Source organism: Zootoca vivipara, chromosome 4 (genome assembly GCF_965207765.1).
Source record: "Zootoca vivipara chromosome 4, rZooViv2.hap1.1, whole genome shotgun sequence".
In the NCBI taxonomy this organism is placed as follows: Eukaryota; Metazoa; Chordata; class Lepidosauria; order Squamata; family Lacertidae; genus Zootoca; species Zootoca vivipara.
In genome coordinates this window covers 81,930,624-82,001,982 of record NC_142587.1, presented here as the reverse complement: position 1 = coordinate 82,001,982, position 71,359 = coordinate 81,930,624, and the positions used below count along the sequence as shown (strand labels likewise).

The 71,359-nt window shown below is 40.9% G+C and overlaps 2 protein-coding genes across 10 annotated transcripts; one reads left to right on the top strand and one right to left on the bottom strand.

The window, feature by feature from the left end:
* Positions 1-12,373: 12,373 nt before the first annotated feature.
* RNF17 (ring finger protein 17) lies at positions 12,374-53,167 on the top strand. 7 transcript variants are annotated; one of them, XM_060273834.2, is made up of 36 exons: positions 12,379-12,603; positions 13,592-13,647; positions 14,291-14,346; positions 15,606-15,705; positions 16,983-17,063; positions 18,468-18,568; positions 19,420-19,591; positions 20,791-20,867; positions 21,862-21,936; positions 23,198-23,472; positions 23,919-24,074; positions 24,354-24,543; positions 26,480-26,651; positions 28,364-28,554; positions 30,057-30,195; positions 31,045-31,204; positions 31,993-32,108; positions 32,604-32,724; positions 33,552-33,672; positions 34,160-34,384; positions 36,205-36,355; positions 36,698-36,816; positions 37,224-37,314; positions 38,870-38,979; positions 39,678-39,982; positions 41,586-41,749; positions 42,934-43,053; positions 43,962-44,042; positions 45,449-45,577; positions 46,121-46,180; positions 47,827-47,943; positions 48,289-48,442; positions 50,341-50,476; positions 50,665-50,851; positions 52,098-52,196; positions 53,002-53,167. In XM_060273834.2, exons 1-35 carry the CDS (start codon positions 12,477-12,479, stop codon positions 52,188-52,190), a joined length of 4,728 nt encoding a protein of 1,575 aa, XP_060129817.1. In that variant the 5' UTR covers positions 12,379-12,476; the 3' UTR covers positions 52,191-52,196; positions 53,002-53,167. The 7 variants fall into 7 exon arrangements, with proteins under 7 accessions (XP_088524435.1, XP_088524433.1, XP_060129817.1 ...); XM_088668308.1 differs by lacking the exon at positions 12,379-12,603 and adding an exon at positions 13,279-13,376; XM_088668307.1 differs by lacking the exon at positions 45,449-45,577 and having other exon boundaries at positions 12,377-12,603.
* A 164-nt stretch (positions 53,168-53,331) lies between these two features.
* CPAP (centrosome assembly and centriole elongation protein) lies at positions 53,332-70,903 on the bottom strand. Of its 3 annotated transcripts, none has more exons than XM_035115470.3 (17): positions 70,718-70,903; positions 68,780-69,279; positions 68,168-68,291; positions 66,769-67,044; positions 64,955-65,093; positions 64,406-64,511; positions 62,618-64,193; positions 62,128-62,260; positions 58,799-58,964; positions 58,364-58,594; positions 57,280-57,379; positions 56,875-56,975; positions 56,117-56,218; positions 54,610-54,750; positions 54,441-54,525; positions 54,173-54,293; positions 53,332-53,631 (listed from the first exon to the last, which is right to left on the bottom strand). In XM_035115470.3, exons 2-17 carry the CDS (start codon positions 69,200-69,202, stop codon positions 53,439-53,441), a joined length of 4,017 nt encoding a protein of 1,338 aa, XP_034971361.1. In that variant the 5' UTR covers positions 69,203-69,279; positions 70,718-70,903; the 3' UTR covers positions 53,332-53,438. The 3 variants fall into 3 exon arrangements, with proteins under 3 accessions (XP_034971361.1, XP_034971360.1, XP_088524438.1); XM_035115469.3 differs by having other exon boundaries at positions 70,608-70,883; XM_088668312.1 differs by having other exon boundaries at positions 70,707-70,862.
* Positions 70,904-71,359: the final 456 nt, after the last annotated feature.

Here is a 71,359-nt window from a genome sequence, read left to right as displayed (position 1 = left end):
GACTCCTGCCTGATGCCCTGGAGAGACGCTGCCAGTCAGTGCAGACAGTACTGAGCTCAGTGGATGAATGGCCTGACTCAATTTAGCACATCTTCCTATGTTCCTGGCTGCTGCTTTAAAGTAAAAACAAAAGCATCATGAAACCCAGTCATAGATCTCAAGGACAATTTGTTCTTTGACCCTAAGGCATCGTATGTCCTACTATGAATCTCTACAGCTGCTCCACACACATCAATAAAGTAATCTGAAGCAAGTCAGGATATTTCCAAAGTCTGCCTGAGAACCTGAGAACGATCACCTTTAAAATCAGGTGCGTCTCAAAAATTGTTGTTGTTGTTTTTAAAAAAACTGGCTTTATTTTGAAAAGGTGTGCAAACAACCTAGTACAATTCCACATACGTCTTTAAAAGATCCTGCCTCTCAACTAATATTCATAGAAAGCCTATGTCTGCAATATTAATCACTTATTTTATCCCTATGACTTTACATAGAAAGAACACATAGGTGGAATTTTTCATGCACATTAGGAAAAGGGGGGAAGTGTTGCTAAGTGATGAATGAAGGGTAGGAATTGGACAGGTGTTTTTTGTTTTGTTTTATAGTTCCTGATCTTTACAGATCTTTGCAGTCAAGGATGCTGACATTTAGATCTTGATAATAAGCATGACATTTTCAGAGTTACGTTAACATCATGAAAGGTCAGGACAGAGTACCGCAGTCACAACAATCACAACAAAACAGCCAGTGGACCAGGTTGTGGGGGGCTGATATGTTGCTGCCCTATACATCAGTCTTTTGCCTGTGTGACCTTGTTGCACTTCACGGAAATAAAGTGATACTGAACTAGTAGAACCAAAGATTGGTGAAATGATGATGAAAATGCATTATTCTTGCTACAGGCGTGAAAATCTTCCTGGTGATTATTACTATTGTCAGAAAATCACCCCCACCCTGCTGTGACGTTTTTAAACAGCAGTGTGTGTTTCTGAAGCACGTTTCAAAATTTAAGAAAGCACAGCTATTTTCTCTTATTGTATTGTACCTTATTGTATTGATGACCCTAAACAAAATCTCAAATGGGCTTCTGAACAGATCATTCCAAACTGCTGCAATAATGTCATGCAAAAGAGATTGAAGTTTACAGCATGCTATTCCTTGATGGAGAACTACTTGAAAATGATTTACAGATGGTACCTAACTCTGAGTAGGCTTGCTAAGATGTATAAGACTGAATCAGATAAGTGCTGGAGATGCAATGAGGTCGAGGGTACATTCTTTCATATGTGGTGGACCTGTAAAATGGTAAAAGGGAAATAGTTTATAATGAATTGGAAAAAAAATGTTTCACATTTTTTTTAAAAAAACAACAGAGTCCATTCTGTTGGGAATAATTCAGACGGAATTTCCCAGGTGTCAAAAAATGTCATTTATGTATGCCACTACTGTGGTCAGTGTTTCGTTAGCCCAAAAATTGAAAACAAGCGAGGTCCCAACCGAAGAATGGCAGCTTAAACTGAGGGAATATTTGCAGCTTGCGGAGCTAACTTATAGAATAAGAAAATAAAAAAATTCCTTCAGTAGCACCTTAAAGACCAACTAAGTTTATATTTTGGTATGAGCTTTCGTGTGCATGCACACTTCTTCAGATCATATAGAATAAGAGAACAAGAAGAACATACGTTTAAAGAAGATTGGAAAACGTTTATTGAATATATGGGGGGAAATTGGGTACATTTGAAAACGTTGGCAGCAACAGTGTAAATAAGTTTTGATGGAAGTGATAATGGAATACTGAATGGTTTAGTTTATATAAAATATGTGCGGATTTATGTTATGCAAAATGAACCATGGAAAGAGAAGAAGGGAAGTCATTGACATTTTAAGGTTGTTTAAATAAATATGAGATGAGATGAGATGAGATGAGATGAGATGAGAGAGAGAGAGAGAGGGAGGATAAATACCAGTAATAGTTTTCTCTCCGACTCTCCTCTCTCACAACACTATTAACTAAGGAACCCGCTTCCATGGGAAGCAGTGGTGGTCCCCAGTTTGGCTGGCTTTAAAGATTAGACAAATTCATGTGTGTGTGTGTGCAACAAATGTACTCAAATTAAGTACTTTTCACATTATTAACCCTGAAAGAATCCCAGACCCTGAAAGAATCCTGGACTCGGCCCATTGTTGAGATCTTAAAATAATGGAAATCTGAAATGATGCTCCTGAATCCAATAGTTATCCTTCTGGTACTGTTCAGTGAGCCACTGAGGATCCAAGCTACCAACATTTTTCTCCAGCCTTTTGTATCTAACACATTTATACAAGTGGTACAGCCAGGACTCTGTGTTTCGGATTAGGGAAAGGCACATTTCCAGCGTGTGCAAGAATGGATAGCTCCTATGAGCAGCAGAAGTACTGACCTCCCAAAGCCCTAGTTGTTTAGCAAACTTTTCACCTTCCCCTGCAAAATGTAAGATGCTCCATTTGGAATTAATTTATTTCTGCTGATTCTATTAGTTAATGTTTTGTGTGTACCATTAACAAGGTTTTCAACTGACTATCCATTTATTATTCTTTCTTTGGCTCAGTGCAGTGTTGATTTTTTTCAGACCGCAAATTAAATAGTTACATATGAATTGTGTAAGATAACATAAAGACGATAATACAGGGGGTGTTTTGATACAACAGACAAATTTGATCTTGCGTGTTTCATTTTTAAAAAGTGTTGTCCCTCCCCCCCCCACCAAAAAATCTGGACACCTTAAAAATAATACATTAGTTGTTTATTTTTCCACTATGTTTTCCTAGGATAAAATTAAACCTTCAGAGTGTATCCTTTTCATTTAAACACTGAGGTTATGGGCCTCACAGGCTAAATCAGGTGTAGATGGACATAAATTGCATTCTCCTGGGTTCCATGAACTCTTTTTCCATTGGAGGGGTTGGAGATGCCTGGGGAGAAGCCTTAATCATTCCCATCATTATCAACTTTTGACCACATAAGCAGCTGTCCGCATTAAGCACAGACGTACTAACTGGATTATACTGCATTCATGCACATTGCTAAGAAGAAGAAAAACCGACTATGATAGTACAGCATTTAGCTCTTTGCTAAAATGTTTGCCTGTGTACTCGGTATACCAAACAGAAGATAAATAGCTCGTTTGAGCAAAACAACGCTTCCTCTACAACCAGCACAGGAATGTAGACTGCAGAAGGGTACAGTATCACACCTTCCTTCCTTCTACCTGCCAACTTGATAGTCCTTTCTTGAGAGAGGAACAGGAGGAACGAGACCCTGGACAGCATTCAACTACCGGTAACTGATCCCAATGGGGCTTTCCCCCTAATCTCTATTGAGTTTATTAATTTAACGCATGTGGAAGCCGCTAGATGAGCAAAACTGGCTCTTGTATTGGGGAAAAAATTATCCAGTTGAAAAATGTGGTTCCAAAGCTTTATTCACAGATTTTAACTTCAAACAACTTAAAAACAAATAAAGTTACATTCACTTAGTTGCATGGCACCCAGCATAAGGCATAATAACTTAGTTTATGTGTAGCTGGAGACAGAGAAAAAACACATCCATTCTCTTCAGTAGCTTAGAACAAAGAGACACTGTACCCAACATGGATGCTTGCAAATTAACATATGCATAGGCTAAACTGCATGGAACTGCTTTCGTGGGACTGCTGGAATTGATGATCTTGTAACTAAGCCACATAGATACAAGCCCATGATACAGCTGTATTAATGATTCACCAGGTAGGCTTTTCTCTAACATCATGGAAATTTCCAAACAGGCTTCACAGTATACAATATGAACACAATATGTATCTCCCATTTCAATGTACATTAAACAATTATTCCATACCCTCAACATTTTGGGAGGGCAATTCGGGGCACTCCCCCACCATTCCACCGACTCCATCACTAGCCCCCTCCCTGCCGCCACTTGCCCCCCTACTTTTGTCCATTGTTTTTGGCCCTCCTGAGGGAGCACAGCCCTGGAAGACAGGTGTCCCGGTTTTCCACTGTAACATGTTGGAGGGTATGCCTTTGTGAAGCACTCATACTCTCCTTTATTATCTGTTCAGACAAGAGTGAGGCATTATCAGTGTTCAGGGACGCATTCTAGCTAGGCAAAAAAACTGACGAGAAAACAGTGCTGCAGACCAGAGGACGCCCCCCCCCCCCGGTCTCATTTGATCAGCAGAGTAGTAGAAATTTAGCAGACACATGGATTCCAAAAACACACAGACAGCAGAAGTTGTCTTTGGTAAAATATTCACTAAGGTATACAGCGTACAGTTTGTTGCTAGCTCCCAAGCAAGGCAAAATTTAGCTCATGTAGAGCAAATCCAGTTTCCAGCAGTAAAAAAATCACACCATGCAATATAAATATAAATACAAAAGCAAAACTAAGAACAGTCCAATAGGAAAGAAGAGAAGGAGAATAACGGAGGTCCTCTGTAGACAGTAAATATAGGCTTTATCTGGAGGACATAACCTCAAAGTATAGTTTTGGGACTACAACTCCCATCATCCCTGACCACTGGTCCTGTTAGCTAGGGATGATAGGACTTGTAGTCCCAAAACATATGCCTGCAGTAAAACAGCAAACATTAAAATCTTCCCTAAACAGGGCTGCCTTCAGATGTCTTCTAAAAGTCAGATAGTTGTTTATTTCCTTGACATCTGATGGAAGGGTGTTCCAAAGAACGGGCGCCACTACCGAGAAGGCCCTCTGCCTGGTTCCCTGTAACCTCACTTCTCGCAGGGAGGGAACCGCCAGGAGGCCCTCGGAGCTGGACATCAGTGTCTGGGCAGAATGATGGGGGTGGAGACGCTCCTTCAGGTATACTGGGCAGAGGCCGTTTAGGGCTTTAAAGGTCAGCACCAACACTGAATTGTGCTCGGAAAGATACTGACTGGGAGCCCATGTAATTCATTCAGGACTGGTGTTATGTAGTCTCAACTTTTAAAACCTCAGAATGCACCAGAACGTTCTGGTGCCTTCTGTACTTCATAAAACGTATTCCTTGGCTCGAGGAAGATGCAAAACAAGTTAAGGATGTAGCCTGAGAAGCATTTTAAGGGCCAGTTAGAGAAGTCTGGAGGGTTGCTTTTGGCCCTTGGGTATGAGGTTCCCCATCCCTGGCTAACCTAGGCCTTGAGGAGGAAAAGAGAAACCAACTCCTTCAGTCCTTCAGGCTATATACATGTATATGTCACTTTCACAGAGTTACGTTGTGGTGCATTTTTTGTTTTGGGCCAAGGAAGAATGTATTCCAGGAGATCTGAAGCTACTGGCCGATTCCTAAGACAGGAAGGAAGGTAAGAAAACTAGCTATCAGCTGAGTCTTTTCCTCACTTACAGCTAGGTTTTCTCCTGCTGGGGAAATACCAAATCAGATCTTTACATTCTCTTGACAGGATAACATGATATGCGAATTAGAACTGTTTATAATAAATGTCTTTGAACAAATGCACTGAGAGGCAAAATATAAAAAGCTAGTGGGCTTAAGTTTTGCTTATCACTAACAGAATTGTTTCAAAGAGGAAAAGAAAATCCTACTTTGATTTTAAAACATTATGATTGGTCGTTTAGCCGAGGATATTACCAGCAGCCTCAGCCAAGGGTGTTTAAATCCCTTTGTTTACCAGAGCACTAGAATTTGTATAATATTGTTATCCTTCCTGAAATGTGTCTGCCAATGATCTAAAATGAATGTACTGTAATGTAATATCATAAATGTTTTCATCATGTGTGATTACTAATTTCCATGCCATTCTGAAATCTTTGGCAGATTGCCAGTTTGATGATAATGCTTTCCCTCCACACACACACACACACACACACACACACACACACACACACACACACACACAATATTAATAGACAAGAGACCAAGGCCTTAAAAGGATCAGAAATTGAACTGTTTGTGAAAACCACTACTTGAACTATCTCAGGCATGTCCAACAGGTAGATCGTGATCTACTGGTAGATCACTGGACAATTGTGGTAGATCACTGGCAGATCACTGGCTCCCCCCAAACAGGCCTTCTTCCTCCCTAAAAGCTCAGTAACTTAGCCCTGAACCCCAAAACCAGGGCTTTCCTTCCCCAGAAAAGCTCAACAACTTTCACCTGAACCCCACCCCCCAGGGGGTAGATCACTGCCAGTTTTTAACTCTGCCAGTAGATCGCAGTCTCTTGGGAGTTGGCCACCCCTGAACTATCTGAAGCAGAAGGCTCATTTGCAATCAAGAAGCACAAACCAATTTTGCTAGTTGCTTTTGTCTATTATGTCTGCAGCAGGCTTTTGACAGCTGATTGCAGATGTATAATTATACAAAAAAATTCAAAGAAAACGAGCAAGAGAAAAGGAGGGGAAAGCAAAGGAAAAGGGGAGAGAAGGCACCCCACCAATAAAACAAGTCACAGCCTCATTTATTGAGCTGACTTTTATTGAATTTGCCACAAAAATCTGACATCGACATAATTTTGATAATGACACTCATTATCCAACAAACAGGCATGGGTCAACAACTTACAGAAGGATTCCTTTAGCAATACAGTAAGGATCTGAGTGGCGCTGTGGTCTAAACCACTGAGCCTAGGGCTTGCCGATCAGAAGGTTGGCAGTTCGAATCCCCGTGATGGGGTGAGCTTCTGTTGCTCGATCCCAGCTCCTGCCCACCTAGCAGTTCGAAAGCAATTCAAAGTGCAAGTAGATAAATAGGTACCGCTCCGGCGGGAAGGTAAATGGCGTTTCCGTGCGCTGCTCTGGTTCGCCAGAAGCAGCTTAGTCATGCTGGCCACATGACCTGGAAGCTGTACGCCAGCTCACTCGGCCAATGAGTGCTGCAACCCCAGAGTCGGTCACGACTGGACCTAATGGTCAGGGGTTCCTTTACCTTTACCTTACTCTGAGTAAAACATAGTTGAATACCAGCCATAACCTGGTCTGCAGACAAACACCAGCTCCCTCGGCCTATAGAGTGAGATGAGAGCCGCAACCCCAGAGTCGTCCGTGACTGGACCTAACGGTCGGGGTACCTTTACCTTTACCTTTTAAGCCTCAGTTATTGCATAACACAATACAGTATAGGACAATGTGGGGCATCTTTGCTGGTCTCATGCCCTCCATCGTCTCCCTCTGGATCAGATCCTAAAATAGTAAGGGAAAGTATGGATGCACGGAGAGTAGGTTGTAAGCAAGCACAAGTTATGATATTACTAGGGATAGGCAACCTAAGTCCCGTAGGCTGGATCCGGCCCAATTGCCTTCTCAATCCGGACCACGAATGATCCGGGAATCAGTGTGTTTTTACATGAGTAAAATGTGTCCTTTTATTTAAAATTCATCTCTGGGTTATTTGTGGGGCCTGCCTGGTGTTTTACATGAATAGAATGTGTGATTTTATTTAAAATGCATCTCTGGGTTATTTGTGGGGCATAGGAATTCGTTCATCCCCCCCCCCCCAAATATATATATAGTCCTACCCCCAAAAGGTCTGAGGGACAATGGACCGGCCTACGGCTGAAAAAGGTTGCTGACCCCTGATATTACACATCAACAACCTGGATAAGTGCCCTATATTGTTCCAGAAGTCAATTACATCGCTTATACACGTTGCATTATAAGAGTCCTGCCATAGATTCCCATGCAGTGCAAGTTCTTTTGCAACTGTGTATTTATGACCCCTGCAAAAATTAGGGGTGGTGTCAAAAGTGTCTGTTTGATTATTTTGACATGCTTGGACTTGGTGGGTTAACTTTTCCATCAAAGCCAAGTTGTAGAGTTGCTGTTGCCAGGCTGGCATCAGGGACTCGGCTATACAGCTGCAGATGAAATGTTTTAAGTGTGTTTTAAGTGCAATATACAATGTGATAATAGATGGCGATGGTGAGCCTTATGGAGAAATCAATGTATTTTTAAAAACACTTTTTTGTTTTCTAAAAAAAGCATTTTCAGAACAGTTTTTATATGTGTATAGATTCCACCCAGTTTCACTGCATACCTGCCAAGTTCCTTCTTGAAAAATAAGGGATCGGACCAGGAGTAGCGCTGCCGCCATTTTGGAACTGGGCGGAGCATGCTCAGAAGTGACTTGATGCTGCTTTACCCAGTTCCAAAATGGCCGCCGCACCAGAAGTCACGCTGCAGCCATTTTGGAACTGGGCAGAGCAGCATCAAAAGTCGCTCCTGAGCATGCTCCGCCCAGTTCCAAAATGGCCGCCGTGCCAGAATAAACCGGGGAAAAACAAGAAACTCCGTTTTTTCGGCTGGGAACAGCCGGAAAAACGGGGGTTTCCCGGGGAATACGGGAGACTTGGCAGCTATGGTCCAGTGTTTGGCTACAGTAAATGTTGCTGCTGTTAATATACATACAATTAAATTCGATGTGCTACAGTATTAAGTTGCACAAAATTTGGCCTAACAAAAATGTTTATTTGAAACTGCTAAACACAAAGCATCTCATTTTTAAGGTGGTGGGGGAGGGGGGAGGCCTTTAAATCCCATTATATTCAGTTTACAGGTCTAAACCAATCTGACCCAGATCTGGGAGCCACCTTCAAAAAAACCCAATAATTGACAAAATTATTCTGCCTTCAGGATTGCCTGCTCTCTCTGGCTTTGATAGAGATTACCTCCAATATTGATAAAATAGCCCTACAGTATTTTCAACCTGTGAAATGATTCTGAGAAACACACACACACACACAACTACCTTTATTAATATGTGCATATGTTTAGAAATGGCCCTTTTGGATTCTGAAAAATTACTTCTGAATTAACCTGCTTAGAACAGCCCATTTTTAAAAGCTTAGTTTGAAGTTTCATCTATGCAGATATCCCTTTAATCTCACAATTGATTGCCTCATTCAGTAATAGTACTTGTCAAATTGCTGCATACGTTTATTAACACAAAGCTCTAAAGACACCCCGTTCCTTCTGGTAAAGCACTCAGAACAGCTTCCATGGTACAGTACAGGATTAATCTGTTAGCAATTACACTTACAGGGATCATTGTGTAATGTGCCACGGGGATTTGGTTTTGCTCCACTTAAAAAGCGTGACTTCCCCGCCACTGTGAAAAATACAATAAATTATATTAAAGCCAGAAATGTGTTGTGACAATGAGGAGGTAGAGGAAACGAAGGACTGTATCCTGGCATTTCCAGAATGTTTCTTAATTATCATGGCTGTAAAGCATTTGTAAAGTTGCAAACCTAGGAATAAATGACAGCATCTTAATGTGACTTAACACTGAGTGGATGTGTTTAGGATTCTGGGGAACGACTATGAACTGCTTGTGAGAAACATTTATCAGCCTAGTGCTTTTGATCTGAGGTTCTATCTCTTGATGTGTATGTTTGTACTTGCTTGTCTTTGGAAAAAATGGATAAATTTGTATGCTGTATAGGAGGAGGCTTGTGCATTATTGGGTTTATTCCACAGAACCTTTGAGAACCAACTGTTACATGGTGTCAGAAGTTGGTGTGGATTTATTTTCTTCTTTTTCGGAGTTGAGTTTGTTGGTGCATTTTTGCACACGTGCTTCAGAGTATGCAGCGTCTTGCCTGCACTAGTTTTGCAAGGCAAGTTGGCTGATAATTGGATGGGAGCAAGCTTTTCAACTATATTTGACTGCAGCTGGAGTTGATAAGGTCTCTAATAATCTTCAAGTAGCTATTTTGCTGCACTGTGTGGGAGAGGAAGCTATAGCAACTTATAGTTTTCTTGATGAAGGATCAAAGACATAGCAGTAGTCCTTGAACAATTTAGTGGTTTTTAAAATATTTATTTATAAGTTGCAGGGGGTGGACCAGATGACACTTGGGGGTACCTTCCAAATCTACAATTCTATTATTTATACCCCCACCTTTCTCCCTGACAGGAACTCAAGGCAGCTTGATAGAATTAAAACTATATGCTGTATATATACATTTAAAAAAATCTATTAAAACCATACAAATAATTACAGTAAAAACAGCACAGCACAGTCCTTTCGTTAAAAGCAATTAGTTCTCCAAATAAGGTGGAATAAGGGACCCAGGTGGCGCTGTGGGTTAAACTACAGAGTCTAGGGCTTGCTGATCAGAAGGTCGGCAGTTCGAATCCCTGCAACAGGGTGAGCTCCCGTTGTTCGGTCCCAGCTCCTGCCAACCTAGCAGTTCGAAAGCACATCAAAGTGCAAGTAGATAAATAGGGACCGCTCCGGCGGGAAGGTAAACGGCGTTTCCGTGCGCTGCTCTGGTTCTCCAGAAGCAGCTTTGTCATGCTGGCCACATGACCCGGAAGCTGTCTGCGGACAAACGCCGGCTCCCTTGGCCTATAGAGCGAGATGAGCGCCGCAACCCCAGAGTCGGACGCGACTGGACCTGATGGTCAGGGGCCCTTTACCTTTACCTTTACTTTTAAGGAGGACTCCAAGGAAGGAGCTAATCAAACTTCTCTAGGGAGCAAAGTCTGGGAGCAGCCACCAAGAAGGCCCTCTCCCTTGTCCCTACCAAGTATGCCTATGAGGGTGGCATGACAGAGAGAACGGCCTGTCTCAAAACCCAGGCAGGTTCATATGAGGGAATATGGTATTTCTTGTAAGAATGTGGTGCTTTAAAAATATTCCTTTTTGAATCATTCAGAGATTCACTGAAGTGCCATTGAACAGTTTGTTGCTGAACTCAAATTTAATCTGATAAACTGTGAATTTGGTCCTGCAATTCATGACAGTGCGAGGGATAAAGTCCCATTCAACTCAGTGAGGCCTCCTTCTGAGTAGACATACTCAGATCGCACCATAAGCTGCACATTGTATATATTAGTGGGTATCCTCAGTGTTATTCTACGACTACATACCGGTAGTTATTGCGACTAAGAGCATTTACTTCACTGGGAAGCCTTTGGGAATGTCTCCTTTAGTTGCATATATTTTCCATTTCATGTCATCCACAGAATTTGCCTAGATGACTGCATGAGAAAAAGCTGGGTAAATTTAGATTCAGGTGCTCCTTTTCCAGTAAATTTAACCCATTTGATAAAATACCTACCCATCTGTGCACTGATAGGATTCCTTCCAAACAGCTATTGGAAAGTTATATTGGTGCTTGCTTTGACTAATGAAACATTTAGCATATATATAATTTGTGCTAAGAACCATTGTGCTGAGAACACTGTAGAGTTTCTGTAAAACACGCAAAGCCAAGAAATTAGAAAATGATGGGAGATATCGGTTCATCTTATTAGGTATGGCTATTCTCAGCCATTCTAATTATAGCTAAACCTTGCTGCCATCTTGCGTCTGAAATCTGCAATTTATTTTTCTTATTAGAAAACAGAAAACCCAATATCCTAGGGGCCTTCTGCCACATAAGGTACTTATTAGCTTTGTGAGGTAAACATACCTGAAACATTGAGAGGGCTTCCCAGCACTGAGGTTACAAGATATGATGCAGCTGCGAAAGGAGGAAAAATAAAGCAACTACAGTACAGTAATGCAGTAGTTAGAGCAAAGATGGTGAACCTTGCAGTCTTTGGTTCCCAGTTTTGAGGTAGTGTGTGTATGTGAACTTGCACAGTGGTGGTGTTTTTTTTGGGGGGGGGGGAATCAAAATGAAACAAAGCTTGTGGTACATATAGTGGCAAATGCTCACCTAAGGACTAGCCACTATTGCAAATGCAAGTATAATAAAGCTCAACTCCATTGGGCAAAGCATCATTGTCCAAAAGCGAAGAAAATGTTGCCGGGGGGGGGAGCGCGATTTGGGTGATTCTGCGGGAAAGATCCTGTCTATAGATGCGTTAATATTAATTTGTAAATAATGCATTATAACAGATGGTACCTTTGCACTTGCAAACCCACAGTTTCAATCCAACCACCACCACCACCATCATCATCATCCTTAGAAAAAAATTCCTTCAGTAGCACCTTAAATACGAACTAAGTTTTTATTTTGGTATGAGCTTTCGTGTGCATGCACACTTCTTCAGATGAGCAACAGGTCCCGTTTGGACCCATGCACACGAAAGATAAAAGTAAGAACCGCTAAAAAACATAGGAAAAAACAATCCATTAAAACACAATCAAATATTACCAGAAATAAAACTATATACATATATTAAATCCGCCTTAAAGGCATATCAATGATTACAACCAATTGTACAGTAGCGCCCTCCTGCGAATTCCCCCCCCACGTATAATACAGCAATTAATTATTATTATTATTTAAATTGCCATGCACACACTGAGGGTTCCCGCCCCCACTCCATCCCGAGATGCAGCGATTGGCTGCGGAAAGGCGGCTGCGGAGCTTCCATTGGTCGGAACGCACGTGCCGGGGAAGGTGGGCGTAAACAAATCGGGAGAAGAGCGCGAGCTCGCAGTCGCAGGTGACTCGGATCTTGGCCGGTTTGTGCCGCGCTGGGCAACAACGCGGGGCGCAGAAGGAGGGAAGGAAAGTGGGCGGAGAAGATGGCGGCGGCGTCCTTCCCGGGCGCTTCCACCAAGAGGCGAGGCAGGTTCCCGCAGAAAAGCCCGTTCGAGGGCGGCCGGCAGCGCGGAGTCCCGTCGCGACGGGTGCTGAGAGACGCCGGCTCAGGCAGGTGGAGTCTGCGAACGAGACGCTGCTCCTTCTTCGGAGGAGAGAGTTTTGCAAGGGGCAGCGGGTTAGAGAACTGCCTGCGCGTTGCAAAAAACAACACCCCGTTTAATCCGGGGCAGGCGGCTTGCTTGCTTCTTAGTAGGAGAGGCCGGGGCTCGGGACCCCCCGCGCGCGCTCCGCTGACTAACCCGCGCAGCCGGATCCTAGACACGCCCAAACGGGACCTTCGGCGAGGTTTGCGGCCGCGTTTTGTTGCTTGGTCCGAGCAAGCACGAAACTACGGTCCGTTTCCTCCCTGAAGAGTCACTCTGCACAAAACACCCCTTTGGGCGGGAATGCCCAGTTCCCTGTCTTCCCTCCGCAGCAGCATTTGGCTGGGAGCCTGGGAAACCATCTCATTTCACGCCGCCTCCCTGGAAGAAAAGCAGGCCACCTGGGTCCTCTTTTTTCATGTTCAGACGAGGAGCTGGGGCCGCCGTCGGAAGCGATGGGGTTGCGCCGCCTCATCGGCCGCCATTTTTCCAGCGGCGAGACCCGACTTCTTGGGTGACTTGAAGCAAATGTTCCTCGTCTGAACATGCCCGTCGCGTGTATATTACCTCGGAGCTCTGCTTGGTGGCCGCTGCCCCTTCGTTTGTGATGGAGCAGGATTTGCGCAGAAATCGAAACTAACAGAAAGTTAGTATATTCTTCTGTTAGGCCCTCATCGCCCACAGTTGCTTTCGGGTCTCAGCGCGGCGATTCTTAAAATACGCCCAGGTAGCTCCCAGGTAGGATGAAAGTAAATTTTCTGGAGTACCGGAACGCTTCTCCCTCCCCCAATTCCTCCCTCCATCTTGACCAGCCGAAAACCTGCTATGGAATCATGGAAATTGCTGTTTTCAAACTTGAGTGCTTGTGTTACTCTAATGTGTGTTAATTTGTTTTAAATAACGAGCATTCATATACTAACTTGTTTTTGCGTCTTCCCCCCCCTTCTTTTTAGACTTGCAGATTCAGAATTCCTACAGGGCTGATGCATATGATAGCTATACTTCACAAGTAATTGATTTGCTTTCTTTGGGGTTATATGGGATCGGGGCGGACTTTGGACTTTCGGCAGTGCCTTGTGCAAGGTCAAAATTTGGCATCCCACCTCTCACCTGATGAACTCACTATGTCATAGTTGTGGTGCCTGCACTGCCCCCTAGGTTGCACTGCCCTAAATCGGCCTCTGATTGGAATACTGTACTAACAAAATTAAACCTGCAACCAATTTTTTGTGGGAGAATAGCTTAAGAGTACATGGGTAGGACATTGTCAGTTCTCATGTTGTCTCTACTGTCTCCTTTCATGTTTTATCGCTGATCTGGAACAGAAATAAAAATATAAGCAGCAATCTAAGAAAGATTGGATCTAATAGAATAAAAAAATCCTTCCAGTAGCACCTGAGAGACCAACTCAGTTTGTCATTGGTATGAGCTTTCGTGTACATGCATACGAAGAAGTGTGCATGCACACGAAAGCTCATACCTATGACAAACTGAGTTGGTCTCTAAGGTGCTACTGGAAGGATTTTTTTATTTTGTTTTGACTGTGTCAGACCAACACAGCCACCTACCTGTTACTAGTACTATGGATCTAATAGTTTTAAGTACTGTATTGAAAATTCTTAACTGTGAACTTTTCCATTCCTTTCTTGTAGGTGACCTTAGATTTTGAACAAAAAGTCCGTCTTAGGAGTCTGCAAAAATATAAAAGGTAAATCGGAGTGTGTTTTGATGACTGGAAGCAAAGGAGGAGTTGGCATGTGGGGCTGAAACATATTCTAAATTTTAATAGCTTTTTTAGTAAACAGTTTTTTATTATTTCATCATTTGGCTCTTAAAATGCTCATGTTTTAAAGAAAATCTGATAAGATTTTGTTCAGTTGGTGAAATATTTAATATTCAGTGCTGCAGGGTTCTGTGTGCCGAAGAAACACTTATTTCTTGACCCCCTACAAAAGTCCAGCCAACCCATTTTACATTTTTGGGCTTAGATCAGGATTGGAGTTGTATGTTCTATCTCTAATAATGTGGGGGTAAATAGCTGGGTCTTGTTTAAAAAGAAAAAAGTTTGAGGTGACAATAAAAGCTTATTAGTTATTTTACAAAATTTATTTACTTCATTGTAGAAAAACTCCTACGTTTACAAGAAACCTTAAAATTATCAACAAGAAAAGTTTAAAACAATTAAACATTTATAGATTATTAGAATTAGCAACAAAAAAGAATATTTCGGAAGAGCATGTGTCCTCCCCCCAATAAGATTTTATTAAAGCTTTTTCATGATACAGTGAGATAAAATAAACCAGTCTAATTATAAACAAAAACAAAGAAAGAGAAAAGAAAATACTGTACAGTGTCCTCTCTCAAATACCCTTATCTCACACAGAAAGTAGTGAACCTGCCCAGCTCTCACCTGGGAGCTTTCCTCCCCCCCCCCAATCTCTCCCTCTGGGAGGTCTTCCCTTCCCTGCCTCTCACTCAGAATCCTTCCATCCATCCACCACCCTCATGTGTGTAATTCTTGGACCAATAATGGCCCAGAGCAGAGGACACGAAAGAGAAGAAAAAAGGAGAGAGAAGCGGAAAAAAGGACCATTCTAAATTATAACAATCTTAGAAATGATTAAAGGAGACTTTTGCAGATCCAGTGCCCATCAGGGCTTTTACAAGGCTTTTGGGCAAGATGCTGATTCCTCTGCTTACAAGTCACTTAACCCCATCAGGGTTCTCAGGAGCTGACAGCTTCCTGGTCTCTTGATGCAGAAAACAGCCATTTCAGAGCACCAGGGGTTAATCCCCTGTAAACACTTTCCCCCCAGACTGAATTCAATAGCCAAGATTTGTCTGGCTATCATCAATTGCCACATAATTTATCTGTCAGCAACGTACCAACAAAAGACGTGCAATCCAGGAAGGACATGTGTTATTGAAGGTATTTTTTTTTAAGTAATATAACAATTTGATTTTTAGGTTTAATACTCAAAGCATCAATCAGCCAAGTAAGCTGATTAACTCTGCTGACTGGACTACAGCTCACTCTTTAAGATCAGAACCATCTACAGCAGATATGGTATGTAAACAATCTTACTCAGTTTTGTGTTTGCTTAGTAAAGTGTGAGTTCAACTATTTAATTTCAAATAAATGTAACCTAATTGGACTAGTGACAATGACATTGTGTGAGTTGAAGAAATATTTCCTAAACTTCTGTGTTGTTAGACTGCTGGTAAAAAGCACAGCAACAAAGTGATGCCTTTTTTGGAAATCACTGACTAGAGAATTAATGAGAGACCGGATGCTGATCTTTTTCTCTGTCAATTTTGGTCATTTAATGTTTGCCACTACTGGTGACACCTCCAAGAATTTATTTTGCAGTGTGCAAAATGATTCTTGCCCTCCAAATGTGTTGTAGCATTTGTAGAAAACATTGCATTGTCTTTTTTAGATATTTACACAAGTGGAGATCAATGATTATTCAAACTCATAGTACTCCATAAAGTGTTCTGAGTTAAAATATGTCACCTTGAGAAGAATTCTCATTCTCCTGAGAATAAAACACCTACATTTAACATTAATATTACTGTCATTAGATTTGGGGCAGCTCAGTGTCCTGTTTTAACTTGTTGTTTGGTGATTGTCGTTTGGTGGTAGTGAACTGAGATGTCAACTCCCAACAGTGGAGAAGAGGAGAGCAGAACCTTCAAAGAATTAAATGGCTAAAGGAGCAAAATACTCCTGAAAAAGGGATGTCAAGAGTCTGAAACAGCCTTCTTAGATGAGTTTCATAGTCTTGGCATCTCTTCAGAAATAGGTCTGGATTTTTTGAAAGAAGTGATTAACAGCTCTGCATTCATGAATGAAAAAACAATTGTGTGGAAAGCTTACAGGGTGTTTTGTTTTTTTAAGAAGAATGAAATATGAACTGTTAAAGAGATAGATAACCTTGTAGTGACTATACCACATAATTAAATGATTATCTAGCCTGAGGGTATGGATTCTTTATTTCTACTCTTTTGAGATACCCTGGTTTTATTTTTAAAAACCCTGTCTGCTACTTGTTGAAAACAACTTCATACACATGCATTTTAAAAAAGAGATAATACAATGGTGCCTCGACTTACGAATTTAATCCGTTCCGAAGGCACCTTCGTAGGTCGAAAAATTTGTAAGTCGAAAAGCGCCATTGGAAATGCGATTTCCCATAGGAATGCATTAGAAACGGAAAAATTCGTAAGTCGAAGCAACCCCATCTAAAAATTCGTAATCAAAATTAATTGGATAACAATGCTATGAGGGCCTTTGTTTAATGCAGCTCTCTGCTAATTTTATTATCTTTTTATTTTCCCCAGAATAGCAAAATTCTACAAGAGATAGAGAAAGCTTTGGAAGTAGCTAAAACCAATCTTGGGCGGTTAAAGAATGCGGAGGAGGTAGGCCAAGAGAATTCTGTGTCTTTGCTTGAAGTATACAGTACTGATGTCTGTTTCCAGAAATTCTTTCTCTAACAATACTTCAGCAAGGTGCTATAAAATTTAATGTCACCTCAGCTCCAGGTGTTCTTGGAGGATGCCAGTTATTTTAGATCTTCACCCTGGCTTCTTGCTGGTTTTGAAACAGAACTTCATTGGTTGTCCTGAACCGCCCTGAGATCTTCGGATTATTTCTAAAAATGCTTTGAAAGGAGCAATGAGAGTGGGTCCCTGTTGGTTCTCCTGGACTCACTGGCTTTTGATCCCATCCATCATAGTATCCTCCTGGATCTCCTAGCTGGGAGGGGAGGCATTGTCCTGCTCCTTTTTGAAGGGTAGCTCTCAGAAGGTGTTGTTTGGAGCTCGCAGTGGCAAGCCTAAGGTATCTGTATTTAGCATCTGTGTGAAAAGCACTGCAGAGGTCACCCAAAAATCTGGAATGCTATGTCAACCGGGACCAGGTGTGCAGCCTGGGAGTCATTTTGGACTCACAGCTGTCCATGGAGGCACAGGTTAATTCTGTGTCCAGGGTGGCTGTCTAGCAGCTCCATCTGGTACGCAGGTTGAGAACCTACCTGCTCGCAGACTGTCTCACCAAAATGGTGCATTCTCTAGTTATCTCCCGCTTGGACTACTGCAATGCGCTCTACATGGGGCTACCTTTGAAGGTGACCCGGAAACTGTAATTAATCCAGAATGCGGCAGCTAGACTGGTGACTGGGAGCGGCCGCCGAGACCACATAACACCGGTCCTAAGAGACCTACATTGGCTCCCAGTACGTTTCCGAGCACAATTCAAAGTGTTGGTCCTGTATACCTGAAGGAGCGTCTCCACCCCCATCGTTTAGCCCAGACACTGAGATCCAGCGCCGAGGGCCTTCTGGCGGTTCCCTCACTGCGAGAAGCAAAGCTACAGGGAACCAGGCAGAGGGCCTTTTCAGTAGTGGCGCCTGCCCTGTGGAACGTCCTCCCATCGGAGGTCAAGGCAATAAACAACTACCTGACATTTAGAAAACACCTAAAGGCAGCCCTGTTTAGGGAAGTTTTTAATCTGTGATATTTTAATGTATTTTGCTATTTGTTGGAAGCCGCCCAGAGTGGTGGGGGAAACCCGGCCAGATGGGCGGGGTATAAATAAGAAATAATAATAATAATAATAATAGCCGTTATAAAATATGAACCTCAACCTTGTATTCTTTTACATCACTACTTCTCAACTACTGCCACCATGTGAGAGAAAAGGGGGAAGGTTGTTCCTGAAAGTTATATGCTGCTTTTATTATTTATAAATCTAGTTCTGCTGGCTATAGAGCAAATACAGAATGACAGGTTGTTGTTTTGTCACTTCCCCCCAAAATGAAAAAGATGCTTGAGGATTTGGTCACCGAAGCAAAACAGGAAGAAAGCAAGATTGCAGGTGTTATTAATGACAAGTTTTCAGATATTATTGCTTCTCTAAATTCAAGGTAACCTGGTTTAAAGCTTTTACTTTGACGTTAATAATTTATCTGAAAAGTGTTACATAACTATAATAATACAGATTTCTGAGTGGCAAAATGTTTAGCAAAATGCCTGCTTCTGTGACGTGGGAGGGGACTATATGTAGCAGGAGTCCTGGAAGGACACAGGGAATCTGTGAGCTCAGATCCATTGTTTACCCTACCATGGAGTTGCTATCAGCAAAGACCAGACCATCAAGTTTCAGGGTAGATTTTTACCCTTGATGTAATTGACCTTTAGTCCAATACTTTGCTATATGCACATATGAATTAAAAGGCAGTTGCATATTCAAAACAAGAATATTTAAAAACATCAACCTTCTAATTTCCCCCCTCTTTGCACATCTTTCTCTTTTTTTCCTATGATTTTTATAGTTTCATTTCTACTACAGTAGTTCGTTGGTGTTTGGAGTGCTATGGATGCGTGCAGCTTGCACGACTTGTGCCCTTGAGCATTTAGAATGTGTTCAGCATGAAGAGCTGGCTGTTAAGGATGCATTTTCGTGTCATGCATGCAATATCAGTCAATTGCTTGTTATGAGGACAACAGGTGATAGTTATTCAGCATTAATCATACTCAAGAAATCCATTGAGTGCCCTCATTGTAGTGGATCTACTCTGAGTATGTCTTAGTTAGTTATCACCCAGTAAATATAAATCTGGCGTTTTCTGTAGTTTGTAATTTTAATATCGTCACCAAAACCTTATTTTTAACATGAGTACTGTATGTTTGTTTTGTATAGTTTACTATTCAGAGTTATTATTTGTAACATGTGATCAACTTTTTCTGAGGTCTGATTTTCTTTGTATTCAATTAGGAAAAGGAAACTGGAGACAGAACTGATAATGAACACCAGTTACTATATAACTGATATTCATAGTGTTCAGGTGTGGGTTATGCAGAAAATAAGCAGTTTGGATGGAGCCATAAAAATGGCAAGGGAGATTAAAGCAACCCATTCCTTAAAGCCTTGCCATAATTTAAATCAGGTAACTTTAATATTAAATCACTTGATTCCTTAACTTTCCTTCTGGGTATTTATTTATTGGAAAGTTTTCTAACCTTTTTTCAGGAACTTACCTTTTCAAAACAGTTCTCAGTAATACAACCACAATTTTCAACAACCAGATGATATGAGTGCAGCTACTGCTGAGAGTGCAAGCATTGTTAGTAGCCCAACATTTTACATTAGCTTTTTTTTTATCAAATAAGCACAGGAACTGAACTCATTTCCTTATTGTGGTAACTTGCAAGCCAATGAAGTCTTCATATAGCTGACTGAAAACAAAAACATGTCTTTAAGCAAGTAGAAATGATGAATTTTCTCCATTAGTCTTTAATTTCTCATGAGAAGATTCTTCCTCTTTGGCTTGGTTTTTATTTTTACTGAATTGTTGTTGTTGTTTTACAGAAAGCATTGTCTTTTTGATGAAAAGTCACAGTAGTTTAGTGTGATAGAAGCATTCAAAGTAGGATCATTTGATTTAGGTCTGTAGTTTTTCAGGGTTTTTTCAGTTCCTTTATTCCTAAAGCCCACCGCACATTTTCATAGATCTTAAGAGCTTATCATTTTTGTCTGAGAAGGCATGGCAAAAGCTGGTTGTGGACAGATTAAAATACATATACAGTAGACAAATTTTATGCATTCACCCCCTTTTACACCACGTCCTCAGAGAAGTACAGTGGTACCTCGGTTTATGAACAGCCCTGTTTACGAACTATTCGGTTTATGAACGCCACGCGAACCTTACCTTGGTCTACGAACGACACCGGCGGCGGGAAAGCGCACCTCTGTTTAAGAACAGATTTGGTTTAAAAACGGATGAAAGAAACGGATTAAGTTCGTAAACCAAGGTACCACTGTAATTTCAAGGTTCATCCTAGCCAGTTCAAGACTTGTTTCTCTACAGCAGATAAGCCCTGGCATCTGCCTTCACCTCTCCTAAGTCATGCTTCACAAGAGCAGCAGCCACTTCTGCAGCCTTTCCACAATTATCCTGTGAAATCTTTAGGGCAGCAATGTGGGCACCAGCCAGGACTTGTTAAATTGTTAAATTGTTTCCTTTGAAATCAAATGGGACACCACTAACTTCACACAAGCAGTAGCTCTCCAGCGTTCAAGACCACATTCAGCTCCCATTAGTTGTTATATTATACTGTAAATTAAATTAGGATGTTCTTATTCTAGGTTCTCTGCAACTTAAAAATGACTTTGGAGGAAGAAGTCTTAAAACTAGATAGTCTGAAAAAAAGAGCACTTCCAAGGTAAACATTCATAGAATTACTTAGTACGGATAGCAGAGTTACTGCACTTTTAAAAATATTGCCATACTGCACCTTAAAAAACAACACCATACTGAATTTGTAGAACTGATAAATAAAATTAAGAGTTGCATATACTTCAGTCGACCCTTTGCAGGAGGTCTAGAGTTCAGCATGCTATATGGGGGATCTACCAGCCTGGTGCATTACAAATGTTTTGGACTACAACTCTCATTAACTCCCCGTGAGCATGCAGATCACCCCCTCCTCAGCCCTTAAATTGATGGCTTGATAACAGGAAAATGGGTGGTCACCCTCCCATGTTAGTTGACATGAATAGATTAACTGAGTGGGAGCGTCTGTGCACGCGCACACATGCACTCTGGTGGCCACGCCCACTGCTGGCATGCAGCTTCCAGAGGTTTGGCTAAAGGTGAATGTCGGTGGTTGAGCCAAAAAAAAAAGGTTACCCACCATGCCTTCTAACCTTTACCTATATATCCCCTCCTGGACTCTGAGCTTGGAGAGATGATCACATTAGCTTCCCACCTTTTAGGGAACAAGTTTTACTTATGCACAGGGCAGGTCATTCTCAGTAGCATCAATGAATCTGTAAAATAGGACTCACTAGATAAGCTTGGCAGTCACCACGGCACTACCAATTTTGGCATTTCACTGGATGCTTTAAAACATTTTTTAAAAAGCCAACCGGGAAGGCTTTTCGGAACAGGAGTTTCTTAGATGGTTTTTACTGTTAATGCTTTTATTGCTGTTTTTACTTGTGGCATTCATGGTGGTGGTTATCTTGTGTTTACGTTTTTTTGAAGTAATTCTGATTGTGGGTTTTTGCAGTTTAAACCTGATTGTGATCTTGAGGCATTAGCATAAAATTGTGCCATGAATGTAGTAAATAGATTTATGGTGTTAGAAAATTGCTGTTGTCCTGAATGAATAATTGTGGTTGCAAACAATTGAACTTCCTATATATCTAATACAGGTTTCACATGGACTCTGAAAAGATTACCCCCATGTTAGAAAACCTGGGGAATTTTTTCCCTGATATGCCTAACATGTAAGTACTTCTATTGTGGTGTTAGCTTTATATAGCATCTGCAGGTTTATCAATTTTCTCAGCATTCATCATTGTGCGTCATCTGGTACTTCAGTAATACAGGAAAAATTTTATTTGGAAATGTGCTGGGGTAGAAACTAAGCAGTTTACCTAGAAACAATACAGAAATAAACTGGAGAGTAATGCTCAAACAGTTCTGAGGTTCTGATAACGAATAAGATTTTTGATAGCTTGGATATAATCAGAAAACCTTATGAGTTTTGTAGTCATGAATTATACTTAGAAATTGTTGAGTTGCTATATACTGTTAAAAAATAATAATTAAAAGCCTAGGACTTGCTTAATATTAATACGCCAGGTTTTAGGAGGCAGTTTTCCAAGTTTGTGTGCAAGTAATATCAATGGATTTTTTTAAAAAAAAAAAACCAGTAATACTATACAGCAAATCAAAATGATACCTTCTACGGTACTAGTCATTTAGAAGTAGATAGCCCTGTGATGGTGGGGAGGACATCCTAGCTAGAGCAGGCTGTAGAAACTTGCACGTGCCAACAAGTATATCTTAAGATACAACCTAATACTGTATCTGGAAAATCAAAACCTCTTTCTGATCCTAGCAGCTGCATTCTCTTATGTGACAAGCAGGGTGGTGAGTTGTCCCACGTAAACTTTCGAAATGTCCCGTTAATATTTTGAAAACACACTTTGGGAACGAAGTATTTTTTAATATCCGTGGAGCAGTATTCATCTTGGGTGTTTTAACTTAACCCTGAATACTAATAAGCAATGCTTATCTTTCCAAACCACTGAAAATCTCATTTTTTTCATCCGATTTAAAACCATATGAGAAATATCTCTTGGAATCCAAATGCCTAGATGTGAGTACCAACAAAATGAGCAGTCAGCACACGAAGTAGCATTCATTCAGATTTTAACCAAGTACCAGTAATTGTATACCCTGAAGTTCTACTCAAAATTTTCCACATGCAAAGCTAGTTTAAATTCTTCTGGTACATGAACAAAACTGTAAATCTCCCTTTTCTATCTGACTGCACATGCCAACAGTTCCAACATCAATATAGAAAAAGGGCAGCCCTGTCTTGTACTCCTCTCCAAACCTAATGGATCTGAAATATTAATGGGTGTTGTGTGTGTGTCTTAAAACCCTATAGGCTCTTTATTATTTCTACAGAGTGTTTGCTCTTCCATGTTAGTGATGGCTATTGTTAAGATATATTTTCTGAACCATTTGTCAACTTAGGTGCAGTTTTGAAGGCAGCCTTCTAAAACAGAGCAATATGGAAGAAGAATTCAGAACTGATGTTCCATCTCATATAAGTGTAAACCTTGAACCTCTTGTTGAGGACATTGACACAGTTGCTCCTCTGCCAGAATCTGATGCATGTCTTGAAGGAAATTATATTCACTTCCAAGAAATGACTCCTCCATTCACTCAGAAATGCATTTCTGCTTTAGCTCGGACAGCATCCACTCCAGATGTCATAATTGAAGAAATCATTGAAGATGATCAAGAAAGTGAGTAGAACTTTCCAACCGGTTGCCAGAGTTGTGTAGCTAATACCCTTTGTTTTTAAAACAATATTCTTACAAGTACATAGCTGCCTGCTCTTGATGCATTGTTTTTCTTACATAGGCTGCAGCTGGAAGGAATCTACCAATCGATCAATACTTTATAAATGAAATCTATTATTACATAATTGATTTCATTAATAAAGTATTGATCGATTAAGTGAAGAAGCATATTTTAAAGGGATGTTTGCACATTCATTGGTGTGTTCAAATCGTTTCTCAGAAATGAGCACCAAATCATGTGCATTTCTGAATGTCACCCTTTCTGTAACAATACAAACTTATTAATTTGTACTGTCTCAAAATGTTGTTTTTCAGCAGTGTGCTTAAATGTTCCCTATGATCTTCCCTCACTGTTACATTACCTTTCTTACCCACACTGTACCACACAGATGCTCCAGAATTAGTTTTTGTCAGCAGTGTTCTAAATCCTTGCCACTTCTACGTTCGAAAAGTTTCACAGAAGAAAGCAGCTGTTCGTTTGGAAAAAACTCTGAGGCAATTCTGCAATCATAAAAGGTCCTGTCCTAGTGACGTTTTGGAACTAGGTAACAACACTTCTCAAATCTTTTGACTAATAATGTTTATATAATTTCAGAGTCTTTTTTTTTATTCCAGTGGGGGGGATATATATTGTGGGTTTTACTAAGTAACCTTTTAATATCGTAGGGTAGAGGTCTGCAGTCATTTTGGACCCAGGAACTCATTTGGAAATCAGTCTCTTGAGGATACCACCAAAAATGGCTGCTGTGACAGACTGCCTAATCTCAAATGTCCCTCTCGGTGACAATATTATGCAACAAATTGTGTACTGAAATTTATTTCAGGTTCAAGAATCTTTGTTAAAAGCAAGGAACATGGAATATGGTGTCGTGGAAAAATAATTGAACTGATGCCGTTGCAGAAGACAAACGAACTAAAGCCCTGTGGTCCAACAAAGTACAAAATTTGTGATATTGCAATGATGAAAGTATTCCTTGTGGACTTTGGGCATCTTGAAGCTTTGATTATTTCAAGGTACGCATTTTTTTGCCTTTTATTTGCCATATGGTGGTTTTGCCATATTGCTTTCGAGTGGCAATATATAAGGTGCACCAATTTCTAGCGATGAAAAGGAGTGTGGATTTAAAGCCTCATTACCATTTCATTTGTTCATTGCCTTATGCAGGAATACCTCAAGACAACCTGCGGCAAAACCAATCTTGATAAGGCAGAAATGAACAACAATAAGAGTGCATAATTTGCTCAGTTAATTGCCGATGTGATTCAAATAGTGTTCACTTTTCTTGGAAACCGCTTGACCGATTCCCCTCAAATTTGGACACAGCGTTCCTTGCAAATACAAGACTGTTTTGCAGAACCTTAGATTGTTATGATCCCACCCCTAACACACCTAAAAACGTGATTTTCTCTATATATAAAAAAAGGCAAAGTGGACATCAAAGGAACAGACGGCAAATATTGTCATAATCCCGCCCACTCCTCTTCCTCCTCCTCCTCCTAGGCCAAAGCCTTTACAGACTGGGCGAAATGGAGGTACTGACTTGCCGGGGGGGTTGGGAAGAGGGAGTTGGGGGATTCACAGGGATGAGCCGGAGGGGGGGGGGACAGAATAGGTCATGGATCAGGACAGGGTGGGGACAGTCAGGGATTAGCCACTGCAATGCGTGGCAGGACCAGCTAGTTAAATATAAAAGCAATCACAAGCTAGCTATCTCTTAACTGCATGTGGTGATGTGAATTTTGTGTGTAGGTCCTCTGTGAACATGTGATTCTTCTACATCCATTCATGGTAGATGGATTATGTAATCTGGGTCTAGTGTGCATAGAATCCGGTTCTTCCTCCCCCAATTATTGATTAAAATATTTTAACCAGGGCCAGACCACCATAAAGCCAGGTATAGGGGAATTTTACAAATAGACGTCCCTGCCTTCTTCACGTAGGCCCAATTCATATTCCAGATTTGGGTGGTCCCATGCCCGTCAGTTTGCCACCCACAAATAATAGCATGGTTTCTGCTTGTTTAGGGGACATGTATGCAGAACTACATTGGTGTGTAATGAGGGACCCAGGTGGCGCTGTGGTTAAACCACAGAGCCTAGGGCTTGCTGATCAGAAGGTTGGCGGTTCGAATCCCTGCAACGGGGTGAGCTCCCGTTGCTCGGTCCCAGCTCCTGCCCACCTACCGTAGCAGTTCGAAAGCACATCAAAGTGCAAGTAGATAAATAGGGACCGCTCCGGCGGGAAGGTAAACGGCGTTTCCGTGCGCTGCTCTGGTTCACCAGAAGCAGCTTTGTCATGCTGGCCATATGGCCCGGAAGCTGTCTGTGGACAAACGCCGGCTCCCTCGGCCTATAGAGCGAGATGAGCGCCGCAACCCCAGAGTCGGACACGACTGGACCTGATGGTCAGGGGCCCCTTTACCTTTACCTTTATGCAGAACTACATTGGTGTGTAATGAGAGAAAATTGCCAATCCCCCCCCCATACCCCAATGACTCCAGGATGAGTTCATTCCCTTGGTTCTGATGTTTCCAAATTGTTTTCAACTTCACGTACAACATACTGCAGTAGACTTAACCTGGGGGTTATCAGTTGTACAAGCCACCCAACAGCTTGATTATTTTGCCTGAACATCTTGAGGGTTATTACAGAGCTCTGTCCCATCATCTGATCCATTTAACTGAAGAGCCATTGTCAGAGTAGATTATAGTTGGAGCTGGTCTAAAACAACTGATTATAAAACTATCTTAGAGCTGATAGGTAACATTTCAATGTGCTGATTTGCTTTTTATGATCTCTTTTGAATAATACAGTTCAGTTGTTCCCAGTAAAGCATCTCTTAAACAACAGAAAACTTTTTAGACTTAAAAAATCTGCCTATTTATGTAGCATTTTATTCCAAGCTTATATTGAGAAATAATATTTGTTATCTTCCCTTTCTGCCATCAAGCGTACCTAATAACATTGGCGTTAATCCAGAACATATCACTCTAGAGTATATGGTGACTGAAGACTTAAGCTTGGTTGTGAAGAAACCTGATTTACATATAGAGGCACAGCTTAGTGGTATAAATCATTTAGCACTACAGTGCTCCCTGAAGGACATTGTTCCCAAAAATTCAGTAAGTAAGAACTATATTGTCTGGCCTTCTGCATTCTTAGAGAAGTTAGTGTCTCTTTTAAAGAAACAATCAAATGTTCATATTCTGACTTTTCCTGATTGAGATGGCTTTCCCTTCCTTCATAATGATGTAATTCTTGTACTGTACTCAATAAAGACAGTAACCTAATGTGCCTAACTTTTTAGAACTGGGGTCTAAAAACAGCAGGTGGCACTGTGGTCTAAACCACAGAGCCTAGGGCTTGCCGATCAGAAGGTCGGCGGTTCGAATCCCCGTAATGGGGTGAGCTCCCGTTGCTCAGTCCCTGCTCCTGCCCACCTAGCAATTCGAAAGCACGTCAAAGTGCAAGTAGAAACATAGGTACCGCTCCAGCAGGAAGGTAAACGGCGTTTCTGTGCGCTGCTCTGGTTCACCAGAAGCGGCTTAGTCATGCTGGCACATGACTCGGAAGCTGTACGCCAGCTCTCTTGGCCAATAAAGTGAGATGAGCGCCACAACCTCAGAGTTGTCTGCAACTGGACCTAATGGTCAGGGGTCCCTTTACCTTTGCAGCAAACTTTTTCAGCAGGGGGCTGGTCCACTGTCCCTCAGACCTTGGGGGGGGGCAGACTATATTGGGGGGAAGGATTAACGAATTCCTATGCCCCACAAATAACCCAGAGATGCATTTTAAATAAACGCACACATTCTACTTATGTAAAAACAGAAGGCAGGCCCCACAAATAACCCAGAGATGCATTTTAAATAAAAGGACACATTATGCTAATGTAAAAACATGCTTATTCCTGGACCGTCCGCAGGGCAGATTTAGAAGGCGGTTGGGCCGGATCCGGCCCCTGGGCCTTAATTTGCCTACTCGTGTTTTAGAAGATTCAACCTGTCTTCTACACAGATCATTCCTATTTGTGATTGCACAGAATACCCATTCAAAGAACATTTATGAGTAAACATTGCTAGTTCAATTCGGGGGGAAATTAATTTGTGTGGTATGGTGTCTAAATTAACAAGCAGTGGTTTGTCACCAGTCAGTAAATCAGAACTGGAAAGGACTGTAGTTCACTGGTAGGGCACCTGGTTTGCAGGTAAATGGCCCTACGTTTGATCCAGAGCAAACTCCATGTGGGAATGTGAAATACTGCTGACTGAAATCCTAGGGAATTCCTGGGTTTAACCATTTTGACAGTGGAACAGACTTCCATGAGAGGTGGTGGACTCCTTCCTTGGAGGTTTTTAAGCAGAGCTTGGATGGCCATCTGTCATGCTTGATCTAGTTGAGATTCCTGCGTCCCAGGTGGTTGGACTAGATGGCTCTTGGGGTTCCCTTCCAACTCTAAAATTCTGATTCCCAACTCTGATCCCCATGGAAATAGCCCTTCCATGCTGCGATTTGATATGGAGAGATTGCAGCAGGCACCAGTGGAGCTTTTTATGCTATCTAATGGCAGCTTGGTGCTGGGGTGGTTTTCATTGGGGTTGCAGCTGAGGAGGGAAGAATTAAATCTCTACATCCTGTGGAAGTTGGTGAGCTGTGATCCCAAGATTAAATATTTTAAAAGTCTTGATGTGTTTGGATGCCATGCAATGTACATAACAGTGTGGTTGAGTCCTGAGTTTTGTTACATATTACATATTTAGTAGTTCTTGGTACTGTACTTAAATCCTAAAGTCTGCAGGTAGATAGGATTCTGAACTTCTCTCTCCCCCTGCATCAGGTTGAAGGTTGGAGCAGAAAAGCAAGGACAGAATTTTTGAAAATGGTAAAAAACAAAGCTGTTCTAATGAAAGTCTTCAGAGAAGAGGATGGTGTGCTTATTGTTGATCTGATGAAACCGCCAGCAAACAAAATAAGTAGTGACATGCCTGTATCTCTCAGAGATGCTTTAGTTTTTTTGGACTTGGCAAGGTATATGCAATATAAAGCATTTTAGGGTTAGAGATAAAATAGGGTTATTTTTTTTAAATGTACTTGTTGTTGTTTAGTTGTTTAGTCGTGTCCGACTCTTCGTGACCCCATGGACTTAATTAAAACTAATTCCTCTTGAAATCATGGAATACACTTTAAGTGAGTGTGATTATGTGTTGTGGGTTATGTCTGCTATAAAGGCTAGATTAAGATGATAACGTCTTATTTTTCTCTTCTGCTAGCATGACTAGCTACAAATGCTTAATTACTAAAATTCTAGATTGTTCTCTCCAGTTAGACTTTCAGTCACTTTACTTTTCACATTCAAACTGTATACTAAAGGCTTTCAGGAGCCAAAGTACGACTGCATTCCTTTATAACAGAGAGCAAGAATTGGCCACAAATTGGCTAAACCCCGCTAACTGTTAAATACCACTAACCTAAGAACATTTTTTTAAAAAAGATTTGGTATAGTGAGGGTGAGAATGGAAAATCATAGAATTGTGGTACTGGAAGGGACCTAAAGTCAGTTTTCACCATTTTTCCATAATCCTGTTTCCCCTAATCTGTTCAGTTTATATCCCCACCTTCCAGAGTGGATAAATGTCTTATGATTCAATTTTTTATTTTAAAATGTAAATGCTGGGTTTTTCTTAAAATACAGTAATATGAAATCTGGATATACCCTGTAAGCCCCATAGTTTATATCTTTAAACTGATCAGTGCCTCTACCAGAGAGATGGAATTGAAGGAGGCTTCTATCTGTAAATGAAGAATCAACCTGATCCTTCCCAATATCTGCATATCGTACTCTACTTGCCAAATAATGGCATTTCATTTCCATCTCATGAAATAAACTGCTTGTGCTTGCCCAGTAACTTTCAGACCTTGTTCCTACTTACTGGTCATGGGCATTTCATTTTTGTTTGCTGATTTGTTCTTGTGAGGCTGCAACTGGGCAAAGGCAGAGTAAAGCAGAAAAGGGCAACACTAGAAAGAAGGAAAGAGGAAACTGTCGGCTGTGCGTGTTCCTATATTGTCATACTTGGCCTGCAAACTTACACTCGAATACCGTATTTTTCCGTCTATAAGACGCCCCCATGTATAAGACAATCCGTATTTTTTAAACCCAAAATTAAGAAAATGCACTATGCACTATCCATGTATAAGACAATCTCTTATTTTAAACTTCAAAAAATTAGGGAAAAAGATAGTCTTATGCACGGAAAAATACAGTAAGTATGTCTTGCGCCTTCTCAAATGTGTTTCAAATGCAGGTCATTAAGTTGGTTCTGTGGAATTCAGTGGAAGCCAGTGCTTTTTTCCCCAAGGGGTACTCAAGGGTACACAGTATCGGCACCTCTCTTTTTGTTGTTAAAAATGTGGCACTTACTGTGAGTACTGGCACCTATTTTTCTAGAAAAAAAGCACTTGTGGGAGCCATCTGAAACTCCCTCTTGTGGCTGACTTCAGCAGTTCATTCTAGATTATTCCTTTACTAGATTTCGCACTGAAGTTTCTGATCAAACTGAAAACATTGAATTCCTGCAGTACTGGTCACCTGCGATACCAAAGGAAAATACAGAAGTCACCATTGTTGTTAGTTATATTACTAGCCCAGGTGATTTCTACATTCAGCTAGTAAGTATTATTCAGTATATTTAATTTTTGTGTTGACATTATTGAAAAATGCTTCCTGAGATTTGGTATGACATGATTTGATTTGTTATTAATTGGAATATTATTAATGGAAAATGAATTTTTTAAAAAATTAATAAAAGAAATATGCTTCCTGAAATGGTTTACACTTTCTATTTTGGAACATTTTGGAGCATAAAAATATAGGTTTATTGCTGTAAATTGGGAGTACGGTAGTACGGTATGTTTTTCAAGTTACCATTTCAGATGTATAAAATACAGATCACTTGCAACCTAAATGGGGATTATGTTCCAGGGACATGAAGCCACAATTGCCTTAGGAACTACCCCTGCACAAGTAATCTTCCTTTCCAGAGCCAGCACACTAAAGGAATATTCACCACCACCACCGTGAAGCAAGGCAGATACTTTTCTAGCTCTCTGCCTTGCTTTTCTTGGGCTCTGAGAGGTTCTCATGAGATGATATGTGTCTGATGAGGCCATGTGAGACCCTCCCAAAGCCCAGTAAGCAAGGCAGAGAGCTTAAAATCTCTTGCCATGCCAGAAAAACTGGTCCTGGAAAGAGCTTAAGAGCTCTCCACCTTGCATGCAATGTCAACTGAGCAAGTCTCCCATATCAGCTGCCTTTTCTCAGCTATCTGATACGCATCTTCACGCATCACAGTCTGGCTTCAGTGTGTCATGTGCTACTTTCCCCCATTTCTTCAGCAGATGTAAAATCAAGTTCTTTAGGTACAGAGTGCATCAGTTTGACTTTCTGTGTGATGTAACATTTAGTAAGAGTGTGTTGACTACAATCCATAGTGGTTAATACTGTTTCCATTGCGTTAGGTAGAAGAAGGCCCAGAATTTGCAGCTTTTCTCAGCAAAGTTGAGGAAGTATATAAAAATGACAACAGAGTTGGCTTGGAAATTCTCTGTCCGGTCCAGGGTCAACCATGCATAGCAAAATTTGAAGAGGATGGAGTTTGGTACAGGGCACAGGTTGTTGGTAAGTAACTGTAGTTTTAAGTTAGAGGACTTTTGTTTTGATGCTCCCCCCCCAATCAAATCACCTCAATATTTTCAAGACACCTATTTAATTCATTTTCTGTTTTAAATGAATGCTGGTTTCTCCCATTTCATTCTCCCACTGATTTCTTTTTCTTATGTCCAAGTAATACACCCATCTTTCCTACAATGAAGCAGGGTTTAATAGCCACACGGCTTGCATTTTCTGGTTTGTGGTAAACCATAGGTACCGTAGATTGAAGTTGCAGCAGGCAAACGATGGTTCACAGTTTATCTCCAAATGAGAATTTGAAACCCACTTCAAAATTTAGGTTTTAATTCTGATCTGTGGGGCAAGTGTTAAACCATGGTTTGCCATTTCGGATATGGGGTGCCGTAACTTGTTCATTAACATGCTACCATTCTTTTTTAATATAACATATAAAACCATATATATATATTTATTGAAAAACAGGCTAATGAATTCTCTTTGTTTAATAATGTAAAGGAGTATCTGTCTCTTGATTGTTGATATTGCTATTATTTAAAATTGCCATGTATGCAGTATTTGATGGATGGTTTTGAAGGAAGTGATGTTGATTTCAAAGTTTGTGTGTGGAGCTCGGATGGGATTACATATATCTGCAGTAACATCACTCTCCTTAATGCTGCAACTCAATCACCGAGGTATGGCTGGACTGAGACTGTCATTGTTGTAGGTGTACACAAATGTTTCCTATAATAATGTCCATGTACCATTGATTCCTAACCACATAATGTTTTCTAAAGGGTTGCCAGGCCACCAAGAAGTTGAGGTTAAATATGTTGACTTTGGGAACACCGCTAAAATAAATGTGAAAGACATGCGTAAAATCAAAGATGAGTTTTTAGCTCTCCCAGCAAAGGTAAGTTAGAACAGCATCCTGCATGAGATAAATCTAAATATGCAGAATGCCATGTATTCCTGACAAAGCACCTTCTGCTCAGCTTGGAGTTCAGTTCCTAATGCTTGTGAATTATCTCCTCTTATAAAGTGTAATTCTGTGTCCACTAAATTCTAACAATATGATAAATGTAACAGATAGAAGTTAGCCGTGTGTCAAGCATTTCTCTAAGAATCTCTCTCCCCTCCAACACATGCAGAGCCAAAGAAATTTGCACACAAGTGCTATGTTTTAAGAGCGGGGCAAGTTGCTGTTGTGTGAAAGGTAGGCACCCTGCGGCTCAACAGTGGGTCTGAGAATACTTGGTGCTATAGCAAGAAAGCACTACAGGAGATGCGTACTTAATTGTTGCCTAGATTAGAGATTGCTGGGAGCCCTGCGTAAGCACACTGAAATTTCATTAAAAGAAGAATGGCATTGAAACTAAAACAAATTAGGCTATGTTTTATAATTTAGGCCATCAGGTGCAAGCTGGCCCATATCATACCAAATAAGGGAGCAAATGAATGGAGTAGTAAATCAAAGGACAGATTTGAAGAACTAATTCAAGATAAATGTATGCTCTGCTTTATTATTGGTAAGTGTTTGTCTGTCTTGGGTAACCTACTGAGTAATTAAAAGCCAAATAGAGTTGCTGGCTCAAAAACCAAATTATCCGTTCTCACTCAGTGGACAGCAACTTGACAGGGACAGTGCCTCCCATCCAGCCTGTCAGGAAAATTCTCAATTTCTCCTTGGGATAAGTACCTTAATGTTGTTAGGACTGCTTGCTGCTCTTGTCATAGGACTATTTCCCTTTCCCTACCTAATTGGATTGGCTTGGTGCTCAGCTACATCCAGCCAGCAACACAGGGGCAGCTTAGTCCCAACCCGATCAATGGTTTTCCAGTTGGGAGGAAGGGGAAGGTATTTGGAATTCAGCCATAAAACATGCTGGCTAACTGTTAAGCCACAGTATCTTATTAACCTACATCACATGACCATTTTGGTGACAAATGAGATAAAATTATTTGTAAGAATATGAAGCTTTGGAAATATATGAGGCTTTCAGAACACTTTTTTTAAAAAAATAAATCCAGTTTTTTAATGCAGAGACTTAAATTATCTGTCACAAATACACAGGCACTACATTTTATTAAGTAATTGTTTCGAAGCAGCCTTCTGGTCTTAATTGGTTTTCTTTGTTCCTCATCTTTCTTAGGTAACTTTTTAAAGTAGCTTACAAAATGCAAAAGCAATTAAAAATCACAGTAGGTAAAAGCAATAAAATCCCAACATAATGAAGTAAAATAAAATGGTTCGCAGCTAAGACCTTCATCATGCCCCCTCCTTTCCCCAACACTCGTAACTAGTTTTTTTTCCCCTTTGGCATTTTGAACTTAAACCTCTTTCAACTACCTCTAGAAAAATCTGAAGACAATATACTGTCTGTTGAGCTCTATGAAAGTGTATGTGTGCCACCAAAGGCATCTTGGAGTGTTAACAGCCTCTTGGTTAAAGAAGGTCTGGCATCTTACGTATTAAGGTGAGTGTGCTGCTTCATTAACTTCAACATGCTCATAATCTTTTTGCAACCTCTGAATTTGAGCAGCCCAGTATTTCTTAGTGAAGTGTATATAATATCAACTCAGGTAGTGCTTAAATGGCTTGGCTTAGTGTTGAGTACAAACATAGACTCACGATTTTGTCTCACTCCAAACAAACTGAACACTAAGCCAAGAAACAAACCTTGGTTTACAGCTCATGGTTCGTTTTGGAGAAAGACAAATCACACCAGAAGCCCAGATTGGCGCATAGCAAGGGTAGAGTGACATTGTGGTGTTTTTTGTTTGTTTTAACAAACCATCACTCTTGCTGGTTTATACGCTTAGCCATGTTTTGGCTTAATGTTAACATGCCAACCAGGTCTTTGTTTAAAACTTGTTGGTTATGTTTTGTGGAGGGCATTTCTGCTGCTACTTGTCTGATATTGACAGATGAAACAAAAAACTAAATAAAACCAAATTCTACAGTGACACCAAAATGATTACCAAATCACATCATGAAGTTTGGGATCCTACTCCAGAAGAACTCTTCAAAGCGCATAGAGATAATTTACAGCCTGGGAATGAAGAGTCGATACAGTTTGAAGGCACAGAATTAGATTGCAGCAAAGAACTGCAAGTGCGAATTAGTCACGTTGTGTCCCCAAGCAAGTTCTACGTGCATTTGATGTCATCGGAACAGATTCTGAAAAGGTAAGGTCCTTTTCCCACTTGACCTGGGTCAGAGCACTTCATGCTTTTTGGTTCTTTTTGTTTTTGACAACTGTTGTTGCTTAACTTTACGTATTCCACAACTCCTGCAGGATGATTAAAATAGTCGTTAAACTAAGAAAAAAGTCTTTGCTGCCAATGTGCCATGTTTTTTTTCCATAAAATGGCCCCTGGGGGACCACAGAATGTCATCAGAATGTCTTGGTTTTTCCCAGGGACTTGCTGTATTTGTGATTCAAGTGTACCAGTGGCAAGACACCCAGCATGTTGGCCACTTCCTATTGTGGATGGCTGGCATGCCAATGCTTGAAAGTTAAAGACAGAAAAATATTTTACATAGATGGATGGGTTAATAGATAGAATAGATAGGAGCAAGTCTTTCCTGTCCCCATACATATGTATGTCTATCTCATGCAGAACTGGGATGGACCAGATTTTTATGGTCCTTTCACCCCTTTACCTGACATAAACGGTGGAAGAAAGTAACCAACTCTTTCTGGCTTGCTCCTGCCTACTCTCCGAAGGGAACATTCAAGCTAAGCGCTCCATGTTCTGTTTGGACAACATTCTCAAGATAATGGTGGGAGTTCAGTTACAAGCATACTAGGAGCAAGTTAACTATCTGGAAGAAAGGATGCAGGGAATGCAGCCCTGGTTATGGTTTATGAACCTACAGTGGTTTTTTGTACCATTGACCACAGTGTCCTGGAGAACCTCTGGTGGTTTAGGGCTGGAGGCATGGCTTTGCAGTGGATTCCACTCTTACCTGCTAGGGGTGCTTTCTGAGAATAGTAATGGGGTTTTTTTTGCTTAGCCATGTGGAAACTGACCTGCAGGATTCTGCATGGTTTGATCCCAACTCCCATGATATTTAACATCTGCTGACAAAAGTGAGTTGAAGTAAAGTATCATCAAATATGCAGACATGAAAATTCCCCCTCTTCCATCTGACTCGGAAGAGGCAGTATGGGCTGGTTGTGGGTCAGTTGAAACCATACAAAACAAAGTTGTTGTGGGTTCTTGGATACTGGATTTGAAGAGGTACCTTATTTGAGGTTGGACTCCTCTTGAAAGAATAGGTGTGTTGCTTGAGTTGCTCCTAGAGGCTATATTGTCACTAGAAGCCCGAGTGGCTTCTGTAGCTAGGGATGCATATTCTCTGCTTCAGCTGGTTCATTAGCTATATAGGCTTTCCCGAACAGAGATAGTCTAGCTGCAGTTAGGCACTTTATATGAACTAGAGTGGACAATTGCAATGTGTTAAGTGGTGCTGCCTTTGAAAAAGGTTCAGATGTTACGAAATGCACCATTGGTTAATGGGCACCACTGTCTGGTTTCAGAATTGCATTGTTTGCCAATTATTAGGTGCTTATGATGACATATAAAGAAAGCCCTGGTCAACTTGGGGTTTAAATATTTGAAAGAACGTTTTGAGACGAGTCCCTTCTTGTGCTACTGCTGCTGATTAACGTCCATGGGGTGGAATGACATCCCATGTACAGTTTTATTGATGCTTTATGATTTCATGTTTTATGTGTTCCCCTTTAGAAATATTGCTAATTATTTTGTGTTAATGTCATATTTGTTAATATCTTTGAAACTAAATGATGAAGGGCGGGTTCTAAACGCACAAAGCAGAAAAGATTGTTCAAGACTAGAAAACAATGTACAGTTGTAATCTTAACAGTTAAATAAATTATTGACCCCACTGTATAGATCTTTAGCCTTTAGAAAAGTAGGTTTCTTTCAGAACAATACTGGCATGTAGAATTGATTGTCTATTTGGCTACTTATAATAATAGTTTACAGGAAAAGATGGCAGCCACTTACTTGGAATCAGAAAGAGAAACAGTTGAATGGAAAACTGATATGAATTGCGCTGCTTTTGTACATGATCTGAATCAGTGGCAGAGAGGCCAAATACGCAGGATTGTTTCAGAAAGTAAACTTGAGGTAAACACCATTATAAAATCACTACTTCATATAGATAAGTATCACTGCGTTCATTATGACTAGGAAGCACTCATTTAGTGATTTAATACCGGTATGTGGAATTTAATGCATTCTTTATCCTAGATAAAACCTAACTTATTAATCAGTTAAACAGGCTGAATGATGTATTACTGCAAAAATCTCTCATCCATTTTCAAAAGAAGTATCATAATGAGGTTGGTTGTACTCTGTAGCCGGCTAAGAGAAGTTTCCTAGCAAGGTCAGCCAGAGTTTTGTAGGTCCATGATAAGTCTAATTTGGGCCATTGAAGAACTGTATTTTTCTTGTACCTGTCTTTTGCAGGTGTTCCTCATTGACTTTGGCATAACTAAAACTATAGATACTGTCTCCCTAAGAGAACTTGAGCAAAATCTGAAGATGCACAAGCCTCTTGCAGTAGAGTGCTCTCTAACAGACATAAGGTAAAGTGTCCATTTCATTCGGTTCTGAAACATGCTTTCTCCCATTCTGCAAGTGTTGCAGCAGTCTTGGGCTTTGAACTTGGGTCTGAAGCAGGGTGCCCAAACCTGTATCTGCTATACCGTGTGTTCACATGCCATGTAGAAACACTAGGAGTGGCCATTTCCAGTGCTCCTTGGGCAGCATCTGTATTTGTCAACAAGACTGAAATTTCTCTATATTTTTTAAAATGAGGAATGAGACTCACTGGGCAGTTGAAAAATATAATGCTTAATCGAAGTGATGCTGTTACAGATGTTCCACCTGCTGGAAGATGTGTGTCCCCTCCAGCAATTGTATGAGCAATAGGGGAGAGGGTATCATTTGAGATGAAATTATTTTTCATTCCTCCCCATGCATCTCGTTTTAGACCAGCTGGTGGGACTGAGCAGTGGACAGGAACTGCCTGTGATGTTCTTGCGCGTTACTTAACTGGAGCTGTGGTAAACCTAATAATACAGGTTTGTAGCGGTATAGGCCTAACTTTAATAGAGAGCTTTGTAGTGGTAAATGTGTGATTTACCAGTGCAAGTTTTCTTTCGGGGAGAATTGTAACCTCTTTGTACAACTAAAACATGTGGAGTATGTAGTTGGCTAAGATACTGGAACGTGTCCCTTTATTACTTCGGGCCCCCAGGATTCTGTCTGGATGGAGACTTGGAATATGCCTTAGCTCACACAACCTTGAACACTCTTCCTCTCCAGGGAGGAAGTGACAAAATGTATGTGTGGTTCTGCTTTGTTAGAACTAGAATTGGCCAGCATTCTTACTAGCTTCTCCCTGTAGTGAAAAGAGCACAATCTGGCTGCTGTGATAAAATCCATTTGGTTAAGTAATGACAACGAATCAGGTAGTTGGCTAAGAACACTTCAGCCAACATCAAAGTCTCTTTTGGAAACCACTGAGTTTAGTGAAAACTTGCCAGCTTATGTTGAGGTGGCGGGCAGATCATTTAAAGGAAACATTGGCTTGTCAGCAAGCCCTTCCAAGTGTGTAAAGTTGAAATTGTGCAAGTAAAATGCATCTAAGTTATGAGCCTGCTCTCCAAGCAAATAGTTTGGTTGGCATCCATCTGTTTTGAGAGACAATGGAGGGGGTGTTGGGGGGTTGCAGTTAATGTTCTGCATCCCATAACCCTTCATTTGGGGTTGGTCACTGTGCTGCATCCTGTAAGGGAGGTTATGGCTGTGTCCAAATATGCAAGAAGCTATTGATTATATCTGGTTTATCTGCAAACAGGGTGACATCTAGGCTAGTGTTTGATATCTAGCAAAGAGTATCATGCAGAGATGTCATCAACATTCTCTTCAATTGCTCTGTATGATGTATGTTAATGTCCTACCTGTAAGTACATCTGGGAATACAAATTATTGTCTTAAGTCTGGATGACAGTACTTGGCTTCCTAATTGCCTATCCCATCGGTTAGAATAGAGAGGGTTCCCAAATTCTGTCACTGTACTTGCTCAGGATGGTTTAAATCAGGCCTGGTGGTGAAGGGAACACATTTTAAATAAACAGAAGATGCCCCAGTTCTAAACATTTCTCACCAAATTTGATCTTGTTTTATTACATGTTTTGTGTTTTTATCTTACATTTTTATGCTGTGAACTACCCTGCAATTTACAGATGAAGGGTAGTATACTAATTTAATAATAATAATAATAATAATAATAGTCTACTCAATTCCTTTCCCATTTATTCCTGAATGTGGTAATCCAGTACTACTTCTGTCCAGTCATAAATACATATTTTTGGAAAGTTAGCCATACTCTTCTCACAGAAGCTTGTGCCTGTCTACAATTTCATTTACTAATATATAGAAGTTGTGAACTCAGCACAAGTATCTAGGATTTGTTGCATTTCCTGACATACGTCAGTAAACTAGCAGTTTGCTATGTATTAATTTGATGGTTTGGCCAGTTGCTGCACACTGAAGAACTTTGTTTCACTTTATAGTAGTAATGCAAAACCAACAATAGCTGCCTTTTCTTACAAGAAGTATGTTTTATCCCAGGAAAGTAACACGTCACCTTTACCTGTGAAAGTTTTTAGCAAAGATGGAGGGCTATATACTGACATTTCGGAATACATGATTAAAGAAGGTTTGGCATTTAGAAAAAGAAGGTATGCATTTTTCAGAATATTTATGCTCTCTTGGGTGCTGGATGTCTCCAAGTGAGTTTAGCACTTCCTATCTCTTGAAGGCAGGAAACAGTGTGACTTCAAAGGAAGTATTTAGCACTTCCTTCCTATTGAAGCCTAAGTTCATTTCCTTCCTTTGTTCAGAGAAAACCACTTGGGCAAAGCTATCACCTGTGGCTTTATAATATATAAGAACATTGTAATAACTGATATGCTTGATATAAAAAAAGCTTTGAACATTTGAAATGAACTATATAAATTTGAAGTATTATTATTTGTTACTTGAATAAGTTTAATTTTACTAATTCCTAACAAAGCCAACAGCTGCTAGCACCTCAGACTCGGTTTAGTTTATCAATAGTATTGAGGACTAACTAGCAATAGAACTCTTTAAGAAAGGTATTAGAGAGTATTTTTCACCAAGTATCATCTATCTCTTTGGAAAAGCTAGATAGAGATAATTACTTCATGATGTTGGGTGAATGATAGGCAGGTGGTCTTACCCACCTGTCAAAGTTGCCCCATGAGTAGGTAAGTTCAGGGTCAGGTCCCCTTAGTAACTTTCCTAAGCTGCAGAATTCAAGAAAAGAATTGGCCTGAAAAAGTCTTTGGGCTAGAAATAAAATTAAAACTTGAATTTTATTTGATTCCATTACTGGATGACCTATTTTCTGTTGAAGCTCCCTTAGAGCATCTAGTACAGCATCCCTTGAGAAGCCACCTGACACGCCCTTCCAGCAAGAGAATGTAGACGTAAGCCAATTGCTTGCAGACACAGAATGTACACCAGCCTCTTCCAAACCAGAGAAAGACGTTGATCCTTCGATCACAGATCACAAAGAGCAAGAACTGAAAGTCTCTTTGACTCGCCCTGTAACAGTTGAAGCCTACAAACCACCAGCCATCCCTTCCTCAGCCATCTTCAGTGCTGTAGTCAGCTGCGTTTCAGACACTGGAACTATTTATGTGATTCCAAAGTCACAAGGTAAAAGGCAAAATGTTGTACTGCAGTGATGATATGCAATTGCAGCATTAGTACTGTACATAATTTTCTTAACTTTTGATATTTACTGATTTGTATCAGTAAAATACAACACAAACCTTGCAAAACAACATAAACTGAGCTGTGTGCCACAGCTCAACATCATAGCAGGAAAAGCAGCCAGAGTTGGATGCAGAGAAAGGAAACAAACTTTGAGACCAGAAACCAGAGTCCCTCCAAAAGGAGACATTGTTCGCTGGTCGCCAAAGCATTTTATCTCAGTGCTTGCATATATACTAAATTGGAACCGTGTTGCTGAGAACTTGTCTGTGTGTATTTCTCCCCTCGCTTTTCTGCATTGTTAATTTTTCAGCCAGAGCCAGTTGCCCAGACCCTAGCACACAAATGTTTAATTGAGCAGCCACTCAAATCCTTGAGTGAGCCATGATTTCAAGTTGCAGCCACTAGGAGTATCAAATCTTTTATATGACACTACTCATTCTAAAGAGAAAGCAGCAGAATAGGATCAAGTACTACAAATTGCTGGAAAATGAAACCAACAGAAGCAAAAAATCGTGTGCCAGGAAGTCTGCACCATTGCCTATGCCAGTTTTTCCCAAACTTGGGTCTCCAGCTGTTTTTGGACTACAATTCTCATAATCTCTGACTACTGGTCCTGATAGCTAGGAACGATTTTCCCCAAGTTTGGGAAACTGGCCTATGCCTTCCATAAATGAAAGAGGGTGCCTTTCACTGCACCTGCTCCAGCAATAGTGGTGACAAATCTGGATTTATATAATTGAATGTCACAGGAGTCCATTGCCAGCCATGTGTTCGTTAACAGACAGTCCTATTTTGTACATTGTTGTTGTTATTATTATTTATTTATTTATTTATTTATTTATTTATATCCCGCCCATCTGGCCGGGCCTCTCCACCCACATTTATTACAAAATCTTAACAAAGACTGGACAGTGTTTCGCTCATTCTGGAAAGATGAAGCTCAGTAACACACAACCCTGGAAATGAACCAAAGGTTGTGGCAGTATCTTTCTTCTAAACAGTTAGATATTCTTGCATTAAGTTGGCGAAAACTGCCTTTTCAAAAACTGAAGGGGCAGCTTCCAACAGGATATTAAAAACATAATAAAATATCAAACATTAAATGCTTCCCCTATACATGCAGTATGCAAATGAGTACCTGCTTTTTAATAATAATAAAACCCACAATGCCAGTATATCATGAAGTAATTTATATTTAGAGGTAGCATTTTTACAGTAGCAGAGACGGGACTATTGCATGGAGAGTAGAAACAGTGGCAAAAGAGGCCCCTCAAAAATCCTCACCTGGGAGAAGGATTGCCTCTTTCTTGACTGTTTCTACTTTCTCTGAACTAGACCAGCCTCTCCTAAAGTGTAAATAATGCTGCCACTCATACTTCAAGGAAATTTAAGCATTTAATTCAAATATATTTTATGTTGCAACTCTTAAATTATTCTGTTAAGCCATTATATTGATATTCCACTATACGAATATATGGAACTTGGTTAAAAGTGATCATATAAATAGCTTTAACAAAGCTCACTTCTTGGCATTTTTCTCCAGAGCAGCAGCTAAATATGCTGATGAGTGATATACAGAAGAACTTCAAATGTCTAGGTCTTTTGGAACCCTACAGTTGGAAAAGGGGAGAAGCTTGTGTTGTAAGAGCAGCAGATACATTGTGGTATCGAGGGGAAGTTATGGAAGTTGGCAGCGGCATTACCAAGGTAAGACTGGTGTGACAATAATTGCATTCCCTGAATAGGGAAGAACCAAAGCTCACTGGTTGAGCACCTGCTTGGCATGCAGAAGGACCCTAGCTCATTCCTAGCATCTCCAGGTAGCTCTGGGAATCTCTCCTGCCCAAAGCCCTGGCAATCTGGTCTCAGTTGGTGTTGACAGTACTAAGCTAGATGGATCAGCGGTCCGGTTTGGGATAAGGCATATTCATGACCTCTTAGTATGAGTTTTGATTAGAAGTAAGGGATGTTTGCTACCACCTCACCACATTACGTATCAGGCAAGTGTAGGGGTGGTCATTATTCTGTGTCAAGCTTTCCCTTAAGCCCAGGAGGAGTAGAGAACGTGGTAGAACATTCTGTCTGTAAAGCTCTGAGCATTGTATAATGAGTGATCTAGAAATTCTATAGATGAAACAAAGGAAGCTAACAATGGGAGATGCAGGAGAGAACACTCGAGCACAGGCAAGCCCCCATTTACGCAGGGGTTATGTTCCAAGGCAGTGCACGTTTAAGTGACGTGTATATTTGAAACGCCATTGAAAAAGCCTGCAAACACCCCACTGACTTTTTGGGGTCTCTTCCAAGATGGGCATGGTTGCACATACATTGGATGCATGATAATAATTTGGGGGGGGGGGTGTTGCCTGTACTGTAATTCTTCCATGTGTCCTGATAAATTTGCGTGTTAATAAATAGCTTCACTAAACTTGCACAATTCATGATTTTGTAATTGAGGTACTTACTTCCTTTAAAGCAGAAGTTCCCAAACTCTGTGTGAGCTGCAGCATGTCTCTGAAGAATTCAAATTGTAATACAGTAAAATATAATACAATAAAAGAAGCAAGAAAATGCAATTAAGACTCATTCAGCATAGTGCATTGCAATTGCTACAGCAGGCAGAAAAATAATTAAGCAGCCCAGCAAGACCACCAGCAGTGTTCAAGTACCGGTACTCCATGGTGCTGGAGTGGGTGGGTAGAAACCAGCCTTAAAGAGACTCAATAGCTCTTCCCCAACAGTTAGGTCATGCCTACTTCCCAAAACTACCTCTAGGGTAAATAAGCGAAGGATGGGTCTGTTGTGCCTGGCTGGCATGCATTTAAAAACAGAAAAGAATCACATCATGAAATTTGGGAATTAATCTGCTGGTTGTGTTGCTTTTTGTGTAGGTGCTGTACTTGGACTATGGCTATATTGAGAAGATTCCTCAATGTCATCTCTATCCAACTGTTTTGTATGCAGACATACCACCATTTTCCATACCGTGTCAGCTCTATAAAACTGTACCAGTGAGTAGAGGCTGCATTTTGAAATGTACTAAGCACCTGGTCTTGTGAACAGTGAGCATAGAAACAATTACATATGCAACGCTTGTGCCTTCGTAAGTTCCAGAACGCTTCTGGATTTTCTGCAAATGGAAAAACTGCTCAAGAGAAAACCCTTAAAAGATTGTGCTAAAAGGGTGGCAGGCTATTCCACAAAGCAGTATTTTAAAGTCGACATATCACTTTCCTGTCGTAGTCTAAACAATGGCATCATGCTATAGCATGGCTGTAATAGTCACTGGGCAATGTCCCAGGCCATGTCCCAGGGAATTGTAGGGAAGTTTTTAATGGTTAATGCTGTACTGTATTGTGTTTTTAATATTCAGTTGGGAGCTGCCCAGATTGGGAAACCCAACCAGATGGGCGGGGTATAAATTATTTATTCATTTATTTACTTATTTTTGAAGTTTGGCTTCATGTAAAGACTGAAGTGCCATTCACTACCCTGAGGAGACACTGGCCTGAGAACAGATAAACAGGAGCAACTACTGTATGAACATAACTGAACTTTGAGGAAGGCAGGAAACAAGAGCATAATGAGAGCCCAACCCATTTCCATAGTGTTTGTTCCTGCCTTGGTCAGAAGGTGGAGCAATAGCCCAACATACCATTCCTGTTAGCAGAAAGGAAATGGAGGTCTTGTCTGCCATATACTTCCTGTATAAATCTCAGGGATTAGATCATATAGAACACGGCAGGTGTTTTGCACAAGACATTTTGGCATTTGAAGCAGAAACTGACGTTTGGTTAAAAGGAACTTAATTTTTCCCTTATAATGTTGAAACCATTCTAATCTCCAAGATAGGGCCAGTCCTGAGTGTTTTTACATAATGTACTGATGTGCTGGTGATTTTTCTACCTTGGTTATCCAGGTTGGAACTGTTTGGCAGCAGGATGCAGTTGAACTTCTTCAAGAACTACTTACGAAAAGGCTTGTTGAAATAAATATTATGGTAAGCATAAAAACAAATTGTGTAAGTCCTGCTTCTCTTGCAATCAGTCCCCCACCCCCAACAACAAAAAAATCATTTCTGCCGGTGGATTTTGTCAGATTTAGACTTCCTCTTAGACTTCCAAGAGCAAGCTGCACATATTTTGGATTTATTTCACTTTCAAAACCAATTACGATGTGACAAGTGCATTCCTGTTTTTTTCTCCTGTCCTGTTCATTTATAAAATAAGGGATGGGGAGGACTTTTCCATAATATGAAATGGGGCCTGTAGGGGAGGAGTAGTCAACCTTCACACTTCATGATTCAGGTATTCTTAATTTACTTCTGATAATAGAACAGAGCCTTTGGAAGTAAAGTAAGATCCTGTGGTAACAGATGGTGAAGGGGAAGAGGGTTCAGTTCCCTTTTCTTTATTCCTTTTTACAGTAAACCCGCATCTTACACTTACTTACACATGGAGAGTGGAGGAAACCAATTCCCTGTTTATTACCCTTCCCCTACACCTGCACAAAGCTGTGATCCACAGACTTACCTGGTTTTGGGAAGGAGGCACGAGGGCTCTAGCAGGGTCCCAGCTCCTGTCAGCCTAGCAATTCAAAAGCACACCAGTGCAAGTAGATAAATTGGTGCCACTGCGGCAGAAAGGTAAACGGCGTTTCCATGCGCTCTGGCTTCCGTCACAGGGCTCCGTTGCGCCAGAAGCAGTTTAGTCATGCTGGATACATGACATAAGCTGTCTGTAGACAAATGGCAGCTCTCTCGGCCTGAAAGCAAGAGGAGTGCCACACCCCATAGTCGCCTTTGACTGGACTTAACCATCCAGGAGTCCTTTACCTTTTACCCAGAGCCCTCCCTCCCAAAGCTGAACAAGCACTTAGTAGGCTTTGGGAAGGGGGTGTGGGGACTCTAGGACCCTGCTGGAGCTCTTGCACCACCTTCCCAAAGCTGGGCCAGAAGCATTGGGGGGGGGATCCAAAGGCTTGCCTTGGAACTGAACCCTTGCATAAGATGCAAGCTTACTGTACTGAATTGTGAATATTAATAGGCTTTGAATCAAACTGCTGCGTTACTAATTATGAAATTAGGAGATGGGGTAAGACAGAGTTACAGAACAAGCCATGTTATTATCAAGAGTGATATCAGACAAATAGCAGAACCATAAAATGTTAGAAACAAATATGAAAAACATTAGGAGGAAATTCCGTAAGATACATGCCACTTGGTTAGCAATGGAATTGTACTGTGCCATATACTTTGCTTTTTCTATGCTTCCACTTGAGTACTTGGTGTATCTGTTCTTAAGGGTTCTGTGAGTAGCTTTGTTCTGTTCAGCCATAGGCCCACTTTTTGAGGTTAAAACAGTAGCAGAATTGATAATGCAGTAATCTTTTGCCTGGCTTTAACAGGAACATTCAGACAGCCCATGGGATAAAGTATCCGTTAAACTCTGTTTCTCTGGAATGTCGCTCTCGTCTTTCATGGCGTACCATAAACATTGCATTAGTGAAGATGATGCCGGTCACTTGCCAAAACTGGTAATCTTTTCTTTCAGCTCTAGGATTGATATAAAGCTTAACATGGGTATGTTATTTAGTTTGCCTATTTTTCCTGCATTACAGTTCCACGTCATATCCAGTGTTTTCAGTTGGTAGTTAATACTGTTGCAATGGCTGGCAAATCAAACAATGTAATTCCTTATTAAATCCAAAAGCAATTTGCTACCCAATGCAAGATGTATGTAAAAAGGTAACAAGCTCAAAATTAAGGGGTAGTTCCTCCGGTGGGGGACACGTGCTCCCCTACCTGGGGGTAGTTTGTCCACATTTGGTCCCCACCCTGCAGTTATAAGGTGTTAATGGTTTTGTTTAAGGGCTTGTATTGTACCTGCACAAGTGCACTATGCACCAGATTAGCCCTGATGTTTCGGCAGAAATTTTATTTTTCCCCAGAATGCTAGATTGCAATCCAAGGGATTGAAAATGTTTTGAGACAAACCACTGCTTGCAGGCATTAGCTTGCAAGTCAGTTAATATACTTTTAGAAATTAAAACAACTTCTTTCTTTCTCATATGTTCTAGGCTATAACCTATTGCAGTGAAGAAGATCATTTGGAGCAAAACTGTGAAATCAGTCATGAGGTAAATGTTAAAATATGTCAATGGATTTCTTGGTTTTCAAGCTAATAATTAGCTTGATAATGTGTTGAAGCCAGTTTGGTATCTCCCAACTTTTGTGACCCCAGCCAGCCACTAACATCCATTATAGTTTGTTTTGAGTGGATCAAGTCTGTAAGGTTTTTGCGGTGGGGAGACATTGGGTCAGTTTTGATGCCTTTCCTGAAAGTAGGTTTTGGGATAGGGTGTACATTAAGTGTGCAGTTGGTGGTGGTTAGCCCAAATTGGACATCTTTAATGAAATGCATCATACTGCATTTTCCCAGCATTTTAAAACTGCACAAACAAGCTCTCTTCCTTGCTCCCCAAATAGCACACCAATCTGAATAGTGAGTCTTGCACAGAATAGTCTCCATTACATCACTGGTACCATCTTTTCATCTTTCTTTTCCACTTCTTCACCAACCATTCCAAGTAGGAAAGCCTCTGGAGTTTTCTTTATATTATATTTAAATATTTTCTTTAACTCTTCTAATACCCCATTCCAAAAAGGCTTTATCTTAGAACAATACCACCATATATGTGTGAATGTGTCTATTTCCTTCTGGCACCTCCATTCTTGGCAAGATGTTCATTTTGATAGTTGCTATCTTCCCCAGATATTTCTGTATTCAGTGGCGGCAGCAAGAATCCTAATTGCTAAGTTATGGAAAAGCCAGGAAGTTCCCACCATTAGAAATTGGCAAGAGAAAGTAATTAGTTATATTGAATTAGCCAAATTGACAAATTCAATAAGGGGTGGTTCGAATAAAAAATTTAAAAATAATTGGGGAAAATTTGGAATATATGTTAAAGAGCTTGGGTTAAAAACAAATAACTTGTAGAACTCCCAGGAGGAAAGTACATGTAAGCAGTGGAAAGGTAAATAAATCTGAAGCCAGGGAGGAGGAGAAGGGGAAGTCGAATTGCAAACAAGATGTGAACAAGAAAATGCATAAGTTAGGTTGAAATGACAATGTGGAAGATAGGATAAAGCATGCTTGAAGTTTATATGATTGTTTATCTGTATATTTTTTGGTTTGTATTTTAGTTGGATGTTATGTTTTATATTTTAAAATTGTTGTTGTTGTTGTTTAGTCGTTTAGTCGTGTCCGACTCTTCGTGACCCCATGGACCATAGCACGCCAGGCACTCCTGTCTTGCACTGCCTCCCGCAGTTTGGTCAAACTCATGTTCGTAGCTTCGAGAACACTGTCCAACCATCTCGTCCTCTGTCGTCCCCTTCTCCTAGTGCCCTCAATCTTTCCCAACATCAGGGTCTTTTCCAAGGATTCTTCTCTTCTCATGAGGTGGCCAAAGTATTGGAGCCTCAGCTTCACGATCTGTCCTTCCAGGGAGCACTCAGGGCTGATTTCCTTAAGAATGGATAGGTTTGATCTTCTTGCAGTCCACGGGACTCTCAAGAGTCTCCTCCAGCACCATAATTCAAAAGCATCAATTTTAAAATTAATAAAGATTTAATATATTTTTTAAAAAAAAGACATCACTGGTACCAACTTTATTCAAGTGCACCCAAGTTGCATTTCTTGTCATTTTCTGTGCATAGCTCATATTGCTGCTGCTTGCATCTCTAGACACATAAAGATTTCCTGCTTCCTCCTTTTTTCTAGGAGTTACTGATGTCTGAAGTAGATACTCCCCTACTGCCACCCTATAGCTTGCCATCGCTGCCTGTTCTTGGAGAACTTTTTCCAATTAAAGTAACACATGTTGTGTCACCTAATGAGGTATCATGGTGAAGTAAATATTTTTGCTGTTATCGGGGTCTGTTGTAATTGCATCCTTTCACAGAAGCTCATCCTGTGTTTTAGAACTTGAACTTGTGGGAATTGGGATCCTCTTAGTTACTTCCATTGTTTGAGATGTATAACGATAGCTTTTGAAGCATGAGGCAAGACTGCCTAAGAAGTTGCCTATGGTTTATGGGCACTTGCTAGTATTTCTAGTAATTTTGATTCCATTCAGATAGTCAAAACTGGGAGACTTATCCATCCTGTATGTTGGACGATGCTCTCACTTCAAGATCTTTGATATATATTTATGATATATGACACCAATTACTTTCCCCCTAGGTGTACATTACCATTGATCAGCGAGACCGTCCCAACCATCAAGATGATAAAGAGGACACAGAAGTCAGTGGGGACTTTGAAACTCTAGACCAAGCCTTGAGTCGATGTAATCAGAACTTGGAGTCCATCCCTTTCCTAACTGATTTTCGGAAAGGTATTATATTTCTTAGTAATTTGCATTTATACATTCTGTAATTGAAGGTAAAAAGTTACTTAACTACTTTAGAACAAAACTTCTCTACAGTCTGCTTGCATTCAGAATCAAATAAGAGAAAACAGACTTATTTATTCAATTTGTATACCGCCCTATACCCGTAGATCTCAGGGCGGTTCGCAGCATATAAACTCTTGAAAGCTGTTAATTTATGCTTGTTGCTATAAAAACTGTGCAATGAATTCTCTGAATTTCTGCTGAACTTCAGATAGTGTAGTGATGCTAGTGTTAGGGTGCCAGCAAGTAGGCACACTGAAGAGCAGCAGACACGGTCGGATAAGCCAAGGTCAACAGTCTGGTCAGAGCCAGTTGAAGTCAGACAGTTACGTGGGAGTCAAGAGTAGCCAAGGTCAGTTAAAGCCAGAAGTCCAAAAGCCGGGGTCAGGGAAGCCAGAAGTCTTACGTGGAGTCAAGAGTAGCCAAAGTCAGTTCAAGCCAGAAGTCCAAAAGCCGGGGTCAGGAAAGCCAGAAGTCTTACGTGGAGTCAAGAGTAGCCAAAGTCAGTTCAAGCCAGAAGTCCAAAAGCCGGGGTCAGGAAAGCCAGATCAAGATTACAGGAACCAAGGACAAGATGAGCGAGGCAACTAAGCACTTCAGTACGACGTTGCAGACGCTGAGGAGTGGCCAGCCGGTCTCTCTTAAGTAACAGGTTCCCTCCCCCGCTTTTTATGAGCTGCAGCTGTTTCTAATTGCAGCCGGCGTTTTTCAGCTCTGCGTTCCTTTGCAGAGAAGGGAGGGGAAGGGGCCATCTGATAACCTGCCTGACTGGGGCCTGGTTCTGGATCGACTTGTTGCTGCAGTTCTGATCTTCCCTCCTCCCTGACAGATTGCTCTTCTTCTGAGTGCTGCCACCAGTCTTCCCCAGGTGTGAATTCCTCAGATTCCTCTGTGGGGGCTTGTCAGGGGGGGCTAGCCACCACTCCTCCTCGTCTGTCTAAACCCTGACAGCTAGTACCATGAGGTTGCAATAAGTGTCTCATGATAAATACTGGGCTCCATTAAACTAAAGAAAGTATTTATTAAAATATAGTAGGGTGTTTTGATGTGTGTTATTCTGTTCTCCTTCGTGTGTTGGAAGTCTCTCGAGTGGTTTAGCTGTCACTTCACTTCTTGCAGGATATAAAAAAAAACCAGATCGTGATGACTGGGAGAGGGGGCTGACAGCCGTGGAGTGTTTCTGGCACACAGTAGCCATCTATAACTACAGTTTATCACATCTCATAATAGTAGAGCTAGGGAGCCACCTAGTGAAGCAGAATGTTGGAAGATGAGTAGGATGTAGGACGTAGGCCTAAATCTATTCCTTTGGATAATTTTATTTAATGCCTTCCCAGTTTTGCTTAGCTAATGGTGATCCACAATGCAATACAGTCCTACGTCAGTTTAAGTACTCCGCCGACCCATCTGGAACAGATTAATCCACTTTCCATTACTTACAATGGGAAAGTTCGCTTCAGGTTAAGTACAGACTTTCGGAACCAATTGTGTACTTAAACCGAGGTACCACTGTATAAATGGTTATAGGAGGGAGTACCCTTTTTTCAGCTGGAGGACTTCACTCACCCATGATCAACCCTTTGCATATCAAAGTGGACATGGTCAAAAGCTTTAAAAAAAAAAAGAATTGGTAACACATTTGGGGGCACAGAATCTTTTGGCATCACAGTACAGAACTTATAAGAGCAGTTAGTTTAAAAAAAACCTCTGCAAATTAACTATAATCTTAAAAAAGCAATAGGGGGTACATAAAACTAGGGAGCCAGATCCAGATCGCAGGTTAGCCACCCATGTTGCAGCATTGGATGCTGAAATTTAAACAGCTTTTCTCCCTTTGTTAGACATGCCTTGCCTTGCAAAATACAGTGATGGCTTCTGGTATCGAGCAAAGCTCATCTCAATTCAGGAATGCAATCCTCTTTTGATTATGGTGGAATTTGTTGACTATGGATCCAGCGAAACAGTGCCCACAAGCAGGTAAATCTATACATTGCTCATGTATTAGTGCAAATTGCTATTCAAGACAGGTGAAACTATAATCGGACATTGGTCTGTTCTGAATATACATATTAACATCCTTTTACCACCACTTTGTAGCGGCTAACAAATTGCTTGTGGGCTGTCATCTTGAATAGTGTTATTCACTGACTTTAATTTTGCCTCAGGTTACGTCAGCTTCCTCCTGAGTTCATGCAGTATCCTGCTCAAGCGTTCAAAGTTCTGCTGGCTGGATTTAAACCAGCTTTGTGTGAGTCACACAAAAAAATTCCTTATTGTTCCGAATGGAGCATGGAAGCCTTGTGGACCATGATAGACTGCTTCCAAGGGAAAAATCTCTATGCTTCTTCACTGGTAAAGTCTTCCCTTATTTTATCCCAGCCAACTCTTCCCATCCACAGACTTAACTGTAAATTCCCTTTCCCACTTTCAGTATTCAGGTGGGATTTTAAAAAGTCCCTGTTTACCCAGACAGCTGATGGCTGAAATGTATTGTTCCTGGCAAGCGTGAAATTACTTAGCTATCAGGATATTTGATCTTTTAAAATGTTTTTAAAAGAAAACAGTATTTTGCTGTTTCATTGTTTATAACCCTTGGGATCCTTTGGGTGGGATAGGAATGCAATAAATAAATAGCAAGTAACTTGCAACTTACACATATTTAACTTGTACACATTCAGCTTTACGTTCTTGATTTTAAAAAAATTAAAAGCGGGAGGGTGTCGGGGGGAAGGAACAGCACTCCCACCCTCCATTGAACCCATTGTGTTTCAACTATACAAAAGATTTTGGCTTTTCACACTATCCCTGGAATGCAACCCCCATGTAAGTTGAGGGTCTCCTGTAAAGTTCCAAGGCCAATTTGAACCAGCATTTTAATTATTACTATCTCATTTGTATGATTTCATCTGAATGGTTTTTAGAGGGCTTCCGTGTGTGTGTGTGTGTGTGTGTGTGTGTGTGTAGCCTTAGTCCAGTCCTGTTTTTTTCATTCATAAGGCTTATTATTCTGCAACTTGCTGTCCACACCACTGGATGTATCTCAGCTGCGCTTTCTTGTCCCCTCCTCAATCACCCCCCCCAATCTTCCACTACCTTTTCCCATTCTGGACAGGTATTTGTTACCTATGTAGCTTTAAAATAAACAAAAACAAAAAAAACTTCAGGCACTGCACTAAGCATAAAAGTTGCCAAATTTATCCAGCCAGCCAGTCAGTCATGTTTCACATTGGACAAAAGGAAGGTTTGTGCTGGGGGAGGGGAGTTATACCCATTTCTACTGGTTATTTTAAAAATGAAATACTACATACAAGAGTGATAAATGTTGCCTATAAAACATTTCCCTATTTGGGGCTTTTTGTGAGGCAAGGGGGTGCCAGTATTCTCTCAGAACATTCCTTAGTGAAAGCCTACAATTCTGTCTTGGAATACAAACTGCCATTCCAGCTGTGTGTCACCCGTTTTGCTTAGGAAGCAGACAAGATTTGGATGGCCAAGAACAGAAGTTTAGAAGTCACATCATTGTATAGTTTTGGAAACTCTAATATGTACTGATTCTCAAATGTTGCCTGTTGATGTTGGCCATATATCTTCCTTGCAGACGCACTCACCAGAGCATACTGTGTTTGTATATCAAGATGGGCATCTAGTTCACATGAAACTAGTAGAAATGGGATTTGCTGAATTAAGCTAGTGACAGGTAAGCACATTCAATTTTATCTATTAAAAGCTTTTTTGTCCTACTCTTCAACTTTAAAGGGTCACAAGGGAGCTTGCAGATCAGTAGAAACAAGAATACTGCCCCTGTCCTCAAGGTTACAGTCTAAAAGTCGCAAGGAAAAAGTAATGTCATAGAACAGAGTAAATATAACTAGCATTTTAATAAAACAGAAGTTACCAATGTTTTTGGAGCAAAAGACACATTTTGAGAGTGCTCAAGGTGCCAGCCACACAGTGGCTACTATGGGGTTGTATGGCTTAGTTTGGCCATGGTGAAGTTTTTCCTATAATTGTATTTCTGTACAAGAAAAAAAAATCTGCTTAGAAAATAAAAGGAGGAAAAGTGCATTAAAGGGGCTGAGAAAACAAGCTCTTTAGGACCTCAAGCAATTCATCAGTCACAGCTCTGACTTAACTTACTGGTGAAAAACATTAAAGAGCAGCCAGACTTGCTCATTTCATAGAAATTGCTTACAGTTGCTTGCAGATTTTGCTTAAGAGGGGTAGACACTCTTCTTAAAATGAAAGCTTGGAGTCTGGGCCCCTGCAGGGAATAGGGGGGGAAGAGATTGGAATGTCTAAAAATGCAGCCAGGGAAAGGTTACCTCAAAAGAAATGTGACCCTCAGCCTCATCCCCTGTCAAATTAGTGCAGCAAAGCATGCACCAAGTGGTGATGCTAGTTGCCAACCTTGGCTTTTTGCTATGGGAGAGCATGTAACATTTTAATACTACATCATCAACACAAGAGTTGTAGGTTTTGAAATTTTTGTTTTTGTTTTTCAGATGCAGATCTTTAGATGAAAATACCAGAATAAAGAAATTTCATTTGGATTTGTTACTGTTTGTTCCCTGATAAGTGTAGTTACCTTTTTTGTTGCAAGTTGTTGAAGTACTTGCTTTGTGCAAGTACTAAAGGATGTTCATTAAAAATTGTTTTTGAAGCAGAAAACACCTTGCTTGTGTTGGTTTATTGGTTAAATAAGTGTAAGATGTGGGCTTACTGTAAAAAGGAATAAAGTGTGTATGATTGCTTCAAAATGCTCATAACCTGCTTTGGCAACAAGAACAAAATGAACAAAACAAGAAAGTTTTAAGTGTCATTTTTGAAATGTGTAATCTTTAAAAACAAGTTTATTGGCAAAACTTTTTACTATCTATATACAACCTTTACAAACATTTTTGAGAAGAGAAAACATGGATAATAATTAAGACCTGAACATTTAGAGGATGGTGTCCATAATAATCTCACCATCCTTATCTTTAACTCTAACTCGACCTGAAGCATACTGCGTTTCTTGGCGCCCATCAGCATACATTGTCTTAACGGTACCGTCTGGATACTCCCGTCTCTTGAAATGGGCTGTATGCACTTCCTGCTGGCCATTACTGAACTCGATAACCTTACTTCCATCCCTTAAAATAGAAAGGCAACCTTTAAAACCAATGTTACATTATAGCTAAATTCTGCTGGGAGGTAAAATTAAGAATGCAGCTAATTGTTCTGTTGTTCTAACTGTTCATACCTACTTGAAATGTAACTTTTAAGCAGCCTCTCTGCCTCATAGCATTTGGGTTCTTCCCAATGTATTTTCAGCACAAGAAATCTTAGCCTACACAGGAAGCATTCTTAAATTGCTGAGATTATCATTTTGACATCGCCACTCTGAGCCCAGATTTGGCTGGGGAGGGCGGGATACAAATTAAATTTATTATTATCTGCCCAGCAGCTTCATGTTCTCTGGCACCCACCTTGTATTCCTGAAGCTGGCCAGACTGGGTAAGACTGTCATAACACAGTCAGCACTGAGGATTTTGTTCTTGACAGCCTTTCTCTTGATCCAGTCTGTCTTCCTCAAAAGGCATTCTTAATGTGTGTCACTACTTTTTCTATACGGCTGCAGTAAATTCAGTCCAAACTTAACTCTCAAAATAGTTTTATGAAAATAAATCTTACTGTTGCGTACGGACAATGGTGCCATCAGGGAAAATGGTCACTTCTCGCCCATCCGTGTACACGTTCTTAATGGTTTGATCAGGGAATACAATCTCTTTCCTTCCATCTGGAAAATGCTTTTCTGCAAGGAATGAATGAGCATACCACATGTCAGAATACTCATATGCCATGTAAGTAGTTCTTGCAATTTAATGGTATGCCATCAATACACACAAATACACAGCCATTTATAGAGTAGTACAAGCAAGACAGCCAGGTCTCTGTTTACCTATTTGTCCATTTGAGAAATGTAGGACCTCTAAGCCTGTGGGGTAGGTGGTGTGCGTAGTCTTGGCATCTGCATAATAGTATATCTGTTGAGAAGGGTTAACAAATTTAGCATTAATAGAACCACCTGTCCATATCTGAATGGCACATACTTCTTAGTGGATACATACCACTCTCCGATCTTCCAGAACTTGCTTTACATCCCCATTAAAGAATGTTACAGTTGTAGTCTTCCCATCACAGCTCACTTCTTTCCGTGTGCCATTAGGGAAAAAAATCAGGTGGGATCCATTTTTAAAAATCTTTTCAACCTGAAAGAAGTGAAATAAAAGCATATATCTTAACAATTCTGATGGTGAACTTCTACAGGCTAAGCCGAGCAAAGAATAAGAAAGGGGAAGAGGCCAAAACGAGGCCAAAACAAACCCAAACAGAGCTTATCTGATAAGGGATAGTATCCCTCCCAATTCTAAATATGGTGCCCTTAGAGATTCAAGAGTATGGAGTATCACAAATCCAGAGGCCCAGAAATTGATGTAGGATTTTTGTTATTTACCGTAATTGCAGCTTACATGAGTAGGCCACACACAAAAAAAACTACCCCCTCCCCTTTTTGTAGGCAAATAACTATCGAGTTAGGCCTTCACATAAGCAAGTGTTTCTCTGTGCACTGAGAAAGATCATATAAGCCCGAGGTTCATTCCCACATTTGCTGTGGGGTATAACCATTAGCTGTGGCTGAGCATTAGGCAAATGCATGGGAAATAGCTATAAGACTGCATAAAAGTAGGCAATTTGGTTTCCTCTACATAATAGGCCCAGACCTAAATTCAGCATGAAAGCTTAGTTGAGAGGAACATGGATAAATCTCTTGGTGATAGCAAAACTGTATTGAGAAGACTTTATTTACAAGGGCCTTGACAACTTGGGTCAAGGATACACCAAGCACTGCCCAATCACTGAGGTCTTTGGCAGAGTCAGTTTTAGTGGTCTACTGTGGCACAGATGGAAGCCATGCATTTAGTATTGCAGGGCCAATTCAGTGAAGCTCCCTTAAATTCCAGGAGACTTTTAAGACTGGTTTTATAGTTTTAACCAATTTTCACCTTTTATTTCTTGAACAGTACTTAGATAGGATACTAGTTAAATAGTTACCACCTCATTTTTCCCTGCATTCTTTGACTGGGCTCCATTCTGAAAATTAGGCAGAATGGCATAAACATCTAGTTCAGATCCAAAAAGGCTCCCAAGCATAGCAGCAGCACTGCACTTTCATAGGTGGTGCAGGTATGGAACTGTTCATCCTTTCTGAGGCAAGAAAGCAAGCATTTCCTTTACATAGCAACGTTCTCCCGATACCACTTTGGAATCACTTCAGAGCAGGGATGGGAAACCTGCTGCCCTCCTGATGTTGTTGACAATTCCCATTGAACTTGACCAGGCACCCCCAAACTGCGGCCCTCCAGATGTTTTGGCCTACAACTCCCATGATCCCTAGCTAAGAGGACCAGTGGTCAGGGATGATGGGAATTGTAGTCCAAAACATCTAGAGGGCCGAAGTTTGAGGGTGCCTGAACTTGACCATGTTGGCTGGCCCCAAAGGAAGTTTTGAGTCCAGCAACAGATGGAGAGCCACAGGTTCTCCCATTCATGCTCTAGAAAAAAAGCACTTCCTACCTTTCCATCAGGATGATTGGCTTCACTCTCTATTTCTTCACTGTCTGATGAATCAGGACTTAGTGATGGTGATAATTCAACAGTTCCATTACCAGGTAAATTCTGAAATGGGAGGTGGGGAAAACTCTATAAAATTGGCCTGAGAGGCAAATCATATTACTGTGGGCACTAAATGGTGACAAACTGGGAACTTCACAAGACAAGCTTCATTCATGTAAACTGAAATACTCTACTGAAGTGGTCTTCAGCCATACTACCATTAAAGGACACTTTCCACAATGACATGTCTGCCATGGTTTAAATGCGCAAACCTAAATTACTTGGAATGTGCTCATCTTTTCCACACTATACACCTGGGGGCATGCTCTATTCCTGTTCTGCAGAGAAAAGATGCCAATAGCAAAACGTGACTAAAATCTATTATACAACTACAATATCCTACATTCTTTAAATTATAATGTAACACTTTTCCCTAGAATTTAATATCTATAACCTTGCAAACCTTTATACTGAATATAAATTTAATCCATAAGAATTGGGTTATTTCTCAACCAAAAGAGCAGCACAAACAGTCAAGAAGAGCAAGAGGAGATTTAACATAGCAACCTCCCCAGTGTTTTCTTACTTCCTTGATGCTGCAATCATCCTTGGAGCAGTTTTGGTACCAGTAATCTATTACACAGCTTAAACATCATTTCTATCCAAGGCCCTAGGCTGCCTTATGAAACCAGGAGCCAACATTCTCGTACTCTACTTACAGCCATAAATGCCTTGGAGGAATCTTCAAAAGTCATTGCCACATTGTTCAAGCAACTCTCTTCAGGTGCAGCTGCTAGTTTAAATTTTGCACAGGGTCTTCCTATTTCAAACAAGAATAAAAATAAGATTCTAATATTTTATATTTCCTAGGACATGGGCAGAAGGTAGGTACAGCCCTCTCTAATTTTCTAGTACCTCATATTTTATTTTATTTGAGGCCCACACAAAATATCAGTGACATTACTGCTTCTTGGGTAACTTACTGTAAAACATACCAGTATCAGGGAGGTTTTTTTGGAGGTAGCAGAAGTGTCAGAATGACAAGGTATGTAACATGCAGACTTGCATGTAAAATACCATATTGCTGCTTACTAGAAATGGTACTGTATCCTAAGTATAGTTACCTTCTGACGACAGATCACTTTTGCCATTCATCTTGCTGCTCTTTTCTGCTTGAGGAATTGAAGGCAGAGTCTGGGTTTTTTGCAATACAGCTGGAGAATGCTGGGGGGGGGAGTGTAAAGCGGGGGCCTTTAATATTCAGGAACACAAACCTTTCCCGTAAAAAGTAAAAGGTGATTATTTTACCATATTTATATACCACTTTTCAAAATGAAGTCCACAAAGCTATTTGCAACATAGAACTAAAGTCAATATGGTAGGAAGCTGTTTACAACATGTATGCACTTTTGCTTAATCATACTTGTGACTGTGTGCCTGAGAGCTGTTCAGTAATATATAATATACTGTAGAGTGAGAGCCAACAGTTGCCACCTACCCAAGTGGACTTATCACTCTCTTCCCCACAACCTGCCAACATGTGCCCTGAACAGTTGAGGAATCCTCCAGAGCAGTTTTGGGGAACACTAGTGAGGAGGAAAGGTGTGCTCGCATGACTCCGGATACTCACTCAAACACTTTAGAAATGAAAGGCAGCTTGTCAAATCAAAAAAAGTTGAAAAGTTCTGTTCCAATAGTCCCACATTAATGATTCTATCTTAACAGCTGCACACACACAACTCTCCTACCAAAAGAGACAGACTAATGCAGGCACAGGCAAACTCCGGCCCTCCAGATATTTGGGACTACAATTCCCATCATCCCTGACCACTAGTTCTGTTAGCTAGGGATGATGGGGACTGTAGTCCCAAACATCTGGAGGGCCGGAGTTTGCATATGCCTGGACTAATGGCTTAAAAACATCAGCCTGACTCTCAATAATGACAAGAGTACTCAAATGTAAGTCAAATTTGTGCAACCTAAGGTGCCTGGGCAGTTTGTGTTTCCTTAATTCATCCTTTTCAAACAAGTTTCAGGTTTGCTTTTACTCCACACAACTCTTATTGTTACAGCAACCCTGGCAGAGAAAGTGTGAGCTTCATGACTGAGTGGGGATTTAAACCCGGGTCTCCCAGTCTGAGTGTGACACATTAACCACTCTACCACTTTCACACCTGAAAAAAGATAGAAGGGGGAAAGAAACCTTACTGCTGACTCTGCTTTCTTATCACAGCCAGTTTTCTTCTTGTTTATAGACGCTTCTTTTCTCTTCCAAGCATCCAAACGAAATCGTTCCATAATTTTGATCTCTTCCCGTAGTTGCACATTCTCCCTGGTTAAGGCCTCTATCTGGTCTCTAAGACGAATGTGGGTTGTTGACCATTTTGTCTCTCTTCTTTTTAAATCTTCCTGCAAGGTTGCCATTTGCTGCTTCAAAGCCTTGAGAAAACAACATGCAAGCAGGTCATTTTCTGCTATGTTAAAATACACAAACTGAAGAAAAAGACAAATCACTTTACATTGCAGTAATAAATGCAATATCTGTAATAAAATTACTCAGTGGACATTCTTCACCTTAAATCAACAGCCAGTAAATCTGATCCCAATCAAAGTAACCATATAGGCTTTCCCCTGCGTTCATACCTGAATTTCATCCCGTTCCCTTTTATCTGGAATAGCTCTAGCTGCCTGTGCATACTTCTCAAAAACTTTACGTTCTTTTTGCAGCTTTCTTGTTTCTTCTTTTTTAAATTCTTCAATTCGAGTAAGCTCTTTGGTTTTCTGTTGTTCAAAGTCAGCAACTTCTTTCCTGAAAATTTACAGTAATTATTTCAGAACAGCAAAAAAATGCTGCTCCTTGAAAAATTGTATGTTTTATTTATTGATAACAAAGTAACTTAGGAATGTCAGCTCCACAAGCCACCCCATATAGTATATTTTTAAAAAGCTCTCCTAGAACACAACCACCAGGCACTGTTTGCTGTAACAGACCTCACGCTTTCTTAGGTCATCCTTTTTGGCTTTCTACATAAATCCCAATAAACCAACAGGCCATATCTTCAGAAACTCCACAATATTTCTTGGTTAGCAAAATCGGTAATTTCCAGCTGTCCAGTATAAAAAGCTGCATGACTTAGTTTATTGTTTGCAAACTACCAAATTATATTAGCCCTGTATGATGCATTGTCTCTGGCATCTATTACTGCAGCTGAAGTAGTCAATTGCATTGTTATCAACTGTTATCTAGATGTCAATACTTTGAGATTTAATATTAAGGGACGGTATTTCTAGGTACTATTCTGCCCCTGGGCTATGGGTCCCACTGGCTTGTACATTGTCCTGCATGCCATTTTAAACACATGCTGAACAGCTGGACTACTATAATGCCTTCTGCATAGGGCCTCGTTATTAAGAACGTCCAGAAACCTGTAACTAGTACAAAACATGGCAGCTCAGTGGTTCACCAGAGTATGTGACTCTCTTATTGAAACAACTGCCCTGGCTTCCAACTTGTATCTTGTCCCAATTCTAAGTGCTGGTGGCGACTTTAAAGCTCTTCATGGTTTGGGATAAGGATAACTGAAGGGCAACCTAGTCCTGTATGAACCCACTCTACTTAAGCCCTCTTGTGCATGCCCCCGAACTATACTTAGTTAACACCGGAAGAGGGCCCTAGTACAGTGATGGGCAACCTTTTGAGCTTGGTGTGCCAAAATTCACCAAAAACCCGAGCATAACTCGGGTGGTGTGTCGGGTGGTGAGAAAAAAAACCATAATTTCACAATATTTATAGGTTGCCCATCACTGGGCCAAGCAAATCCAAGGAAGGGAGATGGGTTGAGTTCAGGTCCAGTGATATCACTGGGCCAACTAGGCAGCCAACCTCAGATGGGCACAGAACGGACATGTGAATGGCACAGCATTATAAAGATTAGTTTTTGTTATATCTTGGAAATTTCCAACAATATTTTACTTTTATTCTTCAATGCAGCTTCTCAAAGCTCAAACTTGCCAAAATTTACGTATGCTCAACCATGCTGCAAAGGAGACCAGCTGGCTTGGCAGCTAATGCCAATTGAACCTGCGCCAGACCTGAAGAAACTGGTGGCCAAACCCGCAAAGCGAGATTTTGGCGTGCCTTTTAAGAGACTTGAAAGTGCCGCCATTGGCAGGAATATTCAAAACGACTTGTGCGCTGAAAAAAATTCATTTCATTTATTTATTTAATTTCGATACCGCCCTATACCCAAAGGTTTTTAAGGAAGGTAATTGGAAATGGCTGTATTACTTATTTTTGCAATCCGAAGTAAATTTTGTGGTTTCAAGTTTTTGTGTTTCCTTACAAGTTTTTGAAAATCGAAGTTAGCAAAATAAATAAATAAATTCCAGTGTGTGTGTGTGCAAGTAGTTAGCCTTGTCTAGGGCGCAAAACAACCTGGCACCATGAAATCCAAAGCGAAAACCCAGACAGAAAAGTTGTTGAGCTTTTGGGGAGGAGGCAGGTTTTATAGCTATTTCTGAGGAAAAGGGACCAAAAAAAACCAACACGAGCTGCCACACATCCAGTGTTTCCCGGGCACACAGGCAATTCCCCGCCGGGACACTGTCGGCGGCCGCAGTGTTCCTTATGTGTCGGGGAAATTCCAGGATTATGGCAAACCCCCTCCCCCAAGAAGTTCCTCGCTACGATGCTGATTAGGGGCTCAAGGGACGACCCGTGTGGGGAACTCCCCCTTCTCCCTCCCCACGATTTCAGGCAAGAGCCACCCATGGCGCTGGGCAGGAACCCCACCCTCTCAGCCTTCCCACCTGAAGATGTGGAAAGACGGTGTCCGTTCGGAGACTAATCCGGGGCTAATCCAGGAGAGAGAGAGAGGGGGGAAGAAGAAGAAGAAGAAGAAGAAGAAGAAGAAGAAGAAGAAGAAGAAGAAGAAGAAGAAGAAGAAGAAGAAGAAGAAGAAGAAGAAGAAGAAGAAGAAGAAGAAGAAGAAGAAGAAGAAGAAGAAGAAGAAGAAGAAGAAGAAGAAGAAGAAGAAGAAGAAACAGGCCAGCCTCTCGCTTTCCCTACCAGGAAACTTCTCCTCCCTTACACACACGCGCCAAAGTCCCATCTCTCCCTCCACGAAGCGCTTGACTGTGCCGCCTTCCGCAGCCTGCTCTTGGACGGCCAATCCCCAGCGGCCATGCGAAGCGCTCAGATCAACCAATCCAGCTGCCGCCTTGAAAAACGCAGAGGGGGATTGGCTAGGCGAGGTTGCTGATGCGCCCAACACACGTGCTGCCCTTCTCGGTGCTGGGAGGAAAGAGAGGAGAGGCACGGAGCTGCCGAGCATGCTCGCTGGCAGCGGCTGAAGCTGTGCTGCCCTTAAGTTGCCCTCACTTGCCCTATTCCTGCTTCACCATTTTGCCTCGCCTGCTGGAAGTCCACAAGGCCGGAAGTGAGGTCCTTCTCGGCACGCGGCCGCATGTCACCTAAAATGCCTATGCATGTCAGTGCTGACACGCGTGTCATAGGTTCGCCATCACTGCCCTAGTAGAACCAGGCATACTATTCATAACCATTTCAGTGGCCTCCACCCAGGTTATTAAAGACCCTTGCAAAGATAACTCTTCCCATCACTTCGTCAAAACCTTCCTTCCTGCTTATTATAGGGTTTTTTAGGGGGGGGGGTAGGGGGTCATTTTAAGCTTCTGCACCCGACTATTGTAATTAACTGCATTGAAATGTTTTTATCACCTGAGAATATGCACTTGTTTTTAATAGCTGCCTTTTATATTTTTGTTTCTTGCTGCTTTTAGTAATTTATTTTTGATATTGTTAGCCACCTTGAGCTTTTTAACAGGAAAGGATGGATATATTTTAAATGAATGGGCTGTCATAGATGGCAGGTGGGTCCTAAGTGGCAAGCCTGCTCTAGGTTAAATCAACTTCAGACCAACAGGATAGAAATCAGACAGGTTCTTTAAGTTACCTGAACTTTTCCAAAGCATTCTCACGCTCTTCTCGAAGTTTTGTGAGGGATTCATTTTCTTCCCTAAACCGTTCAATTTCAACTTCCAATTCAACAAGTTTCTCTCTCAATAGCTGGGAACGAGCCGCGTCTCCTGACAAAAGAACAGGTGCACAATGTTTGATGCACAAATGTCAACGTATGCACCATACTGTCATGTGGTAACATTTTACCAGTTTCCCACCATCTCTGAACTTTGCCATCTTTATAGGAGTAAGACTGGATGAAATAAATGGGCTTAAAACACATAAAATTGTAGCCATTACAATAGAAACCAGTCTGAAAAGCAAATTGGCTCCAACAAAGTGCTTGGCAATTTGTTTAGAATATAAAACCCTGAGATTACAAGCTGAAAAGCAGGACAGAGGGATATAGGCTTTGAAGATTACTACTGCTATTGAGATTTATGGGACTGATTATTACGCTCAGCACTCTTATCCCTCTTGCTTACCTCCTGATTCTTCCTGAGACACATTGGGTTTGGCATCATGTCTTTGCTGTGCCTCTACCTTCTGTTTGGGCCTCAGAGAAGGAAAGAGCTTCAGCATCAGATCTGTTGTGGGAGGTGCAATTACCTCACTGTCTGCCACACTTTGCCTGGGCTGAACATCCGCTTTCTTTGCTACTGCAATCTTCCTCTTTATCCTTTTATCGGGGAAAAATGCCTCACTCTTAGATGAACAGCCAGGGGACAATGGTCCTTTAATAACCAAGTCATCATTTGGTACTTGGGTACACTGACTCCCATTCTCGTCAAAGTCTGTCCACGATGTTTCATCATCAAAATCAACTTGATTTCTATTTGCACAACACACACTTTGAGATTCAGTATTCTTGTTTATCTTGCTGCACTGGATACTACCAACATTTTTTTCTAGTAAGCCAAGGCTGGCATCTCTATTTGTGCCTTCTTTGTACTCTGAAAATTCAGGACTGTCACCTCTATGACTCAAATCAAACTTTTTACCTCTCTCAGCAGGCTTTACGGTAGTCTCAAATTCGTCCTCAGACCCCAAACTCACATCACTACTTTCACCAGATTTATCTTCGTCCCACTCAGTGTCTCCAGAACCTTGAAACTCAGTAGGGAAAGCCTGAAGCATTTTACTGTCAATTTTATTTTGATGATCCTTCAGCATTTCAGATGCCTGGGATTCAGTGATCATCCCTCTGTCCTTTTCATTGTTTGCTGGTCGGGAAACACATTTGTCTCCATTTCTGTTCTCTACAGCTGTAGCGTCCTGCACATTTATCTGCCGTTGTTGCTGCCTTGATTTAATGGGAGTAGAAGACAGTCTGCGCCCTGTAGAAATCTGCTGGCCTTGATCCAAGATCCTTACAATAAGTGAGGAATTGCTGGCAAAGGAGATTTCATCAGCAGCCTGCTCTAGAAACAAAAATTCATCCAATTCAATTTCCTCTTTTTCCTTTTCAGTATCCCAGTTTTCCAATTTCTTCTGGAAAGAAAGTTCAAAAGAGAGGTCAAGGTCTTTTTCAGAGGAATTCGTAAGGTCTTTGGTCACTTGTGCTGGGTGCGCATACTTTTCTTTGGGTAACTCGCAGCCAATTTCATCCAGCTTTGCAAGTGCCATTATATTATCTTTATTCTTTTCTCTTTCACCATTTATTTCTGACCTGGCAAACTCTCTCTGTTGTCCAGATTTCCTTTCACTAGGATTTCGTCTTGTAGATGAAGGGATAGCTTTCCCAGCACAAGTTCTGAGCACTGCTGTTTTTCGAGCAGGAAGAGCTGGAGCTTTCTTCGTCTTACCATTCTGATTACCATTTTTAGACACAAAATTGTCAGAAGTTTGTTCTTTATTTGAAGTGGCCGTTTTCCGGTGAAGCTGTGGCTTGTCTGCTTTAACTGGGTTTTTTACTTCTGGTGCATTAAGGTGAGGAGTTACTTTGCTTTCTTTCTGATTAGCTGCTTTGGATTTTGGACCAGCAAACCTACTTAAACCTTCACCTCGTTTTAGAAAGGGTCGTTTTGCAACTGGTGTCTGGAATGTTGATCTTTCAGAATCCTAAAAAACAAAAAGATCTTTTAATTTTCTTATATTTGTATTTATGTGTTTTGTTTGCTCTATCAAAATACTCATATAAAACTTTTTGGGAAGTCTGGAATTTCATGTGTAGCACCTACAAGAGTGAAACCAACATAACTGAAGCAGGAACTTATTCTCACAGTTATGATACATTTTATATATCACAGCAAAAAGCATTTCTAATTACTAACCTTTTTATTTCCTTTTTGGCTCAGCCGTTGTTCTTCTAGTCGTATCTGTTCTTCTAGGAACTCTTCAAATGACTGTTTTCTTTCTTGAATACTAGCAGGAACAGGTCTATTGCAAGAGACTCACATTTAATTGTCAGATCTTATAAAATACAGGAAATTGGTTCATCACAAACGAATGGATCCCTTCAAAGGAATCACATCCCTCTTTCTCAGAGTGACAACCTCCCTCCCATAGACCTTCATTCCCCATAACAGAAGAGGACCCTGATAATGAGACACCTCAACTATGTCTCAAAGGCCTCTTTCATTTTCTCCAGGTTAGCTACCTTGGTCTCAAGGGGATAGAAATCTTGTGCAGTGTGCTTCTGACTCTTGGAGAACAAGCATTTATCCACAACTTCTGTCCAGCTTTCAGGTCATTGTACATATGACACTCTGTGGAATATACAGGGTAGGTGCCACTGCTAGTTTTCTACCTTCACAACTGGGATTCTTTTTTGGGAAGTGTTTGTTCACTGGGCATCAAGGTCATTTTGCATCCAAACTCACCTTTCCTCAGCATTGAGTATTTCCAAGCACTTCCCTCCAGTCTGGCTTTCAGGGGTCTCTGCATTCCCTGTGCTTTTACAACCAATGTCACCATCTGCATGTCCAAGTAGATTTTGCTCCATAATCTCACTATTTTCTCCTGCAAAATAAAGAAAAAACTTGACATTTCACTCAGCTGGCATGAAGCCAGAGGAGATAAGCCGCACACCCCCAGCACTTCATTCAAGTTACAAACCTTGCTTTTCTTTGTTTGATCAAGTCCTTATTCAAGACACAGAAGGCCTCTTGAGCTATCTGTTGCAAAAAGCAGTGCAGCTGATCAGCTAGCCAATTTCTACTCAAAGTACCAGTTTACTAGCTCACTAATATTTAAGAATTTATCCTCAACTTCTAAGTTGAGGAGGCATTAGAGTAGCTTACGTAAGAACAACACAGACAGTTTAGGAAGGGATATTGTAGTTTAAAGTTTTGTATATACAGTATATGTAAGATGTTTTGGCACAGAAATAAAGTAAAAACAGTCCCTGCCCACATGCTTACAATTCAAACACAACAAAAGGAAAGCACAGGGAATGATGAGGAAAATAAGCAAACTCAGGCACCAGTCCTTAACATTACACCTGCCTACATACACTTGTGTCAATGCAGCAAGAACCTGGAACTGAATTTTTATCAGTCCTCTTGTCATTCTCTAGCCAGTCAATTTATATTTCAGCCATATCTTTACAACAACTGCAAATCCAGAAGCTCTTTTAATGAATAAAGTTATTCACACTTTAAATAGGAAGGTCCGCTGGCTCTTGACAATATATATGATCTCCTATGCAAAACAACAATGTGTTTCATCTCTAACTGAATGAAGGTATTTGGTGTAGCTCAGTAGCTACAATTATGATCCAGAAAGTTAAATCTTAGCTCAGCTCACCCTCCAACTCACTAGATGGTCTGATATATACCATTAATTCTCCTAAGTTTAGCCCCTACCCCATGTCCAATATTTACTTTACAGGGTTATTTAAAATATTTCCGAGGTCATGATGTGAAGTGCTTTGAACATCTGAACTGCACCACTTTAAATGTTATAGGTTTAATCAGGAAACCTAACAGGGTTCAATATAATCATATCCTCTGCCTCCATGCTTACCAATGATTTTATGTATTTGCTTAGAAAACTATCCTACACAAAATTCCACTTCCCTTTACAGCCCATGTTACTGCCTGTACCCTGGGGTGAGGTTATTGCTGAGCCCTGTTGGGCCTTCAGTGTCCATAGCATGAATGGTGCCCAATGCATTTACTACTTACTATTACAGAAGATGGCTGAAGAGTAATGTTAAGGTGATCTTAAAAATTTGATTGGCCTTAATAAACAACCAAATAATTGCTACTAATGGACGGACTGATACTCACGCCCCCTCCAAGGAGGACAGGCAGTGTCTTATTCTGTGTTACCACTATGAACATCAAAGGTACTCTGAGCTTCTCTGAGGATCTGCTACTGTAGGGAAAGTCCCACTCCTCCTCAGCTCTTAGCACTATAGAGCTAGGAGTGGGAGAAAGATTTTCTACGCCTTATGCAGAGCCTTGAAAAGGCTCAGAAAGAAGCAAAATATGATCTACCACTGATATTCAGTGGTAGGTCTGGAAGATTTCTTTGCACTGCTTGAAACTCTGGAGAAAAAGCAGCAGCTCACTAGAATTAAAGAACATGCTCAGCAGCAGCAAGCACATTTCTGGACCTCAATATGTATATGTTCTCAGCAATCTTTACAAAAACCTCTGATATTAGTATTCATACAGGCCTGAAATTTTACCTGAAATGCCATTCTGGTCTTCAACCTTCAATTCATTCTTCATTTTGAAAGACAAATCTAAAGTCTCTCTCTCGCAAAAAGGATCTGCAGAGATGGTTCCCTTCAATATTTGGCCATTCTTGGATTTTTTAAAAGAATCCTTTTCTTCAACAGGAGAAGGAATGCAAGGCCCACTGTTCCAATAAACACCGTCTCCATTGCGATGTGGTGGAAGAGATGGCACAGGAGGTGAGTGATCAGATCTTTGACTCAAGCCATCTTCCATTACACGAAAGCCTTACAGTTAAACAGAAAACAGTAGCAAAGGATATCTGTATTACTTATGTGGAGAAATAGCAGAAAGGGTGTGGTTTTTCCTGTCTTTATGTATTCTGCCAGTAACAGGATTTTTAGAACCATTATCAAGAAAGCCTGAAACTTGGCAATGCTTTAGGCATGTAGTTGCCAACCATCCATGTAGCAAAAGATGGATAAGAAGGAACAACTGCAAAACTTCTGATTGAGGATTTTGTAATATCCACTGTATATTCCACTATTTGCAGTGGCCCACTAAGGGCTCAGTAAGCCTCCTGTTTTTGCTGCCTATCTGGACTTGCAAACACAAAAAAGGGTAAGGGGAGATGTCAGGGCCACTGGAGGCCAAAAAACATGGCTTTTGGTCTGTGCTCAGCATGGTGGGTTGAAGATTAAAGAAAGCTATTCTAAACAGTATGATTTCCCAGCATCAGTGAACTCCCACAATGTTCATTCTGTCCTTAAAATGCAAATTGGGCATGTCAGTTTATATAAGCAAAAGAAAAGGACCTGCAAACATTAGCAGCACCCAAGTGGAGTCTCTCTCAGAGCTTTAGCAACATCCCAATAAATACTAACTTTAAAGATGCAAAAGGAACTTGCAAGGACAGATCCTTATTGGGAAGCTGTAATATGGAAAGCAGCCCCTGGTACCAATTCTGATTTGATACAAGAATTCCTGACCAAGTAACTATTTGACTAAGCAATGTTTATGTATTTTAGCCCTGTCCAGGCAGTGCTAAAAAAAAAAACATTTTCTATTTCTGCCTGTTTTAACCATGCTAAAGCCCTGAGTGCTCACTAGAAGGACAGATCCTGAAGCTGAGGCTCCAATACTTTGGCCACCTCATGAGAAGAAAAGACTCCCTGGAAAAGACCCTGATGTTGGGAAAGATTGAAGGCACAAGGAGAAGGGGACAACAGAGGACGAGATGGTGGGGCAGTGTTCTCGAAGCTACCAACATGCGTTTGACCAAACTGTGGGAGGCAGTGGAAGACAGGGGTGCCTGGCGTGCTCTGGTCCATGGGGTCACAAACAGTCGGACACAACTAAATGACTAAATAACAACACAGTTGTAAAGACAATTTCAGCATGTCCGCTTACCAGTATGTGCTTGCTGCTCAGAGACCATTGAAAGTAGTTTCTGTTGTTCTTCCATTAGCCTTTGAATTTGCTCCATTTGTTGCCTTTTTAGCTGTTCCTGTTTGTGCTGTTGCAGTCCTTTGAGCTAAGAAGCCAAATACATTATTAGAACTCGCATATTAGAACAATTAATCTAATCTTTATTTGTAAGAAAATAGTTTAGACACATCAGGATACACTAAAGTGACCACAATTTACACTAGGGCCCAAGTAGAAACAGGTGCCATTTGGACTTTACAATTGCATATTAGTACAAAATTAAAATTAAAATAAACAAATAGGCATTGCAATACCATACTGAAACCGAAGCCTAAATTCATCAGCAAAGCCTACCAGTCTCAAGCAAAACAATATTGTTTCATGAATGTACCTGCCAAAAGATAAGCTAAACTGCCTCCTTAACAGAGCCAGAATACAGTAGTGAATAGCACAACTGCAACCATCATAGTTTCATAGGGTTCATTATGCAAGTTCAGCTTATTGGGTCACAAATTGTGCAGTATTGACTTGAGAAAATACTGCTTTTTTCTAGACAGAATAAATAATAGGTGTAAATAGAGACTTTCTTTTTACCTGCTCAAGCTTTTGAAGAAGTAGATCAGTGCAACATTCTTCATCCAGACCATCCAGCTGATCACATTCAGTATCACTTTGCAGGGCTACCCACTGACCTGGAGTATCTTTAACAATCAGCATTTGCTCCTCCTTAGCTAATGAAATTGGAGAAAGTGTTTTGGGTATGTCCAACTTGTCCCCACAAGGACTGCTCAATGCCACGGCTTGCTCTATCTGTAGAGAGTTTTCACTTAGAGAAATGCTGCTTGAACTGTGTAGTGAATTACTTGAAATACCTGGTGAGGTATTGTCAATACTGAGTGCTCTAGTGGTTTTCAAACTATGGAAAGCAGGATTTAATATAACTCCAGCCCGGGGAGCATTAGACATCCAGTGTGCGATCAAGTTTTCTTCCCAATTCAAATCTGTAGAGGTGGCCATCAGGGAAATAATTATTGTAGTCCAACCTTAACTAATCTATATCACTGGCCAAGGTCTTTGATACCCAACTTCAGTACCTGTACAATAAAACAAAGATTTATCAAGTGGAAACACAGAATCCATCATTCTTTGCATGACAGTGTTCACTTAAGAGTACAGACAGAAGCAGCCTGGTCTTTCAGTTTTGGTTACATGAAATATGGTGCAGGCTAGGCAATCATTAATTCATATTATAACATTAATTCAGATTATAACAGCAAATAAAACTTAACCAAAAAAACAGACTAATACTACTCATTCATTCAGCCTTTATCAGCATAATTTAGACAATTAAATCCATAAAAATTAATAATCCAGACATATTAAACACATAAAACATATAAAAGACTCGGAGCCACTATTAAGAAAGATTAAGAAGTTTTAAATTTGACTTTAAAATTCTCAACTAAGTATCCTAAAACAATCTCAGTGGTTTTGGAAATATCATCATCAGATATTGGATTGCATAGAATAAAAATGTATAACATAGATAACCATATAACACTGGTCCTAAAGGATCTTTACTGACTCCCAGTACATTTCCACGCACAATTCAAAGTGTTGGTGCTGACCTTTAAAACCAAAAATGGCCTGGGACCAGTATACCTGAAGGAGCATCTCTACCCCTCATCAATTAGCCCAGACACAGAGGTCCTCCTCTGAAGGTATGCTGGATCCCTCAATGCTAGAAACGAAGTTACAGGGAACCAGGCAGAGGCCTTCTCAGCGGTAACAGCCTCTCTTTAGATGTCAAGGAGATTAAGAAGTGCAAAACTTTTTAGAACTTCTGATGTTTTTAACGTTTTATTATGTTTTAATATTGCACTGGAAGCTGCTCATAGTAGCTGGAGAAACCTAGCCAGATTTTTTTTTGGGGGGGGGGCGGAGGATAAATAATAAAATTATTATTAAACTAAACAGGAAAGAAAAAAAGAAAAAGTTTTAAAGAATCGGGACTCATAGCTGGTATTGCTTCTAATTTTATTGCCATTGGTGTTTTTTAATTGAAAGCCACCTCAGCTTTCGTTATCGCAAAGAGGGGTGTGTGGGAAGTGTACAATTTTTGAAACAAATAAGCGTCTGGGCTTAACACAGGCAGACAAAACACTTTATATATCAGAGAAGCCACAACTGGGCTGAGCCCTGAGCCGGCCCAGGGTCACAAACGGCAACGCCTCATATTTTCCACCTGTGCTCTCTCATATTAAAAGGCAACAACCCATAAATACAGAGTGTAGGGAAAGAGAGGAGAATAAAAAAAACCAGACATATACAGAAGACAAAATTAAGAAAAGAAAGCGGCCTCTGGAGACCGACTAATCTAGTAAAACGATTTCCGCATATATTTGGGGAGACCCGAAATTACCTCACAGCGGCGTATGAAGAAACCTAAACTTCCACGAGTGCCAACCTCCCCCCGCCCTCCTATCGGTCCGCTACTCCGCAACGAATACACCCGCCAGACCTTTTACAAACCTGCCGCCATCCTCCCTGCTCCCAGCGCCACAGGCTGGACAATGCCGGCCGTGGTGCTTGTTGGGAGTTGCAGTTCCTGGCGGCCGCGGTCCTCGCTTTTGAGGAAAAGTCGGCCCGCTATCGACTGCATTTCCCATGAAGCACTGCAAAAAAGGGACGTTACAATAGGCGTCGTTAGTAAATACTGCGCTCGCCTTTCCAAACCGGCGGCAGTTAAAGGGCGGGGCCTCTGTCTCTGAGGAGTAGCGCAGGGGTGTCGGGGCTCCCTCGGTTTCTGCTTGCGAAACCTATACTGTATTCTTGTTCCTTTTAAAATGCATTTCTTCATTTATTAAAGAAGAAAAACGCAGGATAAATAAAATGTCAAAACAAAGATACGCCAATGGTTAAGATCACAATCCATTAATAACCCCAAACGTAACCTTAAAATAATTTTACATCGACCCTTTCCCTCGCTCCCCGTTTTGTTCTGTGGTCAGAGGCGTACCCAGGATGAAAACTAAGGGGGGGGGGCAAGGCAAGCCAGGGTCGTTCAGGGGTGAGGGGGCGCCAGGATCAGCCCAGAATCGGGCTGCTCCGACCCCCTCCTCCCCCTCCGCGATCGCCGGGCGGGTGGAGGGAAAGCCAGCCAAAGCCCTGACT

Excerpts from the sequence above, each read along its gene's own strand:
- RNF17 (XM_060273834.2), top strand. The coding sequence starts at position 12,477 with ATGGCGGCGGCGTCCTTCCCGGGCGCTTCCACCAAGAGGCGAGGCAGG. Across the intron at positions 30,196-31,044 it reads GTGATTTCTACATTCAGCTA|GTAGAAGAAGGCCCAGAATT; the intron begins GTAAGTATTATT and ends CCATTGCGTTAG. Across the intron at positions 37,315-38,869 it reads TGGTAAACCTAATAATACAG|GAAAGTAACACGTCACCTTT; the intron begins GTTTGTAGCGGT and ends GTTTTATCCCAG.
- CPAP (XM_035115470.3), bottom strand. The coding sequence starts at position 69,202 with ATGGCCACCTCTACAGATTTGAATTGGGAAGAAAACTTGATCGCACAC. Across the intron at positions 62,261-62,617 it reads GTCTCAGGAAGAATCAGGAG|GAGACGCGGCTCGTTCCCAG; the intron begins GTAAGCAAGAGG and ends TTCTTTTGTCAG. Across the intron at positions 53,632-54,172 it reads ACCATTGTCCGTACGCAACA|GGATGGAAGTAAGGTTATCG; the intron begins GTAAGATTTATT and ends TTCTATTTTAAG.